The sequence below is a fragment of the Notolepis coatsorum genome, assembly GCF_963971535.1.
Source record: "Notolepis coatsorum genome assembly, chromosome: 2".
Classification (NCBI taxonomy): Eukaryota; Metazoa; Chordata; class Actinopteri; order Aulopiformes; family Paralepididae; genus Notolepis; species Notolepis coatsorum.
The window spans coordinates 199,773,843-199,845,931 of NC_140166.1; the positions used below are offsets into that span (position 1 = coordinate 199,773,843).

The following is a 72,089-nucleotide window of genomic DNA, read 5'->3' on the forward strand; positions in this document are numbered from 1 at the left end:
ACGGAGAGGAAGAGGAGTAATCCAGTTATAATGAGGCTCTGTGGACTAGACATGTTGCATTTTATGTGTCATCACAGGGAGAAAGTGTGAAGCCCCAGTTATGGCCTGTTTATAGCTGCTTTGCATGGGGCAAAGGGCGGAAAACCCTGCCGTTCAGGAGAGGTTGAGTGACAAGGAAGCGCCTGTCCCATGACCATGTAAGACCTACACGTGCACATGCATGCACACACATACACACATTAACACACTAGGGATGCGCCTGAATCTGAATCTGAATTTGGGGAAAGCATGGATAATGATATGGATACAGATATCTTGCCATACAGATATTGATATTATTATTCAGGGGTAAAAAAAAGTATTTTTATGTTATGAGTTCTATTGACTCGCTCCACCTATATAGGCACCAGCATCTGTTTGCCGTCAACAATTATCTGTAGGACTGCCGTCAAAAACGACCCGTAGGACTGCCCTGTATCTTCGTTTGGACCCACAGAAATATTTGTATTCATATTTTGAAAGTTGTGCGTCAAAAGAGAGAAAGAAAAAGGCTGATGTTTGTCCTCCTATCTCGACTGCTCCGTGATGAGCAAGGTCTCCCCTACATTTTCAAAAGCCCGGATGAAGCTCCTCTTGAGCTCGTCTTAAATCATCATCAGGAGTTGCATGTTAAATTAATTATTGATTATTATCACAGCATGCGGCATCTTTGGAAATATTTCAGAACAAGACACACAGCGCGCTCCCCATCTGTCCTCTCCTACGTTACGGCACTAAGAGCAGGCTTCACTGATGCCAATTCCAGGAATATAATTTATAGATATATAGATATAGTCGGCGTTGCCTTCGGCTTGGGCCGGCCGTCATACTGGCTCAATTGGCAGAGTCAGCGGGTGGAAGTTGATGGGTGGTAATCTGGATGTTGTGGACAGCGACTCCTACAGGTCGGTTGGGGGACGCCTGCACAGCAGAGACAGGAAATAGCAGGGCTAGTGTGAGCCTCCCCCGGCGAAATAACTTGCCGTCACACAATTGGTGCACATGTCACATGACCAGAAACGTCAGTGGCCAATCAGATTTGCAAAACTCATGTCGTATATTTCTAAATAAAAACATGAACAGAAGCAACTAAAAATGTACCAAATGATAAAACAGAGAAGTTGATTTGAAAGACAGGGTGATTTGAACACCATGTGAAGTTATTTCTGAGACCCTAGCCTAGGCTAAAGAGGTTGAGAGACAATGGCCCCTCACCCGGCCAGCTGGCAGGAAGCGAGGTTGTTTAAAGTAAGTGGTATGAGACAAGGAAAGAATTTCAGGTTACAACACGGCAGCTGCTGACTAACCCAGAGGTCAGAAAGGTGACACAGGCTATTTGGAAATCGCCCCTTACACAGTAGAATGCCACTCTAATAGGTAGACTAGATGGTTTTTAGACCTTAAGGATATAAAGAAAACGAATGGCTTTGTCAGAGAGATTAGTTAGATGGCTTTAGAAAACATTGCAAAACATATGTAAAGAAAGGAAAGACATTGTTTGTAAATTAATGTTAATACTGAACAAAATAATAAGTGATCAAAATAGAGCTAAAACCTAGATTACAGCGTACTTAGAATAGGAAAAACAAACAGTAAGCAATCAAATAAAGTAAAAAGTGGATCCAACTGAAGACAAGACAGTGAGTCACTGGCTAGAAAATAAAGAATTATCTTAGTATTCTAAAATGCAATTACAGAATGGTAAAGAGTTTGTAGATGGAAATAGCTCATGTTGTATTATCTAGGGATCAAGAGCCAGTCTGTCTCCCCATAGACTATGAAAACGGTTGTGTCAGCAGAAGAAATTGTGTAACATGTGGACACAGGACACCAACAGACAGGTTTCTGCTGGAATGTGGACCAAAATAAGAAAAGCGTATGGACGTGAACAGGCAGGCAGGGTCTCCCCCCTCCCTCTCGCTCTCTGTCTCCCCCCCCTCTCTCTCTCTCTCTCTCCTCTGATAAAAAGGGCTGAGACGACTCACACCAGGAGGAACCTGGACACACACACCCGGTGACACTCAGAGGAGACGGAGAAGGATCCCTGCAGAGCCAAGCCGTGACACAGAGGGACTGAGACCCGATGACAGACGAAATCGCTTCGCATCAGGAGAAGCGCTGACACACCGGCTGAGAGAAGGAACCTGGAGAGACACGCCACACACACGTGCTTGAGCGCTGAACCTCCACCGACGGAGAGAGGATCACCAACCGGAGCTTGAGAGCCGAGCCGGAGACTCAGAGCCACTGACACCCAATGACAGAAGATCGCTTCGCAGCAGGAGATCCTGCCACGGAGAGAGATGAAATCAAGCGCTCCTTGCTTGAGCGCTGAGACTGACGGAGACCCAAGGTTGCCTTGGCAACCACCACAAAGAGAAGCCGCGTGTTGGCCATGGACAACCTGAGACAGCGGACAGCACCGAGAGACGATTAGATTGAAATAAAAGAGACAATTAGATTGAACTAAAGAGACGATGTACTGTTTTAATTCCTAAAGCTGTTTTATTAATAAACAACCGCCGCCCGTTGATTTTGACCATATCGTCAGTTTCCTCTTACTTGAACCGAACATCTGAGAAAATACCTAACCCACTGCAGAGGAAAGGGTGATATAGAACACTATACGATCAATGAACTTAGACAGAGATACATGAATGAAGAAAAGACACTTCACTCACAAAACGGTTGGTATTTGATATATAGGCGGAGGGGACACGTGATGCAAGGCTTCTATCCTCCCTACGACCGACCTGTGGGGGGCATATGCGATGGGAGAAAAAATAGAAAAGAAATAAGGAGAAAAAAGTGGATAAAAAAAAGAGATATCATTTATCCATTCAAAAGTGGTCATGAGTTGTTGTGGAATGACAAATACAAATGCAGTTACTAGTAACTCCAGATACACACTGTTCCACCTCCGGTCTTCTATCCAAATACAGATACAGATACTTTCATTGGTTGAACAGATACAGATAATGATGTCTCTGCACACCCCTAACACACACACACACACACATGCACACGCACGCACACGCACACACACACATGTATGTCATAAATGTCTGGATGTAACAGTACTGTATATCTGTATGTCGTGTATGTCATAAATGGCGTGATGAATTGAAAATGGGGGACCCTGATGTAAACAAGACGAAAGTCTTTCTCTGGTCTTGTGTGTATTGAGCCATACTGTATTGTACCCATTCTGCAATATGTTAATAAAATGTTCAATCAATCAATCAATCAATCAATCAATCAATCAATCAATCTCACACACACACACACACACACCAACATACTTCTCTCTATCTTTTTCTCTCTCTTTATAACACACATGCACAAACACACTATCTCTCCCTCTTTCTGTCTCTATACTATCCCACACGAACACACACACACACGCATGCACAATTGCACACACATAGCTTTCACTCCCAGACATATCTATCAACACACACTACACACACACCCACGTTCTCTGTCTCTCTACACATAGCCTTCAACTTGTACACATATGCACACACACAGCCTCTCATAGTATCTATACTCTCTCTCTAACACACACACACACACACACACACACACACACACACACACACACACACACACACACACACACACACACACACACACACACACACACACACACACACACACACACACACACACACACACACAGCTAGTATGTCTTTACTACTATGCACTCAAGACTGCAGCACCCACGTTTCAACACTGTTTGACAAACATTGTTACTCAGCTGAAAGTTGTACCCTTCCTGCTGACCTGTTGTACAGAAGTCGTAAGTCGCTTTGGATAAAAGAGTCAGCTAAATGACTAAATGTAAAGGTAAATGTAAATGTAATAATTAGCTATGCACCAGTAATGCTATCGTACCAGCTATCTGGGCTTTCTGGATCAGTTCAACTCCTTGACTGGACCAACCTCCATTAAAGTGAAATGAGATAAGCTTATTTAAAGGTGACATGGTCATAGGTCATAGTGTGTGTGTGCGTGTGCGTATGTGTGTGTGTTAGTGCATGTGTGTCAAGAGGTATTTGTACCTCCCTTCCCCCTACTGCTATGATGGCTGAATTTCCCCTGAATCTTATCTTTACGTGCATGTGCACATGCACACCTGAAAGTATGTTGTTCTTGTATTGATAACGATACAGTAGCACCTATAAAGACCAAGACGACTCAGCACAAATAAAAGTGATCTCATCTTATCTTGAGTAATGATATTATATATATATGAGTCATTTTATATTAGTCACTTGTGATTGATTGATTGATTGATTGATTGATTGAAAACTTTATTAACAGATTGCAGAATGGGTACAATACAGTACAGCTCAATACACACAATTTAGGGGATGCAGACCAGAGAAAGACTTTCGTCTTGTTTACATCAGGGTCCCCCATTTTCAATTAATCAGGACATATATGACATACATGACATACAGATAGACAGTACTGCTACATCTAAACACTGTACAAACAAGCAAAACTGTAAATTGGAATATTGACAAAACCATACTAGGTAAATTACTGTACATTGGAGGGGGTTGGGTTAGGACATTTACAGGGGCCAGTTTCGAATTGCAGTCTCCCGTAGGTGTTCTTTGAGAGTGGTTTTGAAAGTGGGTAGTGATTCACATTCCTTTACAGCTTTGGGTAGGGCGTTCCACATTGATGTGGCCTAATCGCGAAACATGTTTAGTCCCTTGTTTGAGCCGAATCTGGGTTTGACATGATTTGTGGAGCTCCCTCTGGTGTTGTGCTTGTGGTATTCACTGACCTTTGGGAAGTATTTTGACATGTACTTGGTCGTGTAGTGTATCCTGTAGACCAGGCCCATTGCAAGTTGCTGTACTCTGTCGTCTACTCTAAGCCATCCTAGGCTGTCAAAGTGGGCAGGGGTGAGGTGGGTTCTAGGAGTTAGGTCAAGCAGTAGTCTGACCAGTTTGTTTTGAGATGTTTGTAATTTAGTTTTTAGCGCCTTTGCGGTGCTTTGGTAGCATGAGGTGCAAGCATAGTCGTAGTACCCTTGAATGAGTGCTCCTGCCAGAGTCTTCAGGGTATTCTTGTTTACCAGAGAGGAGATCCGGTACAAGAATAGAGTTTGTTGGTTGACTTTTTTTATTACATTAGATGCCATTTTGTCACAGGAGAGATTAGCCTCTAGGATGGAACCCAGGTAGGTAATTTCATCTTTCCTTGTGACAATATTGTCACCCACTGTAACTGAGAAGCCATCGGTCTTGCTGAGTTTGTTATTTGAACCGAAGAGAATGGACTCTGTTTTGCCCATGTGGAATGATAGTTTGTTATCAGCGAGCCATATGCAGATTTTGCCTAGTTCCGAGCTGAGGGCTTTTTCAACCTGTAACTTGTTCGAGACCAGCAGGGCTCATGAGTCGTCCGCAAACAGGAACAAGTTGCAGTCACAAGCTGACGACATGTCACTTGCATAGATTAGGAACAGTAGCGGCCCTAGTATGCTTCCTTGTGGAACACCACAGCTCACTGTGGGGGGGGGGGGGGGGGGGGGGGGGGGGGGGGGGGTAGGGTACCGTTTACCTCCACCATGTATGGATGCAAGGGAGGCTGTGGGTCTATTTGATTGATGTGTGATGTGTGTATGTGTCATATCTATTTTATAACATCGTGTTTGTGCCGATTTAACTGTCAAGCACTTGACCAATAGGATTTACCTTGCCAGAATAAAAAATATGAACCTTGACCTTTCAAATTGCAACATTATGGACTTCAATACAACTGCCTGACGAGTTATTGCTGAGGCTAAACTTGAAGGAGGAGATACAGTACACAAGAAAAATATACATTTGAATGCTCATTTATTTTGAACATGACCCAACATTTTGTAAAAACACAGTATAAAAATACATTAATATCTGCATATAAAATACATTCATGTTTAAAAAAAAAGACTAAAAAAAATATAAAAAGAATAAAAATGGCAATCAAAATTGAGTACATGACAAGTGAGAGGCCATCTTGAAGAAAGCAGCCTCACTCATTGGCAACAACAAGGTCAAAATATAACCAATATATTATAGAAAACAATCCTAAATGCTACATTTCCCACCCTCCTGCTGGGAGTGAGTAGGATCTACAGTATCTTTATGTGTTCTTGTAAACTGTGCTCGTGACATGGCTCAGTGCGAATATTCCAACCCTCAATCTAAAACTTCTCCTAAAACAACAACACCAGTGTTTCAGTGAACCTGCAGGATTCTATTTCCAATATACCAATTGCGTCACCGAACGGCCTGCTAATGCATCATGACTCGTCATTGCTATCTGATTGTAATTTATTACTTCATTAATGAAGGTGCATCGCGGCCGCGCCGATTAGAGACCCATGTCCTTTAGCACGTCCCTCTATACGACCTCTGTTGGACAATGATCGCTCGCGGCAATAACAGAGTTGGTCCACGTGTTTTGTGTGTGTTGTGTGTGGGAGTGTGAGCACATGCATGGTTTTGTCTGCATTTGTACATGTATACCAGGCCGTTAGCCTTGCGTATACACTTCGTGGGAACGGTCATCTAACCAGGAGCCAGAGGAGGCCGGGCAGGCCGAGGAGAGGACCCGAGAGTGTGTGCCTGCGTCCGGTGGAGGTGGTCGGGTGCGGGGGGCAGTCTGTATAGGGCTCCAGGCAGGCTGCGTAGGCCATGACGTGGGCCACGTAGTTCTGCTCCTTCACCCCGTGGAAGAGGTGAGCCATGGGGCCTTTGGCGTAGATGGCCACGTCCTCGCCGCCGTGGGTCTCCGCATCCAGGGGCACGGCCGCCTGCTGCATGTACTCCTCGTCGCCTGTGGGGAGGGGAAGAGCAGAAGCAGAGGTGAATGGTAAATGGTGCATTTATATAGCAGCTTTTATCCAAAGCGCTTTACAATTTGCTCCTCACATTTTACCCATTCACTCACACACCGACGGCGGAGCGACCATGCAAGGTGCCGACCTGTTCATCGGGAGCGGTTAGGGGTTAAGTGTCTTGCTCAAGGACACTTCGACACACTGCCTGGGAGGAGCGGAAATCGGACTGGGAACCTCCGGATTACCAGACGACTACCAACCGAGCCACTGGCGCACCAACAACAAGAGGGTTTTAAAGGGGAATGTCACCCATTGTATGAATTCAGGACAGTTCAGCCAGTAGTTGTGAGCACATTGCCGCTCTCTCCTGAAGCTTGAAATCAGAGCAAGAACCCTCCAATCGGTGATGCCACTGAGATATCAAATCTGGGGCTGCTCCATAGACTGATGAATGGGGCTCTGACTTTGTCAGGCCATAAAAAGTTTGTGTGAGCTCTTACACCCAAAGGACATTTACATTCTAGCATTCCTAGAAGGTAAAAAAAAGTTGAATTTGCATGCATGTTCACAAACTGACTGAACTGCCCTGGGGAACCCACACACTGAAAAAAACGTGCAAGTGTAAATGTGATACATCGCAAGAAGGCTCTCAACCTCTACCGTCTTTAACTATGAATGAACACTAGACGGTTTGACTTAAAACTGAGTTGGTTCTTCATTTGAGGTACTCTTTTTTTTTTTAAACTTTGGCCATTTCCCTGGCTCTTTTATACGTTTATCGCATTTATACTTGGTCAAGTTCGACCGACAGAAGCAGGCTGAAAGGGTTCAGATGGGGGGGAAGACCCTCTGGGAAAGGCACGGCTGCAGTCCGGGATTCGAACTCGCTCAGCCCCAGATCCGTGACGAGCACGGTTGTCCACGGCGCTGAAATAGCACTCGCGGTACGTGGTGAGCTACTGGAGCTCCCCCATTTGAGGTACTCTTATGTGAACACTGAAAAGTGCGCAACAATTCCCTTTAACCAATCGAGCATAATCTTTGGAGATTCTGCCTGGAGTACGACAAGGGGACGGGCATGGCACTCTAGTGTTGTTGGTCTCTGCCGTGTCTCTGACGTCTGTCTCCAGGGTCAGCCCGGGGGTGAAGTCAGCCGAGTCAGCTATGTCAACATTAATAATATACACATCCTCTTTCTTGCAATGACTAAAGCAAATGGCGCAGAGCAGATGTCCACTCAACCGTGACGTGATACAAATGGTCTACGTAAGTGAAGTTGCACATGTACCCACAGCAGTGTACAAACAGAACAACGGCGTATGAATACCGCAATAATCACAAATCACCCACGCTTTCCATGTCAAAATAAGACAAGCCTAGCGTCCCTCTGCCTGGTCCTCCGAACGTCCTCTCAGACGTAGCCTAATCAACGACGCTTAACCTTCACCTTCATACCCTTCCCTTTTATATCCGCCCATCCATCCATCCATCCATCCATCCTCGAGATACAATACCTCCTCAATCTCCATTAACTCATTCTGTGCCATTCACGTATATATACGTGTTTTCCAGTGATGAGAATAACGGCGCTATAAGTAACGGCGTTACTAACACCTTTACTGTTTTCAGTAATGAGTAATCTAACGGATTACACTTCCAATCTTAATAACGCCGTTACCGTTACTGCAAACAAATGCGGCGCATTACTATGCGTTACTATGATTAAAGCAGTCAACTTGATCTCTGCGCCGAGACACAATACTTTTTTTTTTGTTAGTGGGCGCTGGGATCGTGTCTTTAACCAACGCACTTGCAGTTCGGCGTTCGCGAGACAAGCGTATAAATGCTGCCGATTGGCTGAGGTTGAGTACATTTGCATGGTAAGCCAATCAGAGGTAGAGTTGAGGCGGGTCTTCAAAAGCATGTTTACACACAACTTAGAACTTAACAACAAGACAAGCGAGTCACAGTCAACGAGAGACGGGTATGGCGAGCCCAACTGCACCAAAACAAGTAGCCTTCTCTAAATGGAAGTATAGCCATTACTTTTCCCTCCAAGAAATTAAAACAAGTAGCCTTCTCTAAATGGAAGTATAGCCATTACTTTTCCCTCCAAGAAATTAAAGGAACGAGTGTAATCGTGAAATGCACATTATGCCCTCGGCAAAAGTACTTATCCACGTCGGTGTCGAGTAATTCAAACGTACTCAAACACATTTCAACGTCGCATGCTTCCACTAAATTAGTGGCTAAGACCTCCGAAGGAGAAGGAGACAGTGCCACAAAACCTAAGCAACCGAAGCTTGATTTTAAGGATCCACCACACGTTTTGTCTCGGACCGAACTGAACAAACTGGTAGCCAGGTATGTCGTGGAGGATATGCTGCCATTATCTATGGTTGAGTCGGACTCATTCAGGGCACTAGTTGCCAAAATACCGGTCAGAGGAGAAGTAGCCCTACTGTGTAGAAAGACGTTTTCGAACTATATAGAAGCCCAATATACTCAAATGAATGTGGAGCTCAAACAAAAGTTTGAGAAGTTAGAATATGTGTCTACAACAGCAGACATATGGACTGCATGTAACAAGAGCTATCTAGGCGTAACGGCGCATTGGATAAATCCGCAAAGCATGAAGCGAGGTAAGGCAGCCCTGGCATGCAGGAGGTTCAAGGGACGCCATACATACGACAAAATTGCAAAGGAACTTGACCATATCTACTCCTCATACGGGATATCATTCAAAATCACCACAACAGTCACAGATAATGGCTCAAATTTTGTAAAGGCCTTCAAAATGCACCAGCCAGTGGAGCGGGATGACTCTGATGATGACGAGGATGAGGTGACGGAGGTGCTGGACAGCGAGGATGCTGTCTTGGCTGCTGTGACTTTGCCCAAGTTCAAACTACGTTGGCTGCGGACACAAGATAGGAAGGACAAGGCCAAGGCAAGTCTGCTGGCAGAGTGTTGGAAAATTGTCCAAGAAGAAGACCAGCAAGCAGGTACCATCCCACCAACACGCCACCTCAGCACAGACTCTGCCATAGAGGATGAGTTATTTTCCTTTGAGGATGAGGATGACACCTCTGATACTGCTGAAAGTCAAGTTGCAGATTATTTCAAATCAGGAGAACAAGGGATATACTCTCTTAATGGATTTGCACTGATAAAAGAAGATTTCACTCCGGCATAATGCAGCCACTCCATCCAGTGCCCCAGTAGAGATACTTTTTAGCTTGGGGAAGCTATAGTCTTGACTCCACTGAGGAACAGGCTATCTGACCAGAAGTTTGAGAAGCTTTTGGTTTTGAGATACAACCACTGGTTCAATGACAAGAAGGGGTGAATGGATAGCTAGATAGGGTATCTTACATTTTTGGTAAATTGCTTAAAGAGCATAATTTAATTTAGATGTATTGGCTGGCTGCATCCTCTTGAAGTGAGATTGTCAACAATGGCCAGAGAAAGAGATGTATTTTTATGGAGATGTATTTTTTTTTTAATGTATTACCCGTTTACATTTGGATTCCTTCGTTTTGCTATACATTGCATTTTTCAGTTACATTGAAAACACCTCATATTGTTACACTGTTCTACTTTTTCGAGGAAGAAAATACTTGAAGTACAGTATACTGTACTACCAATTGTCTGAAGTTTTATTTGCACTACAAAGTTAATTTGTTATTTGTGGTATAGTGCTTAAAAAGCATAATTTAATTTAGATGTATTGGCTGGCTGCAGCCTCTTGAAGTGAGATTGTCAACAATGGCCAGAGAAAGAGATTTATTTTTATGGAGATGCATTACCTGTTTATATTTGGTTTCCTGATAAAAGGATAAGAAGCTTTAGGTTTCCTGAGAAAAGGATAAGAAGCTTTAGGTTTCCTGAGAATGAGATATGAAGCTTTAGGGCTTATGAGAATAAGATATGAAGCTTTAGGTTTCCTGAGAATAAGATATTAAGCTTTAGGGCTGCTGATAATAAGATATTAAGCTTTAGTGCTGAGGTCAGTAACCTCTGCTCTTTATATCTCCTGGGATGAACTCTGAATGGACTGGCAAGGGTATCTGGTTTCAAGATATTCATTTTATAAGCACATTGTCAGTGACCAGATAAAGAGATGTATTTTTATGGAGATGTATTATTTTTTTTATGTATTACCCGTTTACATTTGGATTCCTTCGTTTTGCTATACATTGCAATTTTCAGTTACATTGAAAGCACCTCATATTGTTACACCTTTCTACTTTTTCGAGGAAGAAAATACTTGGAAGTACAGTATACTGTATCTACCAATTGTCTGAAGTTTTATTGGCACTACAAAGTTAATTTGTTATTTATGTGTGGTATAGTGCTTAAAAAGCATAATTCAATGTTTCCCAGTTGTGGCCTGTTGAATAAATATCAAAATTCCAAAACATCTATTGTGGTATTTCATTTGTATCGATTCACTATATAAACATAGTAATTATAATAATATACATACATGGCATTTGATTGGAGGCTAGTCTCACTTTGTCCCACAGCAACATTAAAATAGTTTAGATTTGTGTACATTGTTTATGTTAATAGTGTATTGTATTAAGTGCCCATTTCATTATAATATTCAGATTTATCATAAATAATTGAACATGCACATGTATTTTATGTTCCGTTAAAGAGGGGTGGAGGTCGGGTCACATTTGAGCAAAATTTTACTTGAAAGTAACGTAATAGTTACTTTCTGAAGTAACTAGTTACTTTTATAATTTGTAACCGAGTAAGTAATTTAGTTACTTTTTGGAAGAAGTAACTAGTAACTGTAACTAGTTACTTTTTTAAAGTAACTTGCCCAACACTGGTGTTTTCTCGCCAACCGTTTTCCTTTTTTTTCCTCGATTTTAATATTCTATGCAGTCGCACAGACCTCTATGTTACAGATGAAAGCCATACTGAGACCCCGAGAGTGCAATACCGGCCAGATCCTACTAGGTGGCAGTATCGCGTAGCCTTTGGAACCCTGTTCCAGACTGTGTGTCACATCTAATGTCGTCCGGGCGGAGAATTTAGACCAAGCCAAGTAAATCGCTTCATCTGAGCACTTTGAAACGCGTTCAGCACACTTAAGGCACATCTTCTGCCACTTCATGTCAGGGACCCGATGGACATCAATACTGGAAATCGCGATCAGACAATTGGAATATTCTTTTTGGAATAAAACCTGATCAAAGTGTGAATGTGAGGCATAAGTTGCAAAGCGATTTGGATAAAAACGCTATATAAATGCAGTCCATTTACTAAACGATATATAGTTGTGGTCCTTGCTAGTGAACGGGGAGTTGAGAAAGAGTGCGTGTTTCAACATTGATGAACCAGCCAGCCAGCCAGTCAGTCTGTAAGGGACATTTACTATTTTAGGTCCGGTAAAAATAAACAAAAGCAGTCATAAGTCATCCATAAACCACAACAGTACATTTTATATACACACACACCACCACAAAACTATGACAAGCTAGTGCTACAGCAGAAAGACCATAATGTTTATACTTACTGTAATCCACCATTGTGATGTTCTCTCTGGTTCCGTTCACATGCACATAACCGGGACCATTGGCATACAGGATGCTGGTAAATGGCATCCTGTCATCAGCTCTCTTTGGTGCCAGACCTGAATGGAAGACATGGTGGTCAATGTGAGTGAGAAAATTCACAAATGAGTCAAAAACACTAATTTGTGTTCGCCCATACAATCGCCCACATTATTAAAACTGAAAGTATTACAGTTGTACATTACAGTGTCTGGAGCATTGGGGGAAAAGTATCATGGTAGTTTGATGGTAATTCTTTTGAAAAAAATCGATATATACTGATGGTAATAGCATGGTATTTTCATCATCATGGTAAGGACCAATTTTTTTTTGAAATACCATGATACCTTTTCGTATCAAACATTTAGACCAGGGGTTGGTCCCATTCGGTTGACTGCTAAATGTTCAACGCAGGGAGACATGGGGGCTCAAATCTAGCCTCTACACACCTGCATTCAAATACATTCAAGGTTCAAGTCTTGGGAGTCATCCTACCAAATATGGGGTTCCCTCGAGGGGTGTTCCCGCCGAAGGTGAAAACGTGGGAGTGATCTGCGGTGACCACTGTGAGCGTGTCCGACTCTCTGGTGAGCTCTGAGGCTCGCTGCACCGCCCGGTCAAACATCACAGCCTCGCTCAGCGCCAGCTTGGCGATCCCATCATGGTGGCCGTGGTCGATTCTCCCTCGTATTAATAGAGAACAATATTGTAAGAATAAACTACATGGCGATTAAACTAATTAAACTAAAAAGCTGATAACTAATTATTGCAAGTTTGCATTGTGTTTTCGAAGGGATGAACCCGAAAGCTCAAAGCGTCTTGCCAAAGGCTGGTGGGGTGAAACCACAAGCTGCTGCTGAAATACAGAATAAAATAACCCTTTTCTCTCCAAAGTCTCCTTTAAAATCCTCCAGTCGACGAATGCTCGGTGCTGCCAATAATAATAATAATAAATTGGATTTTAAGAGAGAAGCGCCTTTCTCAGGCTCTGTTTAGACGGAAACGCTAGCAGGTGAATCCGCAAAAATATTTTTTCGGATGTGCCTTTCGTTTATACGGAAACGGCGTTTTTACGGGGTGAAACAAACAAACAAACAAAACAAACAAACAACAAAACAAAACAACAGGATCTGTGGCTTAAAAGAAAAGAGTCAGGGGTGGGCTACTTGGGAGCGGGGCCGTGTTGCGTGAAGGCAAGTGTGAACAGGTGGGTTTATAGCTTGGTTTTGAAGAGGTTGATGGTGTCAGAGCCTCGGATAGAGGGGGAGAGGGAGTTCCATAGTCTGGGGGCAGCTACAGCGAAAGCTCGGTCTCCCAGTGTGGAACGCCTGGTGCGGGGGATGGTGAGGAGGTCGGAGTTGGAGGAGCGGAGGCCTCGTGCTGGAGTGTAGGGGTGGAGTAGGTTGGTCAGGTAGGAAGGGGCCAACCCGTGCAGGGATTTGTAGGTGAGGAGGAGGATCTTGTAGGGGATTCGGTAGTTGATGGGGAGCCAGTGGAGTTTTTGCAGGGTGGGGGTGATGTGTTGCCAGGGTTTGGTGCGCGTGAGGACCGTCGCAGCAGAGTTTTGGACGTACTGTAAGCGATCCAGAACCTTCTTGAAAGCACCAAGAAGGATTCCATTACAGTAGTCGAGGCGGGAAGTGATGAAGGCGTGTTTCCGCTGAGGTGTCGGAGAGTGAGGGGCGGAGGCGGGAAATGGTTCTGAGGTGGAAGAAGGCGGATCTGGTGACAGACTTGACGTGAGGGTGAAATGAGAGGGTTGAGTCCAGTATTACGCCCTGGAGTCCAGTATTTTATGTCCTGGAGGCAGGCAGTGAGGGAGGGGGGAGGAAGGGGAGCCGAGGGTTTGGTGTGGAGGTAAATAATAATAATAATGGATTGGATTTATATAGGGCTCTTCGTGACACCCCAGTGACCCCAGAGCGCTTACAGAGTCCATTATTCGTTCATACACAGTCATACCGGTGGTGGTAAGCTACAATTGTAGCCAGAGCTGCCCTGAGGAAGACTCACGGAAGCGTGGCGAATAATCATTGCCTACGGCCCCTCCGACCACCAACATTCATTCACATGCATACACATTCATACGAGGCAAGTAGGTTAAGTGTCTTGCCCAAGGACACAACGGCAGTGGGATGGACATGGGCTTGAGCGGGATTCGAACCACCAACCGTTCGATCATTGGACGACCCGCTCTACCCCTGAGCCACGCCGCCCACAAAAAGAAAAGCTGCGTGTCGTCTGCGTAAGAGTGGAAGTGGAGGCCGTGTTTCCTTATGATATCACCGAGTGGGAGGAGGTAGATCATAAAAAGGAGCGGACCTACCACCGAACCCTGGGGAACACCCTGTTTAACAGGTGCTGGAGCTGACCTGGACCCCCCGAGGGAAACATACTGCCACCTGTTGGTAAGGTAGGATGTGAACCAGGACAAGGGGGTACCAGTGATGCCACTACCGGTCGCCAATAGGATCTTGACCCGACAGGTTGATAGTAATGTGTATTATTGGTGACCAGTGGTGGCAGCACAGAGTGTTTGTCAAGCGTTCCAAGAAAACCACAGAAGAAGCCACCATTACAGATTTGAAAGGAGACTTCGGAGAGAAAAGCGTAATTTTATACTGTATTTCAGCAGCAGCTGGTGTTTCAATAATTAGTTAGGATGGTTTTTTTACTTTACCCTCAGAATCTGCAGTGGTTTGTACAGTATATATACATACAAAGCTTGTGCTAAGCTTAAACTAGATGGAGATCCTGTCCAACACTTGAAAATGTTTGACAAAATATCTACTCCCATTAGATTAGATTTCTACTCTCAAGTTGTGAGTAAATGTGTTGTGCTTTACGAGATTGTACCATTTTGATGTGATTATGGATTATTTATAGTTACATACTGTACAGTTCTAGAATATATATATTCTATATATATATAACTTTGCAGGTATAGAAAACCATAAATATAGGCACACCAAACAAAGAGCAGTTACTTGTTATACATGTTACCATCATTTATAATGGTTAGTGGCTTAATGCTGCATTCCAGACATGTCGGAAGGTCAGTAATGACAAATGAATCCTAAGACAAATGCATTGGAAAGGCCCTTCGAGCCTGAATTCCAAGTGGACAACTGAGGCAAGATTTCTCAACTCCAATGTTGATGTTGTACGTCAACATGGCGACATACTCTGACTAACAATATTCTGTGCAAGGATTCCTCTCAGACTGTTCTGAGAGGAACACATTTAGAATCTTTAGAACACACTTTTAAGCTTGGTTTTCAACAAAAAAGCATCTGTGTGGTAATTCAATTAAATTCAATTAAATCATATATATATTTTTTCTTGTCCGTTGTAATCCCCATGTCTGAGCTGGAACGAAAAACTCAGGATTTCAGACTTTCCGACTTCAAATGGAATGCAGCATTTAGTGCTAGTGATACAGTGGTACTCATCTTCCACAAACAGGAAATATCCTTTGGGGTTTTTGCTGAGGATCTGAATGGCCTTCTCTGTCATCTCCACAATGGAGGGGTCACGCGTTCTGTTCCGAAAGACCTCAAACCGCATGTCCTTCGGCTCAAACAAACCTGAATAACAAAAGGGAAGGAAAGAGGGGCTTCAAGGGGAAATCTAAAATAAATAGTGCTGGCGAGGCTGTTGTTCAGCTGCCCGGCTTACACTGGAAAGGGTCCTTTGATCCTTGTGGGCAGAATCCAACAATAATGTGGTTACTACTCTGTGATGGTTGGATATGGATATCCACATTGTCAATGTGACAAATCGTAGCCTTGTGCTCCTGAAGCTCCGCACTGAAACAAGGGGGGGATACAATCATGTCACACGAGCGGCTTGTGTTTTCTAATTTGTTTACAAGCGGTAGCCAATCACTATATCCCTGTCCGGTTCTTGAGGGGTAATTCAGTCTGCATACAGCTGCCTAGAGTAGTCAGGTCAAGGGGCGTAACTTACTCTCACAAGTGTTCTTAAGGAACCATACAGTTCGAACAGCAATATGCAAACACAATTTCCTGAACCCCTTTCGAATCCATACTAATTACCTTAACCCTAACCATAACTGTAACATGGGTGTGTGGGTATGTGAAAGCACTCGCCTACTACTGCAGCAACCACTGCTGCAGGGGGGGGGGGGGGGGGGGGGGTTATATGTGGTTGGTTAGCTTGAGATAATGCTTGTGTAAATGATGATAATACCAGATATGTCTGTGCATTCTGACTCAACTTTACTGTTAAGGTAAAGTACCACTGATAAGGTTCTGTTGCAAAGACACTATCGTCATATCATAGATGATAGTGTCTTTGCAACAGAACCATATCAGTGGCACTCATCATTATAGGTTTGATAACTGTGTGTGTGTGTGCCTGCCTGCCTGCCTGCCTGCCTGCCTGCCTGCCTGCCTGCCTGCCTATGTTTCCTGGTTTCGGTTTGTATGCCTTTGTTAACAAAAAACAATGCTGATTTATTTGCTACATCATCTCCCACATATCCCCAAACTCTAAACTGTTATGCACACATTAATTTAGTTTGGCAGTTACAGGGAGAATGTGTTTGCATAATATTATGTCCTCCAGTGGTGTCTCTGGATTTCATTGAACCACGAGTAACACAATGCAAGGTGTCCATTCAAACTCATTTAGGCTACTCTCACTAACTATCAAACTAAATCAATGTGTGCAACACTGTTTACAGTATTTTGTGATACTTGTGAGATCATGCAAAATAGATCAGTGTTGTTTTCTTTGGTGAAGTGCCCATTTAACCATAATGTGTCTCGACCATGTTTAACGCCTCAATACCAACCCATGAGTCGATCAGTGGTTTTCAGGTTGACCTCATCAAACTGCTTCCTGTGCCAAACATAGAGGGACCTCTTCTTCTGTAACACAAAGCAGAAGCAACGTGTCACTGTCACCCGTCACTCGTAATATTTGCTGACTCGATGCACCGGGATTCTGCACGAATCAGAGTGATGAATGCACAAGAGTGTGGTATTTAATTCCATCGTTTTGAACCAAGGAGCAATTCATGAATGAGGTCCTACTTTTTGGCCCCTCAGCCACACGTCGATGAGGTTCTTCTTGTCTTTGCGATCCCCCTTGCGAGAGTTGGAGGTGGGATACTCTGGGTCTGGAGTGCCCTTTGGGGTCATGTACATGCGTCCCCCGCCCAGAATGACCTGAGGGGCAACAGTCAGAGAGGAATCCTTACACAGAATAACCTGAGGGGCAACAGTCAGAGAGGAATCCTTACACAGAATAACCTGAATGAATGAATGAATGAAAACTTTATTTAACAGATTGCAGAATGGGTACAATACAGTACGGCTCAATACACACAATTGTTAAGGGGATGCAGACCAGAGAAAGACGTTTGTCTTGTTTACATCAGGGTCCTCCATTTTCAATTCATATCGACATTTATGACTTACACAACATACATGACATTTATGGCATAGGGACATACATGTATTTAGTACTGATACATTTGTGACATAAACAGTATTCAAATATACAGCACTGTTACCCATAGATCCTGACAGAGTATATACATATGATGGGGAGGGGACTGTACATTAGGAGGGGGTGGGTGGGTGGGAGAGAAATATACATACGGTGGGGAGGAGACTGTACATTTGGAGGGGGTGGGTGGGTGGGAGAGAAATATACATACGGCGGGGAGAGAATATATACATGCGGTGGGGAGGAGACTGTCTATTAGGAGGTGGTGGGGGGTTTGGGCATTTACGGTGGCCAGTTTCGAATTGCAGCCTCCCGTAGGTGCTCTTTGAGAGCGGTTTTGAATGTGGGTAGGGATTCACATTCCTTTACAGCTTTGGGTAGGGCGTTCCACATTGATGTGGCATAATTGCAAAATGTGTTTAGTCCCTTGTTTGAGCCGAATCTGGGTTTAACATGATTTGTTGAGCTTCCTCTGGTGTAGTGGTTGTGGTATTCACTGACCTTTGGGAAGTATTTCGACATGTACATGGGTACCTTAGTCGTATAGTGTATCTTGTAGACCAGGCCCATTGCAAGTTGCTGTACTCTGTCGTCTACTCTAAGCCATCCTAGGTTGTCAAAGTGGGCAGGGGTGAGGTGGGTTCTGGGGGTAAGGTCAAGTAGTAGTCTGACCAGTTTGTTTTGTGATGTTTGTAATCTTGTTTTTAGCGCCTTTGAGGTGCTTTGGTACCATGAGGTGCAAGCATAGTCGTAGTACCATTGAATGAGTGCTCCTGCCAGAGTCTTCAGGGTATTCTTGTTTACCAGAGAGGAGATCCAATACAAGAATCTATTTAGTTGGTTGACTTTTTTTTATTACATTGGATGCCATTTTGTCACAGGAAAGATTTTCCTCTAGGATGGAACCCAGGTAGGTAATTTCGTTATTCCTTGTGACAATATTGTCACCCACTGTAACTGAGAAGCCGTCGGTCTTGCTGAGTTTGTTATTTGAACCGAAGAGAATGGACTCTGTTTTGCCCATGTGTAATGATAGTTTGTTATCAGCGAGCCATATGCAGATGAGGGGCAACAGAACAGTCAGAGAGGAATCGTTACACAGAATAACCTAAGGGTCAACAGTCAGAGAGGAATCCTTACAGAGGATAACCTGAGGGGCAACAGTCAGAGAGGAATCCTTACACAGAATAACCTGAGGGGCAACAGAACAGTCAGAGAGGAATCCTTACACAGGATAACCTGAGGGGCAACAGGACAGTCAGAAAGGAATCCTTACACAGGATAACCTGAGGGTCAACAGTCAGAGAGGAATCCTTACACAGAATAACATGAGGGGCAACAGAACAGTCAGAGAGGAATCCTTACAAAGAATATGATATAGCATTACACTGAGAAAGGAAACAATACGGCCATGAAAATACATTTTACTCTGATTAAGAGTAACTTACAAGTTCAACTGTAGCTCCTGTATCATGAACATAGCAAGTAGGCAGGAAAGAGCAGTATTATGACCAAGTATACTTTCTTCAAATCAAACTCAACAATATCAAGTGCAATAAATCACTTTCAAAACACAAAGAAATGTCCCTATGCCATACTTTATGTAGAGGCTGAGTTTTGCACATAATCTGTGTTTTACGTGGTGTAAACCATTATTATGACCATTAACTGAATACAATTCCTCAATAATTTGTATGGTCAAGTGTGTGAACTAGCTATACATCAGACCGATACTCACCATCATGTCCACAAACACCATTCCCATAGATCTCTATTGTCCTTGGTCTATAGAAAAACTCCAGACAGAATGCTGACATCCTTGGAAACATTTGTTTTGTTGCATCCAGTTATGTGTGAAGCAGTTACTTTCAAACACCGGCCACCTTCAAGCATTTGAGCTACTGTATGGTGAAAAGTTACGTTTGATCAGTGTTGAGGTCATGTCCCTTCAGACTTCCACTACGGTCTTCCCCCATTCAGGAGATTTCCCCATTTTCCTACACGTATGAATCTCCAGGCACTAAGAGGTAACTATTTCTGGGACTAGATAGTCTGTTTGTTTTGATTGTGAACAAACGGTTTACTCCCCCCGCCCCCCCCCCCCCCCCCCCCCCAAAAAAATAGAGGCGTGGCGATCACAGCTCAGAGTTGATGCTGCGACGCCGGTCGGATGTATACCAGCGAATGTTTCACATACATCGATGTCAACGTTGGTGACCATTTGGGTGGCGATGTCGACGCAGCCCTGTCTGCGGGCACTAGAGGGCAGGTCCGCGTCGCTGTACCAGCTACGGCTGACGGAGTGGGCGTAGGCGGCAGCAGGGGAGGCGTGCTGGACGCGGGTGGTGGTCACGATGCCCACGGATTTACCTGCCAGACACACACAGCACAGAGAAACAGAGAAACTAAACACCAAAGGCCAATCCATAAATGATTTTACCACACACACACAATGAAATGGTTACACACGCTTTACCACACACACACCACTGAGAGCATCAGCTCTCTCTCTCTCTCGGTCTCTCACACACACACACACTCACACAAACACATCTGCATGTGCACACAAACACATCTGCACACACACACACACACACACACACACCACTGCACAGTCTCTGGAGCGCAACAGTAAGAAGCATTTTGTACAAAAGTATTCTGTACTTCTGTATGACAACTATTAAAGAAACTTGAAACTTGAACTGAGAGCATAAGCTCTTTCTCTCTCTTGATCTCTCACACATACACACTCACTTACTCACACACACCAGTTGTTTGATGGTAGTTGAGGAGGTGGGTATACTGTGAGATCCCACCGTCCTATATTACATTATTGTAAATGGTAATGAAGTTGAGACACACACACACACACCACACCACACACCACACACACACACAGAGTTGCAGTTACAGAGGCAAACGCCACATAATCCCATTGTTGGACTATAGACGTATCAGGAACTTTGAGCCCTGCTGACAACCCAGTGGCAGAGGGCTTGTTGTCATAACACACTGCAGTTTATCAGATGGTTGCTCTACCCCCAAAATATATTACAGTAGATAACTAGGGTAGGAACATTACCCGGCTAGAGATAAGATTGCAATCAATGCATCAACGTTTTCAATTTAAATAGGACGCTGAGCGATATGCCATGGAAAGACAGCCGGGCAGATTGTCAGGAGAGATGGCGTCAATCTGGAGAGCCTCTCAAAGCCTTCCACACAGGCAGCCATGTCTGAACGTGAGCAGGGATCCATATCACCACCTCAAGAACCGTCCAAGTAACACGTCAGGGGGAAAACGCTGGTATGGCTGTGTTACGAATGAAAGCGGTAACATCGCAGTACAAGCACGTATGGGGAAGTGAACGAACCAAGAGACTCACAAGAGATGTTTTGACAGCTGGAGATGTGACCAGTAAAAAACATGCGGCTAACTCGCATACTAGTACTTTTAAACAACTAAGCTGCTTCGGGGAGGAAAGAGAGTGTGTGGCTACCCACGATGCAGTGAGGCTACCCACGATGCAGTGAGGCTACCCACGATGCAGTGGGGCTACCCACGATGCAGTGAGGCTACCCACGATGCAGTGGGGCTACCCACGATGCAGTGAGGCTACCCACGATGCAGTGGGGCTACCCACGATGCAGTGGGGCGCGTCGTGTTCTGTAGCCAGATGGTAACGTTGACGCCGCCGATTTGATGTTGGCTTGCCTATCAATGACGAGAGTAGAGTAGTGTTGTCACGATACCAAAACTTTGACTTTAATACCGATACCAGCCTAAGTATCACGATACCGGTTCTAAAACGATACCACGGCAAACACTTAAAACATCAGGAAAAGTTAGGTAATATATATTGTGGCAGATATAATCCCCCGTTCCATGGCTATGTGGAAGAGGGGAGATACTACTGCCACGGGCAGAGGAGAGTCAATTAGGGAGCTGATTAGGACTGATAGAACACACCTGTGCACCACATGCTCACCCACATCCCACACACACACACACACCAGACACACATAACATAAAACCCTAGGTAAGACAGAGTAATGTTGAGTGGAGGTGAGGAAGGAGCAGAGTGCAGAGAGAGAGTGAGATACAGAGTTTGTGAGGTGAGAGGTAGTTGTAAGGAGAGGAGAAAGCGAGAAGGTGTTCGTGGTACTGGACCCTAGACTGGCTGAGATACCCCCTTGTGAAACTGACTCTGGACCAGAAGACAAACCCTGAGTATTGAACATTCCCTTTTTGTACGAGAGCCTGATACGTGTTTTGACCCTGGACTGTTATCCGACTACTCATAATTGCCCATCGGACTGTTGTGCTTCTATTCAATACATATATTTTATTTATTGAAATTGTGCTTGTGTGGCCATTTGAATTTGTTTGTTTTGAACCGTGTCGAGCCTGAACACCACCGGCTTGTCACTATAGAGAGAGAGAGAGAGAGAGAGAGAGAGAGAGAGAGAGAGAGAGAGAGAGAGAGAGAGAGAGAGAGACAAGGCTGCTCATTGTGCCCCATGACCCTTCACATCTATGTAGTCCATATTGACACCCGGCGAGAATTGATGAAGTATGGATAACGGAAAATATTTGAAAAGGAAATGTAATAATAGTTCTTCTTTTCTTTTTTTTATTAAACATTTGGACATGGCTCTCATTTATGAGAGTAATTTATTAAGTCAACAACTGAACCCTTGAGTCGTAGAAATATTATCATGTCATTATAGATCTGTGTTGAGATATCATTTTCTTTGTACAGCTTGACTGGTTCAATATGACAAGCTAGTATAATGTGTGTGTGTCTCTTTAAAAAAGACTCAAGTACCAAGATTATCTCCCTGGCCAGGCCATAACAAGGTTGTGTTATTACTTCCATTTTTATTTACTATTCATCATCATATCTGATGTATAATGTTACGTCTTGCAAGTGTGTATAATGTACGTTCTGACCAGAGCTCTTTGTCACTTTGTTGGTCAGACTCTTGTGTGTGAACATGAAGTCTCTGATTGTAAACTGAACTTTAATATTTTCCATATCAAGAGAGAGAGAGAGAGAGAGTTTTGGGCTCAGCCCCTCTCAAACCTCACTTTTGGAAAACAAAACTTAACTCTGCCCAGACTCACTATGAGGAGCTCCAGGATATTCTAAAAGTATACTAATAAAATGGAATACTGGACTGTTTTTAAACGGCTGGGTATCGCAATACATTTCTAGTATCGGTGTACCGTGCAACCCTAGTCGAGAGGAGAGCATATCAGCTTTATTGATTTTAAGTGACAGTCTCCTACTTGTGTTTTTGAACTAACTTTAATGAGTGATTGATTTATCTTAAGGGAGCTGATGTATTACTATCCGCCATCATTAGAACACGGTCCCCTTCATCAGCTACGTAACGTTGGCTCACAGTTTTGCGTGCTCATGTTGTAGTATGGAAAAGGATGAGGCTGAATAACGCTGAGACTTAGAATCAGGGCCGGGCCTGGCACATTTGTGAGGTGACATCACCAAGGTGCGCCCAGAAGCAAACAGAGGCCAAAAAAAGTTGGCAAGATGATAATGAGAGAAAGGAGAGTGAGAGAGACAGACAAGAGAGAAAGCGAGAACACACACAACAGCAGGGTGCCTGCCTGTGGGGCAAAAGATAAGAAAAAGGCAAGACAGAAATACATCAATTGCTTGGCAATTACCTGTCACTTGACCGGTGCTACAGAAACAGTGCTAATGAGCCCCTTTAAACATTTACAAGTGTTGTAAAAGTGTTTTAAATGTGTAAGGGCAAGATGTATGACATTTTAGTGACTGTAGAATGATTTATCTCTGTCGATACAGTATCTATGTATATGTGTCGGTGTGTGAATAGTATAAGAAAGACAGACGGACTGAAAGACAGACTCTTTATCAATCCCCTGGGATTCCCCTTTATTTATACACACATATTGACCTTACCTTGGGCTTTGGCGCGACGCAGCACGGAGAAGACCTCGTTACCGAAGGTGGTGTTACACTCGTACGCCACGGCGCGAGCGCTGAGGCCCAGAGTCTTAGCGTTGGCCTTCACCCCACAGTGGTAGGCTGTCGCCGTGCTGGCGCTGTCCGCCACCTGCTTATCCACACTGTAGGTCTGTGGAGGAGAAGTGCACACACACACACACACACACACACACACACACACACACACACACACACACACACACACACACACACACACACACACACACACACACACACACACACACACACACACACACACACACACACACACACACACACACACACACACACACACACACACACACACACACACACACACACACACACACACACACACACACACACACACACACACACACTACCTTAGTTATTGGGCTGTTTGACGCATGCTATGCCTCAACCCTTAAATCCCTGGACTACCACTCTCAGCCCTCAGATTCATCACTAATGATAGATAAGACCCTCATTCAGTGGATACCGTGATACTGTGAATACTGTATACTCAGTAGATAGTAAATTATAACACTACCTCATGCATACTGCACCTTATGTGACACTGTGAATATTCCTCAGCTAGTCAGATAGTAAATTATATTGACCATATTGATCAAATTGTTTACACTGCCTGTGTTGTTTTTTACTACCTGTATACTGTGTTGTTTTACTACCTGTACCCCCCCCCCTCCCCCCCATGCTGCTATGATGCCTGAATTTCCCCAAGGGGATCAATAAAGGAATATCTTATCTTATCATCACTGTGTCCTTTATGAGAAGGTTGGTTGGTCCTCTCTGATGGAGATGCGCAACAAACACAGGTATTTGTTCATTTTGAAGGTCCTTATTGGTAAGCTATACCTCCTTATACTAACTACATCATTATTGATAAGCTACCTCATACTTTATCCTATGTTCTAGTGACTGGCTGGTCCTTAAGGTCCCCTGAGTTTTCACTGAACAGGGTAAATCTGCATTTTGCTATGATGCCCCTCTAGCTCATGGAATGAAGAGTTTAAAACCTTGATCTCCAACCTTTGTCAATCAAGCTGTACGTGTTTTAATTGATTTGTTATCCTTACTTTTGTCCAGCCTTGTTGTCTTATTGTTATGATTTTATATGCTGTGTGATTTTATATGCCTTTTTTTGTGTGTGCTTATTTCTGTAAGTACACTCAACGTGGCTGTAAATGAGGGAAATTTCAGTTGCCTTTCGAGTTCAAATAAAGGTTTGAAATTAAATTAAATTAGAAGATGATAATTTGCTGCCTTCTCCTTTGTGTGTGAGTGTGTGGGGGGTCCCAGAGGAAGCTGGAGACAGGCGCATGTGGAAGACAACACACTCGTAATGACAGCTGAGGCTAGCTACAGTAGGAGGCTAGCTAGGAGGCTAGGCCGGAGGATTGGCAAGTTGCCACAAAGAGACTAAGTCCCCAGAGACGGTTTAACGTTTGATGTTAATGTCTGTTTAGGATTACTTTGCGTCGTCACGTCTTTTAAATATAATACTGAGCGTGTGAGGACTTCCTGGATCGCTGAAGGATTTCCTGGAGAGGCATGCTTCAATGCCTGGGCTATTCCAAGTCAACAGTGTTTAAGGCTGAATTTCCCTAGAGTGATAAAGCTAAGATCTACTTCAAGGTAATGCCTGCCCCACACTGTTTTAAATGGCATGCAATCATTATAGCGTGGTTAACATTAGCCAGTCACCCTGCTCAGGGCGGGAGCATGTCTATGTTCCCCGGGTCCTATGTTCCCCGGGTCCTATGTTCCCCGGTAGCGATAGATAGTCAGACCACCAGCCCTGATTCCAAACTCTAACCATAACCAACTTCGAAAGAGGGCCTAAGCTTAACCAGTTCGAAACAAGGTGGACATTAATAATTAATAAAATAATACAAATACAAAAAATTGTCAATCAATCAATCAGGGAACATAGGGCCCGGGGAACATAGGACCCGGGGAACATAGGGATGGCCCCCTCAGGGCCAGGGGTACCCCTGGAACCAAACTGTTAGTCTGTGACAATACAAAATATAAAAAGGGTCCCTAATCTCTTTTTAATTTGGGATAATAATCCTACACGTTTGAAACATGGGTTTATAGTTTATAGTTTAAAACTGGGACACTTTTTATTGTTTTATAGGGTCTCTATCCTCCGTAAACTGTTTAGACTGCTGTTCAAAACAACTCATCTGATGACAAAGCGAGAACCTGGCAGGAATGCGCGCCAAAGAGATCGGATATTCAAACACAAAGCGTAAACGCAAAGGATTATACTTGGCCGCAGCGCTGAAACATATCTTTGCTGTTTTCACCGCCGTGTCAGCGTTTCCATGTTGAGCTAAACTCCTTTGAACTCTAGTAAATTTTTACCCCCGAAAAAAAGAACTAAAAAGCCAGAGAGGGATGGAATGAAGCAAGACGGAACATGTCAAGAGAACAAAGCATGAGAAATACACAGACACACAGTATGAGAAATACACAGACACACAGTATGATAAATACACAGACACACAGTATGATAAATACACAGACACACAGTATGATAAATACACAGACACACAGTATGATAAATACACAGACACAGTATGAGAAATACACAGACACAGTATGAGAAATACACAGACACACAGTATGAGAAATACAGACAGTATGAGAAATACACAGACACAGTATGAGAAATACAGACACAGTATGAGAAATACACAGACACAGTATGAGAAATACAGACACAGTATGAGAAATACACAGACACACAGTATGAGAAATACACAGTATGAGAAATACACAGACACAGTATGAGAAATACACAGACACAGTATGAGAAATACAGACACACAGTATGACAAATACACAGACACATGAGAAATACACAGACACACAGTACGAGAAATACACAGTATGACAAATACACAGACACACAGCATGATAAATACACAGACACACATGGATGAGAAATACACAGTATGAGAAATACACAGACACAGTATGAGAAATACACAGACACACAGTATGAGAAATACACAGTATGAGAAATACACAGACACAGTACACAGACACAGTATGAGAAATACAGACACACAGTATGACAAATACACAGACACACAGTACGAGAAATACACAGTATGACAAATACACAGACACACAGCATGATAAATACACAGACACACATGGATGAGAAATACACAGACACAGCATGAGAAATACACAGACACAGCATGAGAAATACACACACACAGCATGATAAATACACAGACACACAGTATGAGAAATACAGACACAGCATGAGAAATACACAGACACACAGTACGAGAAATACACAGTATGACAAATACACAGACACACAGCATGATAAATACACAGACACACAGCATGATAAATACACAGACACACAGTATGAGAAATACACAGACACAACATGATAAATACACAGCATGATAAATACACAGACACAGTATGATAAATACACAGACACAGTATGAGAAATACACAGACACAGTATGAGAAATACACAGACACACAGCAAGATAAATACTGTACACAGACACACAGCATGAGAAATAAACAGACACACAGCAATATAAATACTGTACACAGACACACAGCATGAGAAATAAACAGACACACAGCAAGATAAATACTGTACACAGACACACAGCATGAGAAATAAACAGACACACCCTCAAGACCCCTACGCTCTGCATCTTCTGGCCGCCTCAGATCTACTCCTATCCAAGCTCCCGGAGGGTCATCAAAGAGAAGCCGCCTATTCTCAGTCCTTGCCCCACAATGGTGGAATGAACTACCCATCCCAGTTAGGACAGCCGAATCCCGTCCAATCTTTCGCCGTCGACTAAAGACTCACTTCTTCAACCATTATCTGAAATGATAAAAAAAAAAAAAAAAAAAAAAAATCTAACCCCGACTAACCTTAATGTCATGCACTTGTCCTAATAAACTAACCTACACTGTAACACGCAACACTTTGATGAACATTGTTACTCAGCTGATAGAGTTATACCCTTCTTGCTGTCTTGTCGCACAGAACTTGTAAGTCGCTTTGGATAAAAGCGTCAGCTAAATGACTAAATGTAAATGTAAATGTAAATGTATGAGAAATACAGACACAGCATGAAAAATACACAGACACTGTGAGAGACAGACTCTCCGTCTCGTTGATGAGACCAAAAGGTCCCTTTCACTCTCCTTGATGTAAATCACATATCCTGAGTTCATACGACCCTACTGTGTTCCTTCCCCTCCTAAACACCTCACCTCACTCATCTTTCCATATCAACCGATCCCAACTTCGCCCATTGCCCTCACATACCTCTCCCCCCTCCCCCCCATGGAGCCAAAACACTTCACTTTCCATATGAACCAATCCCAACTGAAATTCACAGACACACATGCTGACTTCGCTGGTGGTTACCCACCAACATCTACACTCTCTCTCTCGCTCTCTCTTCTTTTATGTTTGTTTCTCTCACATCTTCCCTTACACACACACACACACACACACACACACACACACACACACACACACACACACACACACACACACACACACACACACACACACACACACACACACACACACACACACACACACACACACACACACACACACACACACACACACACACACGACAGATCCCCATCCTTTCTAAGCCCCTCCATTGATAACAGTGGTGACAGAAAGATGTATAGGTGTGGGACAGAGGTCAGAGGTCAGAGAGTGCCCACACCTTAGACAGAGCCAGGTATGGAAAGCTGTCCATGGCCAGAACGGTCTCCTCCCCCAACCCGTCCTCCATCTGGCCTCGCAGGATCCGAGCCGCCGTCACCGTGGACACGCCCATCCCTGCGAGTGTGTGAGTGACAGGTGAGGGTTACAGATTGGCCCCGCCCATGTTGTTTTGTCTCTCCAGTTATATAGTACATTTCCAGCTTTAAATCATTAGAGCATAATTTCCCCCCCAAAAAACAAATAAACCTATAAAATATCTCACAGCTGATTTGACTACATTACTATGTGTGAACTAATCAAACTAAATAGTTTTTGGTTACTGACATAGGGATTTAAGAAGGCTTTTGCAACATAACTTAAATATCCCATGTGACAGGATAAAACTAATTTGGGGATCCATTTTAATCTTCTCGTGACCCAACATTGGGACCTCATCCAGGCTTTAAAAAAAAAGACTTAAATGAAACCCTTTCACTTTGTAACACTGTCCCTTAGAAATGTCACAGCTGTTGATTAAAAACCAATAAGAAAATTATTATGCAGTGAAATCTCGCCCACCGGCTCCTCTCCCCCCAGAAATGCACCAAAAGATATGATAAAAAGATGGAGAGCTTCTCCCGGACTAATAGAAAACATTCTGAAATCTCTGCCTATTAACGGCTTTCCCTCCAAACACACCAGACCCACGCCTGCGTGAGCAGCTGTTGACGTACCACCCAGGCGACAGTTTTTTGTGAGAAATCCCTTCTAAAGAAATCCACTCCAGATGTAATCCCCCCCTCCCGCCCCCCACCCACGCACCCACCCACCACCACCCCCCCGCTCTTAATTGTCATAGAAATCCTCTGGGTAGACGGTGCAGTGGCAGACAGGCGCTGCCGTGCTGTTGTGTGCTACTGAAGGGAGAGCAGAGGCCCATCTGGAGAAGGTATGTCTACGGCGGGTTCCGCCTCGTACCGTCGCCCAGGAACAGGATGATGTTCTTGGCTCGGTGTTCCCGCGGGCGGAGTCTGAGGGCCGCGTCCAGCGTCTCTTTGGCTTGAGCATCCCAATAGGCCGGCTCCTTCTCCCGCTCCTGCTGGGCCGCTGGATGGAAACACACACACACACACACACACACACACACACACACACACAACACACAACACACACACGTAGATAATGGGTTTGATGTCTGTCTTTGAAGGGGTGTGCGTCGGTGGGTGGGTGGCACTTTCACAGGAAAAACTTTTATGGAAAACAGAAACTACGTATCAAAGGTTGCACCAGTTATTTCATATTTGCAAGACAACTGTCACGTTAAACCGTTTTACAACCAAAATAATCGATTTTGAAGTTGCATACAGTATGTGGTCTCATGGGGGCCACGTGTTTTTCCTGCAGGATATGCAGTGTCACTGGTTTGATAACTCCTGGCAGTTCACTTAGACGCCTACTCACTTATAACCATAATGATTTCATTACTGTACACTGGTGCAAGAAAGAGGACATTGCAGTGTTCCAACCACCTACACACACACACACACACACACACACACACACCCCAAAGCCCACCTGAAACAGCTGGACCTAAACATGTAACACGCATGCAGTGAACTAACCCACGAAAATGGCAAAAAATATTAATTCATGCCAAATTATCCATTTGATTTATAGTATTTCCATTCCCCCAGTGTGAATGTCAGCGTTGGTGTACGTGTGTGTGCACGCCTCCCCCCTTCACGATGACACTTTGAAATACAAGTAGGGTGGACAGAGTTCGGAGAAGGGCTTTTCTAGAGGTGTCAAAACGACAAAAACAGCCAAGAATCCGCTTTGATGGCCGTCAGTTCGAGCCTGCAAAGAGGCTTGTAGTGACTGCAAGGGGAATGATGGGGGGGGGGTTGCTGCGGACTGGCAGTCGAAAAAGAAAATGTTTCTAACCGCACATCAAAACACAGGAAAGACAAACAGCCCATTCATCCCAGTGTGTCGTCGTAACTCTTTACATAGACAGGTAGACATGCGCACATGCACGGACACAAATACACACACACACACAGTTGTGCACAGACACAAACTCATCCATTACACACCTACACACCTGATTTTGAAAACCAGGCTGGGGTTAAACACTGACACCAATTCACACACAAATGCGTGGACACACACACTTTCCTGGCAAGTACACTTCACCGCTTACTTACTAGTCCCTGGAGCTGAGGTGACCTGCATGAACCTGCTCGTCCACGTATTCATCCTCTCACACAGAGAAGGCCACTAATATCCCCCGCCGCGGTCAATTATTTACCCCGCCTTATTTATCCTCACCTTGACTTTCCGTGACGCCCCCCGCGGCCGGCAGCAGGAGGCCCAGGAGGAGCAACAGGATCCCGGAGGCCTCGCTCTGTCGCACGTGCATCCCTACACCCCAGGAGCCAGGAGCTGCCCTAACCCGCCACTCAAGACAACGGACGGAGAGGGAAAGAGAGAGAGAGGGAGAGAGGGAGCGTGTGCCTCCCCAGACCTCCGGCCCAGCCTTTTAAAGCCCCACTGGGTGTGTTGTAAGAAAGGGCCAATGCCAGCTCATAGGCTTAGAGCCACAGAAAGAAGGAAGAGAAACAGAGAGAGAGAGAGAGAGAATCAAAGACCACACAAGACTCTTAACATTGCAGCCCCTCTCCCCGCTTTGATTCTTGAAAATGTGGTCTCCTCTTTTTGTTTTTAACGTGCTTTCATTTACTTCGTTCTCCTGCTCTTGGCTCCCTCACTCTGAAATGTGTGTTAAGAAATGTGAAGGGCCCTTTTGATGTGGTAAAACATATAATGGGTATTTTTATGTGCAGGTTGATTTAACCGGGCGAGATAATATCAGGCCGCCCAATTTGTGTTGGCGCTCGACATAATAGAAATCATAATGACTTCTCTCTTCCCCCCCCCCCCCCCCCCCCCCCCCTGGAAAAATAGACCGTCCAGAGAATGGGACGTCCAACATTTCCCGAGAATATCTGATTGAGTCATGATGTGCTCTGTTTTCATGTTAAGAAGATGGTCATGTTTCCATTTCCCCTCCTGCGAATCTATGCATTTAAAAGACCCCAATATTTTCCCTCTCTAACCAACTAAACTTGGCCGTTTTTCCGTGGGAAGTAAAAGCTGGGAAGCATTCTTCTCCGTGAGGTAGTGGAGACCGCCCCTGCAGTATAAGAAAATGTTCCTTTTTATGCAAACACAACAGTAAATGTGTGAAATGAGGTGAGTTGGGCAACATCGTTCTGCACGGCCACAGGATTGAAAAAGCTCCTTTACCGTGAAAGCTACTCGAAAGGCTGCATCTCGTTACGGAACCAGAGGACCTCTCCGCCTTCTGCCAGCGACTCAACCCGTTGCCAATGGAGCTCGCAGTGAGTCACGTGTGCCCAATCAAGATGCTAATAAAACCAGAGTAGCTCCAACCCCCCCCCCCCCCACACGATGCGGCCATACACCACATGAACTGAAGAATACCAAAGACGACGACAGCACAATCAGGGGAGGGGGGGGGGGGGGGGGGGGGGCGAACTTGTGGAGACACGTCATCAGTCTATCCATTTGTTATGGGTTTGCACCGGGAAAGAGAGAGAGAGAGAGAAAGAGAAAGGAAGGCTTACGTTGGGAAAGACAGTTCGGTTCCACACCGAGACGAGTGTAAACAACCGGTGGCGTGTTTCAGGTCTTAGCAGAGATCATCCACCACCATAAGGAGCTTAGTGGCTTTTGTTGGTTGATTACATAGAGAGCCAGTACTCTCATGGGAAGCACCTCGACCCATGGGAATCTTAACGGGCTGTCCGAGGCATGGCGATCGTTGCAGTGATGAGTGGTGATCGAGGCTCGAGATTACCTAGGGACGGTGTTAAGTCGCCATTGTAAACATGTCAACCGGATCCAACCCCTCTGTTTATGAATATGACCAAATGGACACTTGTGTTATAGCTTTTAAAAACCACACATTCCACCATTTGGATGCTGTGTTAGATGCCACTAAAAGTTAACTACAAAGTGTACATTTCCCTGAGTCACTAACCTCTTCTAAGCTATAGACCCTGTGAATTACAGTGGTTAGTCAGATTGTGCTTCTAGATTACAAGTCGGGGGAGGAAGTGTTTAGGTTCAGGTTGTCAAGGCAAGCCGTACGTGTGGGTGGCTGCGGACCACACAGCCGTGGTTTCATAGATGCGGCCAACTTTCCTTCTCCTTAAAGGGGAAAGCCACCCAAATTAAGAACTCAAATATGTAATTTCAATGGCCCAGAAAATCAATATGAACATGAGGTACACCAGAAAGGACGACTCCAAACTTGTCAGGTATAAAGTCTGGAGCTGCTCCATAGGAAATTAATGGAGAGATTTTGTGGAACCACAGAATGTTTTTACACTCAGAATTATTTTATATATATTATTTATATACACTTATTTTATGGTAGTGTTTTCAGTTCTGAACCAGAAAATATATCTGTATGCAGGGTTCAAGTTATCACCTGAGAGCTATCGGGCCCCCTGAATTCTTTTTTTTACTCTTTTTTCCTGACATTTTGGCAATTTTTAAAGTCATATTTAGAGGAATATCTCATTAGGATCAGAGTCTAATACTAATGAAAACTAATGAAACTGGTCCCCGTAAATGTCCAAACCCCCCCTCCTAATGTACATTTTCTGTTAGGATCTCTGTTTAACAGTACTGTATATTTGTATATATTGTATGTCACAAATGTAACAGTACTGTATATCTATGTCATCATGTATGTCATTAATGTCATGATCTGTATATCTGTATGTTGTGTATGTCATAAATGTCATTATGAATTGAAAATGGGGGACCCTGATGTAAACAAGACGAAAGTCTTTCTCTGGTCTGCATCCCCTTAACAATTGTGTGTATTGAGCCGTACTGTATTGTACCCATTCTGCAATATGTTACAGTTTTCAATCAATCAATCACATCACACAACAGTCTAATCATTAGACTATTGTGTGATGTCATTATTCAGTCTCATTCTTAACCATCAATATTTGTTCATTTACTTACTCACCTCTGATATATAATGCCATATGTACTTATTTGCATTTTGCATCTGATCAAATAATACAACAATTTAATTTGAAAAATGAGACCAAATTTATGAACTTGAATGAACATTTATTTGTTTATATTTTAAATCAAAAACTAACAAAAAAATCGAATGGAAAATAAATAGTTGTATGGCACTTAACAGCAGCATTTACCTTGCAAATAACCAGCTGTATTTAGTTTTCCAAAAGGTCCACTCACTACTAGCACTGTCAACCAGTAGTGCTGCTAGCTGCTGCGCTAACAGCATTAGTCGAAGTCTTTGACTAGTCTTTGGCCTTTTTATAAAGACAAAGCTGTCCAGCCTTGTACAGCCTTGTGGCATGGTTAAGCATTTTCTTTCGGCGGCATGTGGTGTGTACACTGTTTAATTTTTACTTGAGTCGCAGTTGCAGGACACAATTGTGTTTACATAATGTTAAGCTGGCTGCTTCTTCTTCACCAAGTGGGTTGGAGTAGCGTTAGACACGCTCATGGGCGACACATAGCGGCTTGGAGGTGAGACGCAGCCTATTTAACATTAATTACTTGGTTATTTAAAAAACTGAAAAGACAAATATTATCTATTAACAATTTATTTAGGTAACATAAATAATACTAATTCGTACATTGAAAAAAAATATATAAAAAAAAATGTAATATTAATTTTTTGAGAGACCCCCACAGGTATTGTTGACTATGGGGGCTCAGACTATGGGGGCTAAGCCCCCATTGGCCCCCACATAATTCGAACACTGTCTGTATGCACAAAATTCAGTCTATGGAGCATGGCTCCAGACTTTATACTTTTGAGTTTGAGTTCTAGTTTTTAGGGAGTTGTTTCACTCACACTAATATTTTTGGACCGTCTTAGACCAGAGGAATAACATGTATAAATTGGGTGCAATTCCCCATAAAAAAAAGCCTACTGTCGATTCTGACGAGAGATTGTGAAAAGGAACTGAAACTAGGGAAGGAAAAATAGGCGAGGAGGGTGAGAGATTGATGCAGAGCGATATAGACACATGACTGTGTGTGCTCTCTTACCCTTAATTGCCCTTAAAACCAATTTGTTTATTTATGCATCATTCAATTGGTGGATTCAAATAAAGCATTAAACACTTCTGTCTGTTAACTCTCTTGTGTGTGTGTGTGTGTCTGTGACTTATTGTGAGTCAGACATGGGGAAATAAGTAGAGGAAAGAGAGACAGAAAGACAGAAAGACAGCCAGACGGCGCTTAAAAAGAGCCAAAAAAAGGAGAGAGAGAGAGAGAGAGAGAGAGAGAGAGAGAGAGAGAGAGAGAGCGCAGTGCTGGAATGATTAAACTAAACCGGCCAATTATGTCTGTGATCTATTTAGGCCCCTGTCACATTATAGCCTATGTGATCCAGAAGGAGGGGAGTCATACTCACCTAAATAGAAAGATGAAGAATGAATAGACTCAAACAAGGCAACTGTAAAAATGATGACGAAAACGCTGTTTATGTGCCACTGAGATCTCATCGCACAACAGTTGGAAGTTTAGTTGTAAAAGCTTTTTACAGCTGGCACACACTACAACTACTAGACTGGGGGGGATTGACAATTATAAGCCAGGCACCAAGAGGCCATGTCCAGAGTGCCGACTCGCTGCAAAAACATCACTTCAGCAGCGGCCTGAGATTGCTACCCAAACATCAAACGTCCCAGGGCCTGAAAAGTGGCCCCATTTTAGCGTTTAATTGGACCCATAAAGGAAATATGGAGGTTATTTTATCCTAATGAGGTTACAGTGTGTATGTGTGTGTATGTCTGTCTGTGTGTATTTGCGTGTGTGTCTGCCCATCTATGATGTGATGTAATGGTTCATGGTTTGTTTTGGATGAATCCAGGCCTACATGTGAGGACGGAAATAGCAGAAACCTAATATCTACGGACATAACTTTTCATATTTTCTTTTTTAACTAGTATGTACATTGAAGAGTGTATTGTATTTGACAACACCCAATAAAAGGAATCCTTTCATGGACTTTAAAAGTAACCACATGAACCGTTTCATACAATGCGGTCAGTGATTCATTAACTAACCCGGCGAGCATCGGGCCGACCAGAGTCTTGCCAATCAAGCCTTTTTATTCAACCCTAAATTCTGACATAGGAAGGCTTGCATGTTTGAAGATGCTTTTAGGGGGTGTGTTTATTATTATTATCATATTCAAAGCGGTTGTATTCTTAACCTGCGTTTGAAACACTCGTCTTATCTCACTAAACCGCTTAATTGACGCTTGAAGCAACACCGGTCCAAAGGCCGTCGTCAGATAACCTTTCATTTCGACGCCCCTCTCAAGCCGTTGTTTGGACACCTCGGTGCAGCGACCAGGTGGTGAACGGACATCAAAATGTTTGCTCTCTCTATGTAATCGCCCCCCTGGTACCGTATATTGGTCACAATATATTTTAATTTTTTAAAGATTTATTTTTTAGTGTTTATCGCTTTTTACTACTGGGCAGTCCAGTAGAGAGAGAGAGAGAGGAAGAATTCATCTCTCTTTTCCAAGTGCAGGAACCCCATTACATCTCTGGTCCATTGGACATGTGTGGGAGAGGCCTCCTGCTTCCACATCATAAGAATTAAACGCCTAGCAATTAGGGTAGAAAAAGCAATGATTTTCGAGTGTTTTATGTGAATAGGTATATCCTCTGGTGCCACTCCAAAGATTGCGATTATAGGGGGGGTCAATTTTGGTTCCAAATATTGCAGAAAAAGTATCAAATATAGATGTCCAATAGTTATATAAATTTGGACACGTCCAGAATGTATGAACGAGAGAACCCGTCATTGTCTTGCACCTATTACACAAAGGATCCGTCCCTGGATAAAACTTAGCCAACTTCTCCTTTGAGAAATGTAGACGGTTTAGCACCTTAAACTGTATGAGCCCATGTCTGGCACATATTGAGGAAGAGTGAACATTCCGGAGAATAGATTGCCATTGTTCATCCGAAAATTCTACAGACAGATCATCCTCCCAATGTGATTTGATAATAGTGAGAGAGGGGGAATGTAGGGTCGACAATATATCATACAATACTCCAATCGCTCCCCTTCTATATACATTAACATCTAGAAATTCATCTAAAGTTGTTTTTTCAGGCATGTTGGGAAATTTAGGATATCTGTTGCGTACAAAGTCACGAATTTGCATATAGCGGAAGAAATGAGTCCGGGGGATGTCATGCTTTTGAGTCAGCTGAGTAAATGAGGCAAAAACATTGTCAATATACAGATGTTTAAAACTAGATATACCCTTATTGCTCCAGATCTTAAAAGCAGAGTCCAATAGGGACGGTGGGAACATATGATTGCAAGGGATTGGTGCCCAAGACGACATTGATTGTAGACCGAACCTTTTCCTACATTGTATCCAGATTCTAAGAGAGTGATGCACTATCGGGTTATGTCGGTATGCATCCAATTTTAACGGAAGGGCTGAGCTAATCAAAGCTTGCAATGAGGTTTTTCCGCAGTGGGAGGACTCAATATGCAACCACGCTGGAGTCTCAGTCGACCGATCCCCCATCCAGTAAAGAATATTGCGTGTGTTTGCTGCCCAATAATAAAATAGAACATTTGGCAAGGCCAGCCCCCCTGACCGTTTCGCCTCTTGTAAAAATGGCTTCCTAATCCTTGGAAGTTTGCCATTCCAAATGAATGCCGAAATCTGTTTATCTAGTGTGTTAAAGAATTGTCTCTGTAAATAAATTGGGACGCACTGAAAGATATAAAAAAAACAGACTGCATTGATTTGATCACCAATTTAATTTCTTCTAAGGTGATATGCTGATCAAGTTCACTTCTGTCATCGTCCCCCAAAGTTGGAAACACCAGGCCCCCACAAAATGCATCAAACACTTCAGGGTTTTTTAACGAGTCCGAATTATAAAGTTTCGAATAGAAATGTTGGAAACTCTCATTTATTACTTTAGGGTCCTTAGAGGGGTGTCCAGATTGGGTTTCAATTTCAGGGATCATGTGCAAAGCCTCCGATTTACGAATTTGGTGAGCTAAAATCTTGGATGGTTTGTCCCCATGCTCATACCATGACTGTCTGGATCTGTGCATCAGCTGTTCCGTCTGCTTAGTGGAGAGTAGATTGAATTCCGTTTGTAAGTTTAGTCTTTGTTTATAAAGGTCTGGCGACAGTGCCATTGAGTGCTGCTGATCCAGCTTCTTAATGAGATCTGCTAGTTCAGTTAAGCGCTTTTCTTTCTGCTTTCTGATAAACGAACAATACGAAATTATATGGCCCCGTAGAAATACCTTTAAGCTCTCCCAAATAGTGCCGAATGTTACATCAGCAGTCATATTTGTTTCAAGGAAAATGTCAATTTGCTCAGTAATATGGACAAAACAGTTATCCGACAGTAGTAGAGGACTAAGGCGCCACGTGTAAGCCGAGTGCTGGTTTGGAAAGTTGAGCTCTAAAGTAAGGGGACTGTGATCCCCTGTTTTATGTGAATAGGTATATCCTCTGGTGCCACTCCAAAGATTGCGATTATAGGGGGGGTCAATTTTGGTTCCAAATATTGCAGAAAAAGTATCAAATATAGATGTCCAATAGTTATATAAATTTGGACACGTCCAGAATGTATGAACGAGAGAACCCGTCATTGTCTTGCACCTATTACACAAAGGATCCGTCCCTGGATAAAACTTAGCCAACTTCTCCTTTGAGAAATGTAGACGGTTTAGCACCTTAAACTGTATGAGCCCATGTCTGGCACATATTGAGGAAGAGTGAACATTCCGGAGAATAGATTGCCATTGTTCATCCGAAAATTCTACAGACAGATCATCCTCCCAATGTGATTTGATAATAGTGAGAGAGGGGGAATGTAGGGTCGACAATATATCATACAATACTCCAATCGCTCCCCTTCTATATACATTAACATCTAGAAATTCATCTAAAGTTGTTTTTTCAGGCATGTTGGGAAATTTAGGATATCTGTTGCGTACAAAGTCACGAATTTGCATATAGCGGAAGAAATGAGTCCGGGGGATGTCATGCTTTTGAGTCAGCTGAGTAAATGAGGCAAAAACATTGTCAATATACAGATGTTTAAAACTAGATATACCCTTATTGCTCCAGATCTTAAAAGCAGAGTCCAATAGGGACGGTGGGAACATATGATTGCAAGGGATTGGTGCCCAAGACGACATTGATTGTAGACCGAACCTTTTCCTACATTGTATCCAGATTCTAAGAGAGTGATGCACTATCGGGTTATGTCGGTATGCATCCAATTTTAACGGAAGGGCTGAGCTAATCAAAGCTTGCAATGAGGTTTTTCCGCAGTGGGAGGACTCAATATGCAACCACGCTGGAGTCTCAGTCGACCGATCCCCCATCCAGTAAAGAATATTGCGTGTGTTTGCTGCCCAATAATAAAATAGAACATTTGGCAAGGCCAGCCCCCCTGACCGTTTCGCCTCTTGTAAAAATGGCTTCCTAATCCTTGGAAGTTTGCCATTCCAAATGAATGCCGAAATCTGTTTATCTAGTGTGTTAAAGAATTGTCTCTGTAAATAAATTGGGACGCACTGAAAGATATAAAAAAAACAGACTGCATTGATTTGATCACCAATTTAATTTCTTCTAAGGTGATATGCTGATCAAGTTCACTTCTGTCATCGTCCCCCAAAGTTGGAAACACCAGGCCCCCACAAAATGCATCAAACACTTCAGGGTTTTTTAACGAGTCCGAATTATAAAGTTTCGAATAGAAATGTTGGAAACTCTCATTTATTACTTTAGGGTCCTTAGAGGGGTGTCCAGATTGGGTTTCAATTTCAGGGATCATGTGCAAAGCCTCCGATTTACGAATTTGGTGAGCTAAAATCTTGGATGGTTTGTCCCCATGCTCATACCATGACTGTCTGGATCTGTGCATCAGCTGTTCCGTCTGCTTAGTGGAGAGTAGATTGAATTCCGTTTGTAAGTTTAGTCTTTGTTTATAAAGGTCTGGCGACAGTGCCATTGAGTGCTGCTGATCCAGCTTCTTAATGAGATCTGCTAGTTCAGTTAAGCGCTTTTCTTTCTGCTTTCTGATAAACGAACAATACGAAATTATATGGCCCCGTAGAAATACCTTTAAGCTCTCCCAAATAGTGCCGAATGTTACATCAGCAGTCATATTTGTTTCAAGGAAAATGTCAATTTGCTCAGTAATATGGACAAAACAGTTATCCGACAGTAGTAGAGGACTAAGGCGCCACGTGTAAGCCGAGTGCTGGTTTGGAAAGTTGAGCTCTAAAGTAAGGGGACTGTGATCCGAAATTACTATGCTATTATATGTGCAGGTCTTAACATTAGGAAACAGTTTTTGATCAACAAAAAAATTATCAATCCGTGAATACGTTTGGTGGACAGGAGAGAAGAAATAATATTGTCTAGCTAATGGATAGAGAGATCGCCAAGCATCAACAGCACCATATAACTCCAAGTAGGATTTTAGGACCACAGAGGATTTTGCGGGATCTTATTGAAGATCTATCTAACACCGGGTCCATTGTGGTATTCATATCTCCCCCAAGGATCAGCTGATGCGTATCTACATTGGGCAAGGAGTAAAGGAATTTTTTGAAGAATGTACTATCATCCCAATTAGGGGCGTATACATTTACCAAAATTAGAGGGGTATTATATAATGAGCCCACCACTACCACATAGTGACCCTGTGGATCAGTGTTTACACTTGAGACAATATAGTCAAATTAGACCGCGCTCACAAGTTCTAACACTGGGTGCTGTAATCCCATAAAGTTCAGTATATCAAAACAAGAGGTATGTTTCTCAAGGATGCCCAATGTATAATTTGAAACAATTTAATTAAATATGTAAAGGGACTCAATTAGCCCTAGAAATTAATGGGCATGTTATATGTTATAATATCAAGTTTCTGGTAATTTTGTTTTGTTTTGTATTGTTTATAATATAGATTGGTGTTAGATATAGATAAATCTATATATATGTATAATTTATGGATTTATTATTGGACTCTACATTGATAGGCCATTCTTTTGGTCACATTGCACCGGCACACCTGCGTTGTGATGTAATTTCCTGCCGTGTCATGTCATGTAATTACCTGCCAGGTGTATTTAACTACCATCTTGAATGTATTTCCATTGCTAGCCATATCACTGAAGAAGGACATTGTCCGAAACATGTCTGCTATCTATTCAGGCTGCCATTAAAAACATTGAACCTGAGAGTGCTGGTCCGGCTACCCTGCTTTTTGATATACTACACTTGAGACAATAAATGGGGTAGATTTATGAATGAGAATCGCAGCACCCCGTGCTGTATTGTTAAATGTTGAATGGAACAATTGACCAACCCAATTTCTCTTAATTCTCAAGTGGGATGCATTTCTCAGATGCGTTTTTTTTTTAAATTTTTTTTTTACTTTGACCAGTCACCTGGTTCTTTTTAGCGTTTATCGCTTTTTCTTCGCATTCATACTTTTTAGCGTTTATCGCTTTTTCTTCGCATTCATACTTGGTCAAGTTCGACCGACAGAAGCAGGCTGAAAGGGTTCAGATGGGGGGGAAGACACTCTGGGAAAGGCACGGTTGCCGTCCGGGATTCGAACGCACTCAGCCCCAGATCCGCGCGAGCGCGGTTGTCCACGGCGCTGAAATAGCACTTGCAATACGTGGTGAGCTACTGGAGCTCCCCTCAGATGCGTTTCTTGAAGAAAAGCTATATTCACCTTAAGGTGCAAAAGATGAGACAATACCTTAGTACACTTGAGTGGACGGTTCAGTCCTTTGACATTCCAACCAGTGGCGTCGCGTGGGTAAAATAACAGCGGAAGCCAAAAAAAAATTATTAAAGCAGTCACCATGTACACTACAGTATGGCTCGGCGGCCAGTCAAACTTTCTTTTTATTTATTTAACAGATTGCAGAATGGGTACAATACAGTACGGCTCAATACACACAATTGTATAAGGGGATGCAGACCAGAGAAAGACGTTTGTCTTTCAATAGCACTCGCGGTACGTGGTGAGCTACTGGAGCTCCCCTCAGATGCGTTTCTTGAAGAAAAGCTATATTCACCTTAAGGTGCAAAAGATGAGACAATACCTTAGTACACTTGAGTGGACGGTTCAGTCCTTTGACATTCCAACCAGTGGCGTCGCGTGGGTAAAATAACAGCGGAAGCCAAAAAAAAATGATTAAAGCAGTCACCATGTACACTACAGTATGGCTCGGCGGCCAGTCAAACTTTCTTTTTATTTATTTAACAGATTGCAGAATGGGTACAATACAGTACGGCTCAATACACACAATTGTATAAGGGGATGCAGACCAGAGAAAGACGTTTGTCTTGTTTACATCAGGGTCATAATACTGGGGGAGCATTGGTTCATTTTTGGTCAGATTTTTCCTTGCACAATTTTGCGCGCCGCGTGGGAGAAAATTCGAGACACATATTCGGTTGCAAAAAGGTGTCCCACGGTCTCCTCTATGGCCGTGAATATTTCCACGCGGATCGGAATCACGGCGCGCCCGTGGGACACTTTTCCGTTTCGGCGAGTTTATTCCACGCTTGCGGCTTTCATTTTCTAAGCATTTTCGGGGCTACATGTGAATGAGTAAAAGTTGCGGGACGCCCAGCTGTTACCACGATAGAAAGCTCGCGTGGATCCCATAATAGGCTCACTTAATACAGCGTTTTTAAAATCACGCAACATTTTCAGGGTCGCGAGCCGACCTTTTCCCCTCGTTGTCGATGAAGGAAGTGATTTAGGAAAAGCTTCGGCACGCCGAGAGGTACCCATGGATTTAATCTCGCGAGGATCGGGGCAATATACGGGTTAATACAATGTTCAGAGTGCAGAGGGGAGGTGTGCAGAGGGGAATCCACACTCATGATTCTTCTCACAGGGCTCCCCGTTATAAACTTTTAGGGTGTGGCAGTCAGCTCGAATCTGATTGGCTAGGATCGGTTTTGGACTCTAGATACATGAATCACATGGTTGAGGCTGGAGAAAGAGACCTACCCCCTGCCTCCTCTCCTCTATAGCTGCAGTGAGCACAGTGAGTCTGACAGTGTGTTAGAGGGAGTGAGAAGGAGAAGAGGGCGACATTTAAAAAAAAATATATATATAACACAGATGCACAGATGAAAAAGAATGTAAACTATATTAAAAAAAATTATATATATATATATTTTTTTTTTTCATATTTCATATTTGATATTAATTCATATTTTAATAGGGAGGCCTGGCTTCCGTTGGCTTCCATAAGGATTCGCCACTGATTCCAACTGATAAGGTTGACTTGGCAACCCTTGAACTTTCGAGGTTGTAGTGGAGGGTGTCACCATCCTGAATCACTGGAGAAAATATGAAAAACCCTGTATACACATTTGCACAGGTAAAATGTATGAAAAAAGAACAGTTGTGTGACCTCAGAGCAAGAGAAGATGTGAAACAGAGACAAAAAAAACAAACCAGAACATAGATAACAAAACATTGACCCCCTCTCCCCAATATCCCCCCCATGTCATCTCTAGGACAACCAAAAAAAGACCAAGCTTTTGTAGCTTCTCTCTAGACCTTCTCGGGGCCGCCTAACTAGTTAGCATGCCGGAGTCTCGTTCGTTATCGGAATTAATAGGAGTTCTTGATGATATTTCTGTACTTCTCTGGCACTCCGTAGTGTCTGAGTAGCTTCCAGAGGGTCTCTCTATTCACGCTGTCGAAAGCCTTTTTGTAGTCAATGAAATTAATGAATAGGGGTGAATTCCACTCTAATGACTGCTCCAGTATTATCCGCAGTGTTGCAATCTGGTCTGAGCAGGATCTGTTTTTGCGGAAGCCCGCCTGGTGGTCTCGTAGCTGTGGGGCGACGGCGTCCTTGATCCTGTCCAGTATAATCCTGTTGAATACTTTTCCTGGGATGGAGAGTAGTGTGATCCCTCTGTAGTTTGCATATTGGCTCATATCTCCTTTCTTTGGTATTTTGACCAGGTAGCCCTCCTTTCATTCTGATGGGATGTGTTCTTCTTCCCATATCTTCTTGAAGAGAGGATGGAGCATCTCTTCCATCGTCTCTATATCGGCCTTCAGTGCTTCTGCCGGAATACTGTCGGGTCCTGCAGTCTTGCCGTTACTCAGCTTCTTGATGGCTTTGCGGATCTCTTCCTTTGTTGGCACGCTGCAGTCTATCAGCAGATCCCTGTCAGCTTGCTGGATGTCTGGTGGGTCCTGTGGTGCTGGTCTGTTTAGCAGTTCCTCAAAATGTTCTACCCATCTTTCCTTTTGTCTTTCCTCTTCGATGATTGGCTGTCCATCTTTGTCCTTAAACCTTCCTGACAGCTTCTTGGTGGTGTTATATAAGTCTTTCAAATGTCCATGTCTAGCTGCTTCTTCAGCCTCTGCCGCAATACTCTATATAGTCCTTCTTGTCTGCCTTGATGCTTTTCTTAACCCTTTTTGTGGCTTCTGTGTACTGGTTTTGTGCTTTGACCTTTTTGGCTCTTGTGCGACTGTTGTTGATTAGTGCCTTCTTCCCTTCCCTTTCCTCTCCATCTTCCTCAATGACTCTGCTGATATGCACTCCTTATGGTTGTGTTTCTTCTGGCCCAGTACTTCTTTGCACGTTGTACTTACTGCTTCCTTCATAGACTTCCACTTGTTGTCGATGTTTTCCTCCTCTCTTCCATCAACTTTTGCAGGGCTTGAAACTTGTGCCCAAGTGTGAGTTTGTATTCTTCTAACTTGGTTGGGTCTCTCAGAAGTGCTGTGTTGAATGTGTTAAGTTGCAAATAAGACAACCATTATCTTTCATTCAAGTTTATTTCACGCTCTCCACAGCATAGTGGCCACAGCCTTCCTCCAGTCCCAAACAACACACGCCCAACAACAGCGCCCATTCACCTTATTTAAACAAATACACTGCAAGGATATTTCAAGAAAACAAAAACCCAAATCTCACTCTTTTTTATTTTTTTTTTATTTTTTTAAATAGACTGCAAGGATATTTCAAGAAAACAAAAAAAATACTCAGTCATCATAACCAGTTATTCAGTCATCTAGCTTCCACTGTCCATCCTTCATCCGTTGGATCCTTTTGTTCTGGATAAGTTCTTTGATTCCACTTATTTCCAGTCTCAGTCGTTTCTCAGTCACTGACTTGGTGGATTTGATAGCCTCCACAAGGGAGAAGTTGTCTGTAACACACATCACAGGTAGGGTGCGCTGTTTGACCATACCTGTGGTAAGTTCAGAGTAGAGGGAGGGCAAAAATATGGCATTATCAATACCATCAGCCAGGGCTAGTGTCTCTCCTGCCAGCGTGCTCCGAACCACTCTTCTGATCCTTTTTGATTTCCAGCAGATTGGAGAGAATCGTCCTCTCACCCATTAGAACGATGAGATGCCCTCCTTGTGTTCCCCCATCTGGGATGTTTCCCATGGATGCGTCGCTGAAAACAACAAGCTTCAAAGAGTCCTCCTTTCCTAAGTTGTGAAACTTCAGGGTGACATGTTCTGATTTCAGTTTTCGTACTACCTTATTTGCTTCATGCATAGTTTGCACAGTAGCATGTTTTAGATTGGTTGCAAGGACACATATTCTGGCCTACTCTGTCTAGGCACCCACAAGAGTTGTCCTATTTTTGACCTTAGGTTGTCAGTCTCACACTCTGTGAGAAGAGCATCACGGTGCAACGCTCTTGATGGGTCTATGAGAATGGGCTGAAGGTTCTTTATGTAGATCTCCTGTTGCACAAGCACTTCTCCACCTATTGTGGAGAGTTCCATCCCCACATAGCGAAAGTTGTCTTGTTCCTCACGTCCCACCTGGAAAACTGTTGAGGTGGGGGATGGTCATCGTGGCAAATGCGTGTGAGCCACCCCAGATGAAATCATCCACATGACAGGCAAGAACACCAGTCACAATACAGTTTATCAAGCCAGTAGAGTACAGCAGGATCAACTTGTGACATAGTGGCCCCTGTTTTGATCATTGTTGCTTTTACTCTGTTGTACCAGTAGAGAGAGGCATCAGCGAGTCCATAGACACACTTCTTCAGCTTCCACAGTGTCCATTTCCATCATCCTTATTTAGATCATCGATTTCCAACGCAGTATCCCTCGCCCTACCCGTCAACGACTGGATCTTGACTAAATCCGTCACCCGACTCCACATTTCCACTTCATTCTTCCACTTCTCAAAAGACGTCTTTTCGTCCAGTCCAGGCGGCTGCCTGTAGTTAGTAACGTTAGAGGCCGACATCCTCTGCTACCATGTTAAGTTGCAAATAAGACAACCGTTACCTTTCATTCAAGTTTATTTCACACTCTCCACAGCGTAGTGGCCACAGCCTTCCTCCAGTCCCAAACAAGACACGCCCAACAACAGCGCCCATTCACCTTTTTACAGATTACCGTAAATGCTGCAGTAGACAGAATGTTTGTTTCCGATTCTTCTCTCCTTTTTAGTTTTTATTTAATTTCAGCTTCAGCCGGGCAACCACGAGGTGGTGGTCTGAGGCAACATCAGCTCCTCTCCTAACACAGGGACCTCCTGAATTTCTTCGTGATGCAGACATGGTCTATCTGGTTTTCGGTGTTGAGGTCCAGTGAGATCCAAGTAGCTTTGTGTAGCTTTTGTGGGGGAAAATGCTTCCGCCGATGACCAGGTTGTTAGTGGCGCATAGGTTTGCGAATCTCTCCCAGTTGTTGTTAATCTCTCCTATACCTTGCTTTCCCATTGTCTCCTCGTAGCCTCTGTTGTAAGATAAGATAAGATAAGATATTCCTTTATTGATCCCCTTGGGGAAATTCAGGCATCATAGCAGCATGGGGGAAGGGGGGGGGGGGGGGTACAGGTAGTAAAAACAACACAAGCAGTGTAAACAAATGTCAGTGTAAACAAATGTCAATATAATTTACTATCTAACTAACTGAAAAATATATTCACAGTATTCACAGTGTCACATAAGGTGCAGTATGCCTAAGGTAGTGTTATTGTCCTCCTTGGGTTCCTATTAGTCCTAGGTCAATGTCTGGCAGCAGTCGCTGCCCCCTGTTGTGGAGCCTGGAGGCCGCTAGTCGCTGCCCACTGTTGCGGCGCTGGTATGAAGGACTGTCCGAGGCGGTTAGTTGAGTGTCGGGGGGGGTATGAGTCTGTGGCTGAACGAGCTTCTCATCTTGACTAGCTCGTCGTAGAGGGGGTGGTAGGGGTTCTCCATGATGGCAGCCAGCTTCCTTCTCATCCCCCTCTCTGCCATCACCTCTAGTCTAGGTAGCTCGACTCCCACCACAGAGCTAGCCTTCCTCACCAGCTTGTTGAGCTTGTTGGTGTCCCTTGAGTTGATGTAGCCTCCCCAGCATGCCACAGCATAGAAGAGGACGCTGGCCACTACAGACTGGTAAAATGACTGCAGCAGTCTATTGCACACGTTGAAGGACCCGAGTCTCCTCAGGAAGAACAGCCTGCTCTGTCCCTTCCTGCAGAGGGCCTCTGTGTTATCCGACCAGTCCAGTTTATTGTTCAGGTGTACCCCAAGGAACTTATATGAGTCCACCACCTCCACCCCTCGGATGGTGATAGGAATCGGGGGGGGCCTCTTCTTGCCCCTCCGGAAGTCCACCACCAGCTCCTTGGTCTTACTGGTGTTGAGTTGGAGGTGGTTGCTGTCGCTCCACCCCACAAAGCTCTCCACCAGGGCTCTGTACTCCTCCTCATCATCGTCAGTGATCTATCTTACGATGGAGGAGTCGTCCGAGAACTTCTGCAGGTGGCACCCGCTTGAGTTCTGAGGTATAGAGGGTGAAGAGGAAGGGTGACAGCACAGTTCCTTGGGGGGCGCCGGTGTTGCTCACCAGTACGTCAGACTGACTGTCCTTTAGTCTGATGTACTGCGGTCTCTCAGTGAGGTAGTCCTTGATCCAGGCCACCAAGCTGTGCTCCAGCTGCATCGCAGAGAGCTTCTCCGCTAGCAGTGACGGCTGGATGGTGTTGAAGGCGCTGGAGAAATCAAAGAACATAATCCTCACCGAGCTGCGCGGCTTCTCTAGGTGCGTGTACGCTCTGTGGAGCATGTAGATGATGGCGTCCTCCACCCCGATGTTTGCCTGGTATGCAAACTGCAGGGGGTCGAGGGAGTCACACACCAGGGGCTTGAGGTGTTGCAGGACCAGTCTCTCATGTTCATGTTTATTTTTGCCTTCATAGTTCTAAAGGAAGCTGCAATGATCCTGGGACCATGTGCCTCCCATCCAATAAGTGCTCTCTGGGCAGCCTTGGACAGCATTAAGGCCACTCCCTGGGTATGGTGTGCATCGTCCTCTCCATGGCCTGAGTACAGTGTCATCTCGCCTGTGGCGAGCCTCTTCTGGCCGGATCCACCTTGATTCACTGATTCAGAGTATGGCAAGATTGTAATTCTTCATCTCGGCAGCCACCTGCGCAGTCTTTCCGGCTTCATACATGGTCCTTACATTCCATGTTCCGATGCGTCCATTGGGTCCCTGACATGAAATGGCACGTGGGCGTTTGGCTCCGATTATTTTCATATTCTCCGCTGTTGATGTATTTGCTTAACGGAGCGCCCGGATTGTGTTTCATTCAAGCATAAATTGAAGCGTCTTTATGCGTGAACTGTGGATTATGAATTACGAGGAATCTGAATCTGTTTGACGGATTTGAGAAATTGAATGAGCCGTTGACATTTGATGATCTGTTCAAGCAAGTTATCTGATGATGAACAAAGTGTCACTGGTATAAACCAAAGGTTAATCAATTCAATGCATGTATGGATGTCCGAAACAGATTAAAACCTGATTAATAGTGAAACTGCAAGCCTCCCTCCAAGCCTCTCTGACACCGTTATTTCGGGGGTCGCGCCTTGAAAACTTTGGGAACCATGTATTTATATATAAAGTACATGATACCTAAGCCCAGCGCATACAGTACAGATATCCTCATAAGTATCTATTAATTCATATCAATTAGATACTCTTTGGGCTTGTTTGTATCTACTTATTCTGAAAGAGTTGAACTAATTATTTTTGCTAGCAATAGATCTCATTCGATTATTCATTCCATTAAGCCAACTGCCAGCAGGCACATTTAAAGAAATATAATCTGATTGATTGGGGTAATGAGGGACTTAACATTAGCCTATAGATTATGCATTTAACTCGTTGGCGAGGCTATAGAGCAGTACTGTATTGTACCCATTCTGCAATCTGTTAATAAAGTTTTCAATCAATCAATCAATGCCGTTAGAAAATCAGGATTTCTGCGATCGACACCTGCTGTCTTTTCAGGTGAGGCGGCCGCGCGCAATTATCCTGAGTATCAAGTCTGGTTCGAATTAACAAGACTGAATCAGCGTTCGAGGAACAGGGAAAGCCTGGATTCAAACATCGGGTTAATTGAATCTGGATAATGGGACTTTTGATCGACTTAGTTGAACCAGGTACAGGGAATAGGGCCCAGAGAAAGACTTTCGTCTTGTTTACATCAGGGTCCCCCATTCCCCCAATCCAGGACCTTCTTGCTGTGAGGCGACAGTGTTAACCACTACACCAACCAGGACCTTCTTGCTGTGGTGAGACAGTGTTAACCACTACACCAACCAGGACCTTCTTTCTGTGAGGAGACAGTGTTAACCACTACACCAACCAGGACCTTCTTGCTGTGATGTGACAGTGTTAACCACTACACCAACCAGGACCTTGATTGATTGATTGTACATTTTATTAACAGATTGCAGAATGGGTACAATACAGTACAGCTCAATACACACAAAGTTAAGGGGATGCAGACCAGAGAAAGACTTTCGTCTTGTTTACATAAGGGTCCCCCATTTTCAATTCATCATAACATATATGACATACATGACATACAGATAGATGGTACTGTTACATCTAGACATTCATGACATACCAGATCTACAAATATACAGTACTGTTTATGAGTACAAAAATAGTCTAAAAAGAGTATATACATTTGAGGGGGAAGAAACTGTACATTGGAGGAGGTTGGGTAGGCGGTTGGGGGGGGGGGGGACTGTACATTGGAGGGGGTTGGGTTTGGACATTTACATTTCTTGCTGTGAGGCGACAGTGTTAACCACTACACCAACCAGGACCTTCTTGCTGTGAGGCGACAGTGTTAACCACTACACCAACCAGGTCCTTCTTGCTGTGTGGAAAGCGAGAGCGATATTAGCCTTCAGTCCGTTGTTGTAGATCAATAAGAATAATTTTGTTTGAGTTGGAAATGGAGTTATTAAAAAAAGATGTGATGATCATATTTCATTATATGGAGATTTTATTCACCCCCCCCCCCCCCCCCCCCCTGACTTCAGAACGGTTCAGTAACAAAATAAATGTTGCCACATTCTAGGAGAATAATTTAAATAATAAAAGGAAATGCAATTTTGGTAAATGTTTTGGCATATATTGCTACACAACTGCATGCATCCAAGAACATGAGGCAACAAGACAAGGCGTTTCTTCTCACTTCATGGTGTATTAGACTTGTGTGAGAGAGACTCTCCGTCTCCTCTCGTTGACGAGACCAAAACTAAGGTCCCTTTCACTCTCCTTGATGTAAATCACATATCCTGAGTGTATGACCCTATTGGGTTCCTTCCCCTCCTAAACACCTCACCCCACTCATCTTTCCACATCAACCGATCCCAACTTCCCCCTCCCCTCACGGACCCCCCTCCCTCTCGCCCCCACAGAGCCATTTCCATGTCAACCGATCCCACCCCCCCCCCCCCCTCACAGACCCCCTCCCCTCCAGGAGACAGACATCTCACACCTTCAGCGAAGAAAGCTCAAACACTGGACACACCTACTTCCCCTTGTGTATATAATGTGATCGACTGTGTATATCTGGAGCTCTCTGTGGGTACAGTACGTCCGGCCAGTATCCACTCTTGAGTCATCCGCTGTAACTCACGTATATCTATTTCGTTCTATTAAACCTGTGTTGAACCAAGTCTATATTGGACTAAGTACATTCATTGATCCAAAGTATTCTTCCACTCTTGCCTAAAGACATTCTGAGAACAATACAAGGAGAGCGGGGAGAAGAGGAACCATAGAAGGGACCCCTAGGATGGCCAAAGCACCACACAAAAAACTTCTGTAGTCGCTTTATATTACACTGTTGAATATGTGTCTTGCCTCGTGTGTCTAAGCATTCCTATAAATCCTGGAGCGCACTGGCTGAATTATCAAGCGCTCCCTTAGTGCCGGCAAGAGAAAAAATCTCTGGAGCCGCCACTGTTCAAAACAAATCAATTCCAGATGCAACTCTGTCTCCTGGCATGATGTTGAACAAGACCAGGCAGAAACACAAGAATAGGCTGGCCGGTGCCAAATAATGAAACACAAAGATATTCCCAAAGCGCTATTAATTGTGCCAGGGAGGCCAGAGTGAGACTCAAATGAATGAAGGAGATGGGAGTTAATGTACAAGTCCAAAATAGCAGCGGTGGAATTGCAGTCAAATGATTTGTCGAGTGCTTTTGTTTTCCTTTCCGAGAGGCTTTGGCACTCCGTCCTGGACCGTGGAGGGAAGCCCCTTCCTGCATGACCACCCAGGTGTGACGGTCTTGTTCGTGGGGAGGAACATCGCACCAGGCTGCAGAGGGGTCAAGATTCCCGCGGCCGGTGCTTGAGGTCAGACGCAGGTTTATTTCCCTATGGGGCCAGGAAGGCCTCATGTCCAAAAACATCCTCTGCAGTGGCCACCCTGTCCACTGTGCTGACTAGACATCATTTAAAAGACTCAGAGGGGGGGGGGGGGGGGGGGGTTATACTCTCAATCACAATGCTTTCATTCATGAAGCCAGAGTCCATTGTTTAGATAAAGATGTGTTGTTGAACATGTCTGAACCTATATCATTCTTCTTAGAATATGGAGTGCTGATCTAGGATCAGTATTCAGGTCACATGACCGTATACTCCCCGTTATGAGTTATAACCTGATCTGGTCTGAGATCACTACCCTTACTTTAAGATGTGTGATAAATACAGGCCCTGATTGTGATTGTAGGTGTAGGTGCAGTAAGGCTAGGATTGTCTATGGAAGTTCAAGGAACCACAAGATGCCTTCTAAAGAAAAGCTAGTCCTTACAGGGCCATATTTAGATCATGAAAAGATTGCTAGGTCTGATGAATATTAAAATATACAGACAAATGTGGGTAACAGTCGAAACAATGACTACTGAAGCTTGACATTGCTTATTTGGCAGGAAAAGTCGTGAAATAGCTAGGAATTATTTTTAGGACTGCAGTTTCCACCGTTTTCACAGCAAGCCTCTTTAGAGATTTTATAAATTCATCCTGAGGCATCTCGGGTTAAGGATTAGGTATTTAAGTTTTGTTTTTGGTCTGAAGTACAAACATCTACAATTCCCCCCTATAATGACTCAAGACACACGGAAAGAAAGTAAGAATCCGAGTGACCATAAAATGGCTATTTATTCCGTTGCTAGGGATGGAGGGGATGCATAATAAACACCAGGCCAGGCGGCCAAAGGTGTGGCAATATACTGTATCAAACCAAGCTTTGTATGAATTGGCGAGTTTGATTTATATTTTTTTTTACTGGTAGATACATTATGGAGCATCACCATAAACACATCTCCATTGTTAGCTGGAGCGAGTCGAAGGCGATGGAAGACATGCAGAAGGCAAATGTATAGAGAAATGGGGTGAAATGGTAAAAAGTATAGAAATGACCATTATTACATTTTAGAAAATTACTGAGAAATCCATAATTCTTTTATTTTCCATTCAAAAACGTTTTGCTATAAACTACCATATCCATGAAATGGACCCTATTAGTTAGAAAGATGGACTATTCCCTAACTAAGAAACTACTGTAGGTTAGACCACCCAAATCTGTGTTTTAGTATGGTGCTAATGGCGCTAGCGTTTTCCATTCACTTACATGCAAAGATTAGCATTAGATTTGCTGTGCTAACACTTTTGAGCTACTTAGCGACTATGTGATTAATAGAGGTTTGGGGGATGTACCCCAGTAGCTTTCAAACCACGTCAGGCTAATTTGAATTCTCAATCTAGCAAAGAAAAGTGCAGTGCATTTTTACAATGAAGACAACAACTTCCATGATCCCACGCTCCTTCTGGACATCAAACTTACATCATACATGTATACTGTGATACTTTGGTATAATTACAGTAAAGAAATGAGACCATTGTCGAAACAATTAGTCTAATTCTCATAAGATCACATTTCCCATGAACCTCATCGCTTCCTGTTTTTGACATTTGTTCCCGCGCCCTAGCATGGGATTTGTTTTGATGACGAGAGGGTCGGCAGCCCTTGTGAACCATGAACATAGAGTTATTTTTGTTGATTTAAGCAAAGGAATTATGGACACAGGGAGACAGCTAATGAATGGGGAGAGGGAATTCAAAGAAATGCTGCTGCCCTGGGTGGGAATAGCTCAGGCAACACGGCACAGCTAGCCAGCTAGCTCACACACTAGGGCGACAGTGGTTCAGGAGGTAGAGCAGTAGTCTGGTAATCCGGAGGTTCCCGGTTTGATTCCTGCTCCTCCCAGGTAGTGTGTCGAAGTTTCCTGGAGCAAGACACTTAACCCCTAACTGTTCCAGATGAGCAGGTTGGCACCTTGCATGGTTGCTTCCGCCGTCGGTGTGTGAGTGAATGGGTAAAATGTGAGGAACAAATTGTAAAGCGCTTTGGATAAATAAAGTCCATTTACACAGGGCAGAACACCAGAACACAGCTAGCCAGCTAGCTCACACAGGGCAGAACACCAGAACACCACAGCTAGCTAGCCAGCTAGCTCACACATGGCAGCACACCAGAACAATACAGCTAGCCAGCTAGCTCACATGGCAGCACACCAGAACAATACAGCTAGCCAGCTAGCTCACACAGGGCAGAACACCAGAACAACACAGCTAGCTAGCCAGCTAGCTCACACATGGCAGCACACCAGAACAATACAGTTAGCCAGCTAGCTCACACATGGCAGCACACCAGAACAATACAGCTAGCCAGCTAGCTCACACAGGGCAGAACACCAGAACAACACAGCTAGCTAGCCAGCTAGCTCACACATGGCAGCACACCAGAACAATACAGCTAGCCAGCTAGCTCACACATGGCAGCACACCAGAACACAGCTAGCCAGCTATCTCACACAGGGCAGCACACCAGAAAAACACAGCTAGCCAGCTAGCTCATGTCGTGGAATATATTATCATGTCATTATAGATCTGTGTTGAAATGCATATTCTATCATACATATTCGATAAGCCTTGACTAGTTTAATATAGGTCAACTAGCAGAGCTCAAAGACACTAGGGCGACAGTCTGGCTGACGTTCAGTGATAACAACCTCAAACCTCAAGGGTATAGGACAGATAGACATTTTCAAGTAAATCACATCTTGTTCTTTTCTTCTTTAATCTTGACTCCAGTTTTGTCTCAGGGACAATAAACCTTTAGACTTATCTTCTGTTTTTATTCTCTCTTCTAATCTATGTGTCATCTTAATGTACGTCATCATATCTGATATAATATGTTACGTCTGACAACTGTGTATTTAACATATGTCTGAACAGAACTCTTGGTCATTTTATGGCCAGAGGCTACTGTGTGAACATGTGTCTTTGACTGTAAACTGAACTTTCATTGTGGCCACGGTGAAATAACCTCTCTTATTATTGTTAAATAAACTCTTATTGTTACATAAACCTTTCTATTATTAATAATGACTCAGAATGATTTGTAAACGGCTCATCGTTTATCCTTATATATTTCCCATTACACTCACAAAAGAAGAACCAGTGGCTCATTGTTCACAGCTCAATATTTAATAATATACATGCACGGTTAATAACAAGATGGCACTTAACTGGGGGGTGATGATGTGCCTCAAAGGCTGGGTTGGGCCTCAGAGTAACGCTATTATCTCCCTGCATAACTCACCCACGTGTTTAGCGGAGGTGATGGCCAGAAGGAACGCCGTCTTGAAAGACAGCCGATCCAACGGCGCCTGCTCAAGAGGTTCAAACGGGGCCCCCAACAGCCTTACTAGGACTAGTTGGAGGTCCCAGCTTGGAGACAGAGCACGTTTAACAGGCTTGAGGCGCCGTGCGCCCAGCAGGAAACGTCTCACGAGAGGGTGGCTGAATAATGTTTTGCCCTCAAAGCCTACATGACATGAAGATATAGCCGTGGCATATACCTTCACTGTCGAGGCCGAGAGCCTATCCAGGATAGACTGGAGAAAGGACAGAACCGAGTTCAGGGGACATGATACCGGATCCAGGCCCTCAGCCTCACACCACTCTTGAAACATACGCCACTTCCCTGCGTAAACTGCGGTAGTCGACGGAGCGTGCGTGTTCTGGATGGTGTTAATCACATTAGTGCTAAGACGCTTCCTCTCCAAATTCAACCTCTCAGCAGCCAAGCCATTAGAGGCTGCCCCAGGACCCGTTCCAACAGATGATTTATCAGATGTATGAAGGGGAACGCATATAGAATCCCGGGCAGCCCTGGGTACGTCGAGAAGGCATCCACTCCCAGAGGGGGGTTGTCCTTCCGCCTGACTGAGAACCACAGGGGGCACTGGTGGGACTGACTGCTCGCAAACAGGTCCACAGCGGCCTCCCCGAATCGGTTCCAGATCAGTCTGACTATGTCTGGGTCCAGTCCCAACTCGTCTGGGTGGGGACCTCCCCGTTACATCAAATCTGCACCCACATTCTCCTTGCCGGGAATGTAGAGCCCCCTCAGGCTGTGCAGATTGTGAGATGCCCATAGCCAGAGTCTGACAGCCGCCTGCTGGAGACCCCCCGTCCCCCCTGCTGCGCTCCCCCCGAGCGCAGTCCTCCCTGTCTGTTGATATACACCGCTGACACTGTGCTGTCTGTCCTGACCAGAACGCGCTTGCCCATCACATGAGGGCAGAGCCGTTTGAGGACTAGAAGCACTGCCTCCAATTCCAACAGATTGATATGTAGGGTAGACAGAGCAGGCAAACTGCCTCCTACCGCGTTGGTCCGACATGCCCCCCCCCATCACGTGAGGGAGGCGTCGGAGAAGACAGCCATGTGCGACGTACTGCCGCCCATGGGGACACAGTCGGTAAGGGTCCCCGGCTTCCTCCAGTGGTTGAGGTCCCCTATCACTGAAGTGGGGACTCTCAGGCGCTTCCGCTTGCCTCTTACAGGGTCTATTTTCATCCTGAAAAACCACCTATGTATTTTCCTCATAAAGAGGAGACCAAGCGGACCACGCCGTAACCGCCCTGCCAGGATGGAACCCCTGAGCGCACAAGAATATCCTCTCGACGTCGCTCTGAGAGAGTTGCCCTCATAGACCTTGAGCTTAGAATCAAGCCCAAGTACTCCACCTGTTGGCTGGGAAGAGGAGTACTCTTCTTCCAGTTCACAGCAAAACCGAGGCTGGTAAGGTGTTCCACCACCTGCCTGGTGTGAGACCTGGCGACCTCCTCCCACCGGCTGAGGACCAGAATGTTGTCCAGGTAGAATCAAATTATCATTCCCTGATGACGCAGAGGTCCCAGCGCTATCTCCAAGCACTTGGTGAAAGTACGTGGGGCCAGAGAGTAGCCGAACGGCAGTCTCTGGTATTCATACGCTATTCCCTGAAAAAGGAAGCGCAGGAATTTCCTGTGAGTAGGGAAAATCGGGATGTGAAAATACGCATTTTTCAGGTCTATGGAGGTGAACCAGTCTCCCACTCCGACTGCACGCAGCAGGTGTTAATATCGGGAGTAGACCCCACTCATCACGTCCTCCAGTGGGACCGTGATGATGGCCTGCTTCGCCAACAGAGATTGAATCTCGTTGGCCAGGGCTGTCACTGCTGCTGCCTCTGATAACAGAGTATGGTTCAAACCCATAAACGGAGGGTGGGGGTGTGCGAATTGCAACACAAGCCCCAATCTCAACGTTTTCTCTACCCATACCGACATGTGGCACTTCCGTAGCCACACATGGTAAAAATCACAAAGCGGTCTCGCGGCCAACTGGCGCTGACCTGCTATGAATTGTAGATAGGAGGCCCGGTCCCTCCCGCTGTGCATTGCAATTGCACCCATGGGGGAACCCCGACAGAAAGAGGCGGTTTGAAACCAGGGGAACCTCCAATGTCAACTCACTTATGCTTATAAAACCAGGGGGCGGATGACACGGTTCCCCCGCTGAGCTGTGTCCCATCTTAGTTATACACTGGGGATCACCTGCTCTGCGGCTGGACATATACAGTGTGGTCTTTACTATTCTGTATATATAAAGAACCATTCTCACACTACGACCCTGTAATGATATTACGATCATTCAAATTATGCATGCTTGACAAACCGCTGCCAATGTTAGAACCGGTGGTCTGGACGGGGGAAGCACAAGTGTAATACCCAGCCTGGCGAGGGCGGGGCTGGGGGAACTAGCCTACGTCGCTGTGACGTGGCCAGGGGTTCCCTCTCTGACAAGCGGAGACAGGGAAACCCGCTCTGTCATCATATGTAGCGGCAGGCTCATCAAGAGCACACGCTGTGTGGTAGTGGAGCCTTCCGAAAATACAACATTCTCAGACAGAAATGATGGCACCGGTCTAATCCCCGGGGGGAGCCGTGCACTTCATATTTCGCCTGAACCTACAGCACCCGGGTCTGTCGGTACCGTGGGCCACTTTTCCGTTTCATTATGCGCTTTGCCCGCCAGGGTGCCCCGGGCAGGGGTCGCAAAGCCACTGGTCGGGGGTCTCGCAGCAACCGCTGACGAGACAGTACTCTCTCCTCTGGCTGTGAGGCGGCATGGGGGACCTGGATATAGGCCGCTGACGCCTCCGCTGATAAACCAAAAAGTCCATCCTTGGACAGGGGGGCCATGAGGAGAGGGATTCTCCTCTTCTCCTCCAGGGGGGACTGCTCCAACCAAAGATGTCTGTGCATCAATGTTGAAAGCATCATCACTCTCCCTGAGGCTATAGCTTGCAGCTGTGTTAGGTGCAGTATAACCTCGGAACCCTGCACGAGGGTCTTGGCGTCGTCTGGGCCCAATACCCCACCGCCCGACACCATTTTGACAGAAAGGCAGCTAGCTGAGCAATGTTATTCGCTGCTGCCAGGTTCTGTACTGTGGTGGTATAGGCCTCGTCGGCCCACTCAGCCATCTGCCGGGCCGACTCGCCTCCCAGCGTCTGCTTCCGGTCGGGGTGCCACTCGACCATTTCTGGGCAAAGGACCAAGGCAAGCGGCTTGTCTAAGCACGGCACACCGGTCTTAAGCCCCCTGACCAGGCCGTCTACCTGTGTAAAAGGTAGATAAGCCTCAGTCAGGCCCTTAACACTAGACACCACCTGTCCTTCAGTGACATTTGACTCTGAGCTGAAACACGACAGACAACTGCGAGCAGTGGCTCAGTCCTGCTTCCTCCAGCTGCGCACCGTCGCAAAAATGAAAAACATTCGTCTCCCCCAGCGACCTTCAGAGGGTCATCCTCACTCTCATATTCTCAAGACTGGACTACTGCAACGCCCTCTACTCTGGTGTGGCAGACAAATACATAAACCGCCTCCAACTCGTCCAGAACGTAGCCGCCAGGCTCGTGATGGGCACCAAGATGAGGGACCACATCTCCCCAGTCCTTGTATCCCTACACTGGCTCCCGGTAAAACAACGAATACATTTCAAAATCCTCATGTTCACATACAAAGCCATAAACGGTCTCGCCCCAGCCTACATAAAATAACTCCTGGTCCAATCAACCAGCTCCAGATCCCTCCGATCAAACAAATCTGCCTAAAAATCCCCCACACAAGACTGGTGACAAGGGAAACAGGGCTTTCGCAGTCGCAGCACCGAACCTCTGGAACAAACTCCCACTCAACCTGAAATCTGCAAACACTCTACGGACCTTTAAGGCCATGCTCAAAACCTACCTTTTCGCCATAAACAATTCCATGAGCTAGTTTTTTGTATTGTTGTATGTGTGGTGTATTATGTCTGTCTGTTCTCCATCTGCTTGGTGGGACTGCATGTATTTTTTTCTGTTTTCGTATTGTTCCTGTCTTTTGTTTTTTTCTCTCTCCCGGGATGCGCCCCGGGCCGATGTAACTATTGGTTGAGGGGCGCAATATAAATAAATGTATCATATCATATCATAAGGGTTAATCGGGGGAAACCCCGGACACAGCAGACCCTGCCTGCTGCTCGGGTCCACCCCGAAGCATGGTCGCGAACACCATAATACTGGGGAAAACACGTAATAACATGGCTTGTTGTCTGCATTCCCCCACGTACAAATCCCACTGCACTGTGCTCATGCCGACTGGTTGCATGGGGCAATGGGCAACAGTGACAGTGTCAATGCCGCGTGTTGCCGTTAACGGCCCTACCGGAGCGCGGCTCGGTTCGGCTACCGCCCGCCGCGTGATGCCGCTCTCCAGCGATCTGAAGAAAAGTCAGCGTCGGGCACCCAGTGATATTCCATGGACGCGCTGGGGAAGTCCTAGAAAGGGCTTTGGTAGCACAATGTTCTTTATTTTCTCCTTTCTCTTTATAACGTTTGTAGCATCCACTGTTAGTCATATGCTAGGCTTACAGCGCAAACACACCAGGGGCGGGCAACCAGCGCTTCACTTTCGCTCCCATGTTAACACTTTGGATGCCGTCTCAAAACCTTGTTGCGTGCCACCACCCACTTCAATGATAGCGCTCTCATATTTGCGAACGCATAAACTACATCTTAAATTATGGCTATGTGTCTAATCTGGCCGTCGCTTATCAATGACTTGTTTGCAGTCAACATTGTCGAAACGGATTGTTTTTTAATGGGTTCATTTCCGTTTTATACCATTTTGAAAAACGCTCGTTTCTTGAAACTTCCAGAAGACTTCCAGAAGAACGCCCTTTACTGTAATACACAAAACACGTTGTAATTTTTCTGCCTATTTATGAATAGTTTTCAAATAAACGCTATATTATCAATAGTATATGTGTATTTATGCACGCTATAAAAGCGGGCTGAAAAATCGAATCTCTTATTTCCTGATCGCGCACACACACACACACACATACATTGATTGGGCCCACGTTGATATCTCTGTGCAAAAAGCTCTGATTATCCTAAGACTGGTAAAATAGATTCCTTACCTCAGATCAGATGTTCTCCAAAAAGATTATTCCAATTCCTGATCGCCATTCCAAATATCGATCCCGTTTATTGATCCAACGCTGGGTGGTCGAAACACCGATTCCACTCTGTTCTGATGGTCCAGAATGAATCCTATCGTCTCGGGTGACTTGTCTGAGAAGTAAAATGAGGAAGCAGGATTTTTTCCCCCCCCATACTTTTCATTCAGTCTAATCCAATGGGGTGCAGTACCACAGGGAGAGACGATAGGGGGCGGTATTTTCCCAATGGAGCTCAGAGAGAGAGTTCCAGTGGTACCGGGAGGCTAGATTGATGAAATATGAATGGAAATCGCTAATAAAAAAAAAAACTATTAAAAACTAGATTTCCCGTCCGTGGCACTCAACGGTCGGCATGAAATAACGAGAATTCTTGTCCGTGGCACTCAAAGTGTTAACGGACATAGCTGTGCCCACCGGCCGCAAGCGGGCGCGCGACTCGCGGGCTGGAAGCGATCGTTTTCGCTTTGGTTGGATTCAGACGCGGCGTGCGTCATGCGCATTTTCACAGAAATACACTCAATATCTGCATTATTACCACACATATAGATGTTGTTCAACCAGCTAATGTGTCTGTATCTTTCCCAATACAAATAAACCATATTACTATACTTTTTCAGGAGTACAGTCACACTGATCATCATTCTAAAATTCAGCTTGTGACTGCAACTTGTTCCTGTTTGCGGACGACTCAGCCCTGCTGGTCTCTGACAAGAACAAGTTACAGGTTGAAAAAGCCCTCAGCTCGGAACTAGGCAAAATCTGCATATGGCTCGCCGACAACAAACTATCATTACACATGGGCAAAACAGAGTCCATTCTCTTCAGTTCAAATAACAAACTCAGCAAGACCGACGGCTTCTCGGTTACAGTGGGTGACAATATTATCACAAGGAAAGATGAAATTACCTACCTGGGTTCCATCCTAGAGGCTAATCTTTCCTGTGACAAAATGGCATCCAATGTAATAAAAAAAGTCAACCAACGAACGCGATTCTTGTACCGGATCTCCTCTCTGATAAACAAGAATACCCTGAAGACTCTAGCAGGAGCACTCATTCAAGGGTACTACGACTATGCTTGCACCTCATGGTACCAAAGCACCTCAAAGGCACTAAAAAACAAATTACAAACATCTCAAAACAAGCTAGTCAGACTACTACTTGACCTGACTCCTAGAACCCACCTCACCCCTGCCCACTTTGACAACCTAGGATGGCTTAGAGTAGACGACAGAGTACAGCAACTTGCAATGGGCCTGGTCTACAAGATACACTACGCGACCAAGGTACCCATGTACATGTCAAAATACTTCCCAAAGGTCAGTGAATACCACGATCACAACACCAGAGGGAGCTCCACAAATCATGTAAAACCCAGATTCGGCTCAAACAAGGGACTAAACACGTTTCGCAATTATGCCACATCAATGTGGAACGCCCTGCCTAAAGCTGTAAAGGAATGTGAATCACTACCCACCTTCAAAAACACTCTCAAAAAACACCTACGTGAGACTGCAATTCGAAACTGGCCCCTACAAATGTCCTAACCTAGTTGTACAGTAAATGACCAAGTAAGGCTTTGTCAATATTCCAATGTACAGTGTAAAATGTGTGTGTGTGTCCCCTACCCAACCCCCCCCCCCCCACCTCCAATGTACAGCCCTCACCCAACCCACCCAACCCCACCCCACCAACCTCCTCCAATGTACAGTTTCTACGCCAAATGTATATACACTCCTTTTCTGGACACTTTTGTATCACAAACAGTACTGTATTTGCAAATCTGATATGTCATAAATGTATAGATGTAGCAGTACTGTCTATCTGTATGTCATGTATGTCATATATGTTATGATGAATTGAAAATGGGGGACCCTGATGTAAACAAGACGAAAGTCTTTCTCTGGTCTGCATCCCCTTAACAATTGTATGTATTGAGATGTACTGTACCCATTCTGCAATCTGTTAATAAACTTTTCAATCAATCAATCAATCAATTAATATCGCCTAATCTATGTTTTAAATTATGCTATGTGTCTAATCTGCCCATCGCTTATCAAAGAATCATTTTCCAGTCAACATAGCAAAGCAGATTGTGTTTTTATCGCTTCATTTCCTTTTTATAGCATTTTGAAAACCACTCGGTTTTGAAGAAAAAACACATTCCCTGATAATCGCCTTTTACTGGAATATTCCAGAACGTTATCATTTGTCGGTCTATTTATGAATCGTTTTCAAATAAACGCTAGATGGTCGATAGTATATGTGTGCGCACGCACGCTCGTGCCGTGCGCTGATAATCGCTGCTATTATTTCCTCATGGCTTTTACAGTGAAACAGCCATATCACATATAGTGGAAACGCTTATATCTCCATGAAAACGAGTCCGATTATCCTAACACTGATAACATAGATTCCTTACCTGACATCAGATGGTATCCAAATGGTATATTCCAATTCCTGATCACCATTCGAAAAAATCGATAAGTATATTGATCCAACGTGTGTACAGCACCCATGCTCGCCGCGGCTCAGAGGCTCCAGAATGAACTCTGGTAACTACGGCTGCATCAGTGGACTGGAAAATGTGGACTGGAATTTTTTTTTCCCCCATCCATTTTCATTGAGTCCATTCCAAAAGGGTGATTTACCATCTGGGAGACGATAGGGGGCGCTTTTTTCACATCTGATCGCCGGCGGCCCCTGGATCTCCAACGGTAGGCTCGCGTGATGCAATATGATTTCAGATCGCTAAAAAAATATTCCGAGAAAAGCCGTGACGTGGCTTTCAACGTCACAATCGTAAACCCAGAGATTAGCCGTGAGTGGCGCTCAAAGTGTTAAAGGCCAACTTGCAGGTTAAACCCTACTCTTCAGTTATGGGTAGTTTACATCATTGGTATCTAATTTCATTATTTATTTTTTCCATTTGACGCCGGAAATGCCACTCAGAAAGGGTTAAAAAGGTCCACGCACGAATAACATGCATGTAGCAAATCTAAAAGCTTATCAGACGCTAGCAGGGCCGTGACGTCACTCGAGGCAACTTATGCCTTATGCCCGTCTGGGTCATAGTACTACTGGCTATGGCTCTGGCTAACGTTACCATTAACGTTAGCATTATGGCTACTGTCGTGAACCATTTTAGATCGGGGTATGTAGAAGAGTTTGGGGAATGAGTAAAATGTGCAGGTACTCTTCTCAGACCTGTGGGGCAAAGCACTGCACACGCATCATGCCGGCTAGCAAGCTACACGTCGGGGCATGTTGATACGATAGCAGCCCCCTCGGATAGCACTCGGTGCATCAGTCACGAAAGGGGCTACCACGATAGCTATTAGCTAACGTTACAAGCTCAAACACCTTATTACTACTACTATTGTCGTGTCCATAAGTTCCCTGGCAGAATACTTGTGAGGACAAAGGTATACAAAGAGGAGAGAACCATTTTAAATCGGGCATTCATGCCGGCTAGCAAGCTACACGTTGCGGCATGTTGATACGATAGTAGCCCCCTTGGATAGCACTCGGTGCATCAGTCACGAAAGGGGCTACCATGATAGCTATTAGCTAACGTTAACGTTACAAGCTCAAACACCTTATAACTACTACTATTGTCGTGTCCATAAGTTCCCTGGTAGAATACTTGTGAGGACAAAGGTATACAAAGAGGAGAGAACCATTTTAAATCGGGTGATGTTAGGAGTTTCGAGAATGCTGGCTACCAAGCTAGCTAACTTAGCTACTAACGTTATAAACACAATATGTACAATGACACAATGATTTACATTATTACAAATATGGTAAACGTGGTTGTGGCTTTTACAAATAGTGGTTAGCTTTAGAGATGAATGGCTATGATCACGGAGCAATAGTGTTAGGTAAAACAGACTAGCTCCTCGGCTAGTAGTAACAAGAAGGCTCTCCGCTTCCTGCCGTCTGCCTGTGAGTCTCAGAGCCCCTGCTGCCCTGTACCCAGTGTGACATCATTAAGATGACACACGCACGTTATGAAAACATGGATTAAAATATGCATGTGCATGGAGGTTGTGGTTTGCTCGACAAAATGTTTGATAAAAACGCTAAAACTGGGTCAATTTCGATACTTTTCCCCCCCTCTTCATGAAAGTCACCGTTGCCCTAGTCACATTGTTTATTGAACAAAAATACAACCTGCAAGTTGGTCTTTAACGGAGCACCTGAATTGTGTTTCATTCAAGCATAAATTGAGGCATCTTTATGCGTGGATTGTGGATATGAATTACGAGGAATCTGAATCTGTGGATTGTTGAATTGTATCAGTCACTCACACGTTATAGTGATATTGTAACTGGGATTAAAATGTCTGAGGAGATGCGCAGTTTGACGGATTTAATGACTTCAGAACTTTAATGAGCCTTTGACGTTTTGATGAATGAATTTGAGAAAATGCATTTATCTGTTCAAGCACTGTTATCTGATGATGAACAAGAGGATGATGAACATGAGGTGTCACTGGTATAAACCAAAGGTTAATCAATTCAATGCATGTATGGATGATGTAATAGTGAAACTGTATAGCCTCCAAGCCTCTCTGACACTTTCGGGGGTCGCGCCTTGAAAACTTTGGGAACCATGCATTTATATAGTACATGATACCTAAGCGCATACAGTACAGATATCCTCATAAGTATCTATTAATTCGTATCAATTAGATACTCTTTGGGCTTGTTTTTATCTACTTATTCTGAAAGAGTTGAACTAATTATTTTCGCTAGCAAGATCTCATTCGATTATTCATTCCATTAAGCCTACTGCCAGCAGGCACATTTAAAGAAATATAATCTGATTGATTGGGGTAATGAGGGACTTAAAATGTGCCTATAGATATGCATTTAACTTGTCTGCGAGGCTATTGAGCCGTACTGCATTGTACCCATTCTGCAATCTGTTATAAAATGTTCAATCAATCAATCAATGCAGTTAGAAAATCTGGATTTTTGCTATCGACACCTGCTGTCTTTTCAGGTGAGGCGGCCGTGCGCAATTATCCTGAGTATCAAGTCTGATTCGAATTAACGAGAGTGAAACCGCCTTCGAGGAACAGGGAAAGCCTGGATTTATTCATAATTTATTCACTCCCAGACATACCCCACGCGAAGGTAAGGAAAAACTCACTAAAACCTAACAATAGGGAAAAATGCTCCACAGGCAGTGTGGAGGAGAGAAACCTTAGAAGGGCCATTCAAGGGGGGATCTCCCTTCTTAGATGTCGGTGATAGTAGTGTTGCAGACTAACAGTTGGTAAGCATGCACTCAAGTGTGTAGTGAAACACAGATGAGTGCATGCAATAGCAACTGAACATTTTGAAAGATTAAAGATAGAGCTGATAGCGATAGCAACTGAACATTTTGAAAGATTGAAGATAGAGCTGATAGCGAATCTATTTGAGGCACAGGGGCGGCGCAAAGAGGGTCGCGTCCTCCCCGTCTTAATCACGGGACATTAAACACTCCGGTCATTGCTCAGGGACAGCCGGAGACAGGGAGATAGGGGGCGGTGCAGAGAGGGTCGCGACCTCCCCGACATCATCGCGGGACGTCCAGCACTCCGGTCACCACTACGAGACTTCCGGAGACAGGAGGGCACGCAGAGAGGGTCGCATCCTTAGATTCATTTGCTTAGATTCAATTTGGTCAATGTTAGCATGGTGCTATTCACCATCAAAGATGGTAAATCTTCCACTTACTTGGGTATGCACTTTTAGGCAGAGCTTCTGAAAATATGGCTAGGGCTTAAGCGGTTAAAGGTAGAATCTGTATTGTCAACAAACAGTGACCTCTAGGCAAAAGAGCCCCGCTTGGTATTGCATTTTGTTGTGGGTTGGAGTTGAGCTGGGACAGGGGATGAGTTGCTGCAGTTAATTGCCACACCTCAGGCTCCACCCAGAGAGGTATGGAGAAGTTTCTCAATTAGTATAGGTTACAACATCTTCTATTTTTGGTATACTCATGACGTGCTATATCAGTCAACACGGTGCAATGTCGCAGCTCATAGGCCACACAGGCATTGTCGTCATTTTCTGGAAAAAGAAAAAAAATTAAGCTCCAGTTCCTTTTCATGGTGAGTCATCTAGAACATGGGCGTTGTTTGTATCGCTGTCCGTCTGTCAGCACAAAAGTAGAACAATCACAGCTCACGCTGCTATATGCACAATCACAGCTCACACTGCTACGTGCACAATCACAGCTCACACTGCTACGTGCACAATCACAGCTCACACTGCAACGTGCACAATCACAGCTCACACTGCTACGTGCACAATCACAGCTCACACTGCTACAGTACGTGCACAATCACAGCTCACACTGCTGCACAAGATAAATCACAATTATTTTGATTGATATTGAAATCACAATTACTCATTGATGTGAAAACATCACAGAGAACATCAGCAGGAGGGTTGGGTATTGTTGTATCATGTTAAAAAAAAGATGTTGGTGATATTGTGCAAAGATGAACTGTACCATGTACGAAACAATATAAAATGAATGAATGAATAACCAGTGGTAGCTGGTGAAAATTATTCTACTGTAGGTGGGGCAGTGCCATATTCAATCAGTTTCAGTAACTACAGAACAGTATATATTGAGGCTGAGACTCACTTTTTTTGCTGCCGGTAGAACATCACGTACGAATTGGAAGAGCAGTCGCGTGTCGCGCTAACCCTTCGAGAAGCTTTGTGGTCCGGGCTTGAACTTTCCATAAATCCATTTAGTTAGATCCAACACTCTGAATGTATCTTGTGATTATTATCAACAACTGTAATCATGTCTCTTCTTGAGTCCCTGCGTCCATCATTGTTGTCGTCATCAGTCCGCGCACCCCCTAACACACCAATGACTCTGCTTGGGGCGCTAAATAAATCGCCCTTTAGGCATCATAATTGAAGACGCTGATTGGCAAAATTTTGCTGCTAGGTGCATTTATGTTGCCCTGTGCATTTTTCAATTGGCTGCATTGCGCACTGACGCCCAGTCAGTGGGGCGATATTGCTAGCACCCCAGAAGTGAGAGGGGATGAACAGGACGCACAAACAATGATTTATATTTTATATATTAAACGTTATTGTGCATTTTAAAACACAAACACTTAAAATTAGTAATTATTTAAAAAAAAATTGCATGGGGGGGGGGGGGGGGGGGGGAAGACATGCAGAAAAGGTCTTCGGGTCCGGGATTGGAACCCGGGACGTCCACGTTGCACTGCAGCGCAGCTACGTGGTGCGCCACCCTGGCACCCCCACATTGCAGAATTCTCTTATGTTATTTATCTTTTATTGTTGCTTGTAATCCACTGACTAATGTTACTTACATTTCACACGGGGAGCGATTTCTCAAGACTGAATTGATCGATTGCTTATGCCTGGGGATATGATTAGAGGACGCCGCTCTGGGTTGTCATTATTAACTCATTCAACGCCATAGCCAGCGCCCATCTCTGCTCTCTAGTGCCAGCTTTCCATTGCCTATTTTCACGACATTTCACGATCTTTGCGGATCTATTGTATATTCCATATTATAGCTATGGAGAAAATAGTCTGGCTCATTTGACAGACAATATTTGTAGTCCAATATGTAAGAGTAAATTTGTTCATGTATACGTTTGCATGTTATCCCGTGGTGAATATTGTATAGTTTCAGAATTATCCGGGTTAATTCCTGGAAGCTGAGTTATGGAGCCATATGTGCATTTTGCGAAAGTCGTTTGCGTTGCTCGCCTGGACACGATACTATTTCCAAATCAAAAGGTATATAATAGGTATTATGTTTCATCATGAAGGCATCAAAGGGGGGGGGGGCAGGTGGAGCACACCAGGAGACACTGGATTCGCCTGTTCGAATCCAGCTCCCGGCGTTGCTATCAGCTTGGCTGGCCTCTCACACTGATACAATTGGCTGTATCAGGGGGTGGGAAAGCTGAAGGGTGGGTCCTGGGCGTTGTGGACAGCGACCCCTACAGTTCGGTCGGGGCGCCTGCTCAGCAAGGGTTGGAACTAAGGAGAGATAGTGTGGCCTCCCACACGCTACACTCTACCCGGTGAGAACCTGCGCGGCCAGGTTGGCCTGCCCCAGGCTGCACATGCGTCGGAGGAAAGCATGCGACAGTCTCCGGTCTCCCGGACCAACAGTAGGGGAAAGTACGCAACAACCAGGAAGGGTGGGATGGGAGAAAAATCGGGAAAAAAGGAAGGGAAGAAAGATAAAATAAAAAAAAAAAAAAAAAAAAAAAAGGGGGGGGGGGGGGGGGGTCGTTTTGTGACACTGATCGTCAGCAACGGCATACGTTTTGAATACTACATATGTTGATCGTTGCGATCGATGTGAAATCATTGTAGGATCAAAGTAGGATTGACGTCATATAGTCCATACCTTTGCTAGGAGGTATTCCAAAATGAATATTCCAATTGTCTGATCACGATTTCCAGTATTGATGTCTATCGGGTCCCTGACATGAAATGGGACAAAATATGCATCAAGTGTGCTGGACGTGTTCCAAGTTGCTCGAATGAAGTGTTTCACTTGCCCGGGTCCAAATTCTCGGCCCGGACCATTTAAAATGTAACACACAGTGTGAAATAAGGTTTCAAATGGTAGGCGATACTGCCACCTAGCAGGATTCGGCCGGCATTGCACTCTCGAGATCTCAGAATGAGTTCCAATGATAACACAGAGGTCCGTGAGAGTGTATAGTATATTAAAATCTAAAAACTTAATATTACGTGATTGCCACTCAACCGCTGGCGAGCAAACGCGTATTATTACGTGGTTGGTGCTGAATGAGTTAATACAGTTGATGAATAATCAGACCCATGGTCCTGTATTTATCTCTCCCCTTTTCCAGGTAAAGATGTAAAGTATATCGGTTTATAGTCCATCATCAATGTACATGTTTGTGTAATTTTACTGATAGACGCATACCGTAGATAAGGTAAGGTATTTACGATGTCAATGTTTTACTGGTTGCTGGTTTCTATGTTTACTATTAGCCATTTTCGATTCTATTTGCAATGCTATTGCACAGGTTTTGTATATCTGATTCATAATACAGTAATGAAAACTGATTGTATGCAGTGCTATATTGTGTTCTAACCTCATTTAAGTAAATCCTGTGAATCTGAATATAAGTCTTTGTGAAAGATCATTAATACAGTTGATGAAGATTGAAGAATCAGACCTGTGGTCCTGTATTTGTCTCTCCCATTTTCCAGGGGTACTACACTTGAGTGTCTCGCATAGCCAGACTTCTCTCCACGTCCACACTAGGTAGTGCTTGTGTAGCACAGGAAATATTATAACCCATATGTAACATTAATGATCAAAGTAACGTTATCAATGCTAGCAAAGGCCATCATTTCACAGCTACAAAATATTTCATGCAACACACTTTACCTTTCATCAAAATAGACATTCTTTGATAAAATGAAATTCTTTGCATATTAAATATAAAACAGCAATGTTACGCGCAATGTAACACAACCATGAAACTGATGTTGAATCCTCTTGTGAAAACAATGACCTGACTTCCATAGAAGCATATGTTTACTAAATGCAGGGCTCCAGAATGTGACCATTTAGTTGCATTTTGCGACAACATTTTATAACTAGCAGCGTTAGAACTTGCAAAGATGCCCCCTGTTTTTATTTATTTATTATCATATATTTTAAATCATTGTATATCATGTGAAACACCAGGAGGGAGCAAGATTTGCTTTGTGTGTGTGTCTGTGAGAGATAGTGAGAGATTAGAGTGGGGAGCAAGGGAACAATTCTGCACGGGATGGGAACAGTTCTGCACGGGATGTCATCTACCTGTGTCCAGTCCGTCAGTACTCTCGCTCTCTTAGCCCCTTGATGAAAATGAAACAAACTGTTGATTCATTTTATCAAAAGAAAAGATCATTCAGAGGACCCTCCTGTGCCACGACCATCAAAGAAACCTGACGAGGACAACTCAGACGAGGAATCACACGTGTGGCTGAGATATTCCAAAGAATGTACTGCTCTCGGTTTGGCCCAAAATTTGCGGGGGAAAACTATGTTGGCCGACTCAACTCAACCGCACACTTTAAACACGACACACAACGGCACAGCATAAACTATGCCGGGACAGAATCACTGATGGAACTGCAGCGCCTCTGCCAGCAACATTTCGAAGGCAGGACTCTAACAATCGGTCTGCAGAAGAGGCTGAAATGACAATACAAATTTGATACATTGCGAAGGAAGAGCTGCCATTCACTAAATTCAAGGGGGATACTGAATTGTTTGGGAAATAAAGGGTGTTCAAATGATTCCGACTTATAGCAATGACAGCATTCACTGAAAAAGAAGAGCAGTCAAAAGATAAATGATTCCACTTATCTGTCCTATGATTGATGATGATTGATATGATTGATGGCGACACTGGTGAATGTGAGATTGTCTACAGATGGATCATGCGTAGAGCAGAGGGAGGCCAGCATGCGGCCAGATTCTATGTCCAGCATGCGAATGCTCCAGGCATGTTAATTACAGTATCAGGGTATGGAACATACATTTTTATCAGAAAAAAGAGGCACATTTAGTATTTACAGTATTAATCCATACACCTTGCCACATTCTAAGATAAATATAAGCAATTCCACTGTAGAGTATACAATGGGTAGAATAGAATATAATTACAACTCAACCAGCTGGGAAATCATCTTTGGCCTTACCACAGGCACAATGGAAAAAGAAAAAAACTAGCAATAAATGCAAATAGTATAGAGGTTTTATCTTTAAGATACTCTTTATAATGTGTTACCCTCTTAAGCCCTAGCCATATTTTCAAAAAATTCCCCTAAAAATACACACCTAAGTAAATGGAAGATTGCTCCAGTTCTACAAGGTCCATTTACATGTTTTTGGTATCTAGGGACATCTATGGACCTCAGTGAATGTATTCCCAGTGTCAGAAATATTGTGTCTATTACTAGGCTTGCTTAAATTGTGATGAAACAAAGGAGAATATGAATTATGATTTCTCTTTGCATTTTTGACAATGAATAACACCATGCTAATAATGACCAGACATGAAAAGCTGCCACTGAGCTCATTCAGTACCTTCTTGGGATCACGTGTACAATAAATCTAAGGAAATTAATAAAGGGAAGATGATTAAACAGAACGTTTTGTAGATACAGTACTGAATTCTCCCATCCGGACCAATGCAATTTGAAATATTATTATAGAATAGCAGGCTTATAAATTACCTTATTATAGCCAATTCGCACATTTATGGATTGTGCCAAATCTTATCTTTCAAATGTCAGAGTTCAATTTGGATTTAGTATCACCAGGCGTGCATAAGGAACAGAGAATGAAATCTACTGTATGTACAGTAGGTTTTTTAATGTTGCAAGAGGTCCTCCATTTTAAAAATGATTTCAAATCGGATGGTTGCTAAATGCTCAAAATAGGGGAGACAAACTAACTGTGCTCCAATATATGCCAATAACGTTCAGTTTTGTGGTATATTATCCCGAGTAATAAGATAATTAAAGATAATTCATAAGCACGTAATTTGTTTGAAGAGAGCTAGAAGCCCTTGGGAAGTGTAGTTCTGGATGTCCTCTTCTCAAAATGACAATTTTGCAACATTAAAAAACCTACTGTACATACAGTAGATGTCATTATCTGTTCTTATGCACGCCTGGTGATACTAATTCTAAATTGAACATTTGAAAGATAAGATTTGGCACAATCCATAAATGTGTGAATTGGCTATTATAAGGTCATTTATAAGCCTGCTATTCTATTATTCTATAATAATATTTCAAATTGCATTGGCCCGGATTGGAGAAGTCAGTACTGCATCTACAAAACCTTCTGTTTAATCATCTTCCCTTTATTCATTTCCTTAGATTTGTTTGTACACGTGATCTCAAGAAGGTACTGAATGAGATCAGTGGCAGTTCTTCATGTCTGGTCATTTTTAGCATGGTGTTATTCACTGTCAAAGATGCAATGAAAAATCATAATTCATATTCTCCTTTGTTTCATCACAATTTAAGCAAGCCTAG

General features: G+C 44.1%; 2 protein-coding genes across 2 annotated transcripts in view; both read right to left on the reverse strand.

The window, feature by feature from the left end:
- The window catches only part of alpi.2 (alkaline phosphatase, intestinal, tandem duplicate 2), a gene marked incomplete at both ends in the record, with an annotated part of 38,614 nt that extends 38,561 nt beyond the window's left edge, over positions 1–53 (reverse strand). Inside the window, one exon of the mRNA XM_084308460.1 lies at positions 1–53. This exon is cut by the window's left edge and continues 26 nt beyond it. Coding sequence (XP_084164586.1) covers positions 1–53 — 53 coding nt within the window.
- Positions 54–5,883: 5,830 nt separating this feature from the next.
- alpi.1 (alkaline phosphatase, intestinal, tandem duplicate 1) lies at positions 5,884–31,253 on the reverse strand. The gene is made up of 11 exons (XM_084307830.1): positions 30,988–31,253; positions 29,635–29,763; positions 28,676–28,791; positions 23,886–24,060; positions 20,132–20,304; positions 17,517–17,651; positions 17,276–17,351; positions 15,909–16,043; positions 12,952–13,143; positions 12,420–12,536; positions 5,884–6,882 (listed from the first exon to the last, which is right to left on the reverse strand). The coding sequence occupies exons 1-11, from the start codon at positions 31,076–31,078 to the stop codon at positions 6,611–6,613; spliced, it is 1,611 nt and encodes a 536-aa protein (XP_084163956.1). The 5' UTR covers positions 31,079–31,253; the 3' UTR covers positions 5,884–6,610.
- Positions 31,254–72,089: the final 40,836 nt, after the last annotated feature.

Excerpts from the sequence above, each read along its gene's own strand:
- alpi.1 (XM_084307830.1), bottom strand. The coding sequence starts at position 31,078 with ATGCACGTGCGACAGAGCGAGGCCTCCGGGATCCTGTTGCTCCTCCTG. Across the intron at positions 20,305-23,885 it reads GCGTCGCGCCAAAGCCCAAG|GTAAATCCGTGGGCATCGTG; the intron begins GTAAGGTCAATA and ends TGTGTCTGGCAG. Across the intron at positions 13,144-15,908 it reads ATATTTCCTGTTTGTGGAAG|GAGGGAGAATCGACCACGGC; the intron begins ATGAGTACCACT and ends CTCTATTAATAC.